General features: G+C 40.4%; 1 long non-coding RNA gene across 1 annotated transcript; it reads left to right on the plus strand.

The window, feature by feature from the left end:
• Positions 1–33,448: 33,448 nt before the first annotated feature.
• LOC129450916 (uncharacterized) lies at positions 33,449–35,637 on the plus strand. The gene is made up of 3 exons (XR_008646495.2): positions 33,449–33,768; positions 34,033–34,093; positions 35,454–35,637. It is a non-coding gene; the product is annotated as an uncharacterized lncRNA (long non-coding RNA).
• The last annotated feature ends 36,452 nt before the right edge of the window (positions 35,638–72,089 follow it).

Below are 72,089 nucleotides of genomic sequence, written 5' to 3' on the forward strand. Positions count from 1 at the left end.
TAGCATGAAACTAGCATGATTCTAGCATGATTAGCATGAAGCTAGCATGATTCGAGCATGATTAGCATGAAGCTAGCATTATTCTAGCATGATTAGCATGAAGCTAGCATGATGTTAGCATGATTAGCATGAAGGTAGCATGAGGCTAGCATGATTAGCATGAAGTAAGCATGAGGTTAGCATGATTAGCATGAAGCTAGCATGATTTAACGTGAAGCTAGCATGATTAGCATGATGCTAACATGATTAGCATGATGCTAGCACTATTTAGCGTGCAGCTAACAAGATTTAACATGAAGTTAGCATGAAGTTAGCAAGATTTATTATGAAATTAGCATAAAGCTAGCATGAAACTAGCATGAAGCTAGTATGACTTAGCGTTGAGCTAGCATGAAGCTAACATGACCCAAAGACCCAACCCCCATGTCTCTATGATGTTCAGACCAAGAGATATAAGGCTTTGTTTATTATGTTGCTAGGGTGCTCAAATTTGGTTGCTAGGGGCGTGGCTTAATGCCTCAATAAGAATCCTATTAAGACTGATTGGATGCCTGAGTAAAATGAGCCCACCCCTATGTCTCTATGACACTCTGGTGTAAAGATATCCATCTGGGCTTTTTATACTGGTAGTCTATGGGAGATGTTGCTAGGGTACCCAAAATTGTTGCTAGGGGCGTGGCTAAATAGCTTTGGGGCGATCCTAAGAGACTGATTGGATGACTGAGTAAAATGAGCCCACCCCCATGTCTCTACGACACTCTAAAGTAAAGATATTCCAACTGGGACGCGTTTATTCCCTTATATGGGCATGCTTCCTGCCCCATTATAAGTCAATGGGAAATTTTGGGGGCCTCTTACACCCCAGGGGTACAGCTTACACCCCATTGTGAGGTATGTTCTTACAGAGCCTGTCAGCCACCTTAAATGTGGTAAGCCACAAGTTTCTACAAGTTTCTCACTCACAGCTATGACCCGTCAAAGTTTGTCTCAATGTTAAGTCAATGGAAATTTTGGGGTGTTCGAGACCCCCGTTTAGGAATTCGGAAGGTCCCATCAGTTAGAAAAGATATAGCACACTAAGTCAGACCAGTCTCAAGGTCTGTGGAAAATTTGGTGCATGTAGCTTGAAAGCCCTGGGACGAGTTAGTTGCCGAAATTTTGGGGGGAGAAAAAGAATAACTAGATAGAAAAGTTTGTTGACAAACTTTATGTTGGCTTGACAAAGCCTGGCCTGAACGTTAAAAACTGTTTGACAGAAGTTTAGTTTAGTAGGCTATCTGGCTCTTAGTATGTTTAAGTATGAAGCTAGCCTGATTTAGCATGAAGCTAGCATGATTAGCATGAAGCAAGCATCAAGCTATCATGATTAGCATAAAGCTAGCATCATGATAACATGAAATAGCATGAAGTTAGCATGATGCTAACATGAAATAGCATGAAGCTAGCATAATGCTAACATAAATTAGCATGAAGCTAGCATGAAGCTATCATGATTAGCATGAAGCCAGCATCAAGTTAGCATGATTAGCATAAAGCTAGCATGATGCTAACATGAATTAGCATGAAGTTAGCATGATGCTAACACGAATTAGCATGAAGCTAGCATGATGCTAACATGAATTAGCATGAAGCTAGCATGATGCTAACATGAATTAACATGAAGCTAGCATGATGCTAACATGAATTAGCATGAAGCTAGCATGATGCTAACATGAATTAGCATGACGCTAGCATGATGCTAACATGAATTAACATGAAGCTAGCATGATGCTAACATGAAGCTAGCATGATGCTAACATGAATTAGCATGAAGCTAGCATGATGCAAACATGAATTAGCATGAAGCTAGCATGATGCTAACATGAATTAGCATGAAGCTAGCATCAAGTTAGCATGATTAGCATGAAGCTAGCATGATGCTAACATGAATTAGCATGAAGTTAGCATGATGCTAACATGAATTAGCATGAAGTTAGCATGATGCTAACATGAATTAGCATGAAGCTAGCATGATGCTAACATGAATTAACATGAAGCTAGCATGATGTTAACATGAATTAGCATGAAGCTAGCATGATGCTAACATGAATTAGCATGAAGCTAGCATGATGCTAACATGAATTAACATGAAGCTAGCATGATGTTAACATGAAGCTAGCATGATGCTAACATGAAGCTAGCATGATGCTAACATGAATTAGCATGAAGCTAGCATGATGCTAACATGAATTAGCATGATGCTAACATGAATTAGCATGATGCTAACATGAATTAGCATGAAGTTAGTATGAAGCTAGCATGATGCTAACATGAATTAGCATGAAGCTAGCATGATGCTATCATGAATTAGCATGAAGCTAGCATGATGCTAACATGAATTAGCATGAAGTTAGCATGATGTTAACATGAAATAGCTTGAAGCTAGCATGATGTTAACATGAATTAGCATGAAGCTAGCATGATGCTAAAATGAAAAAGCATGAAGTTAGCAAGATTTATTATGAAATTAGCATAAAGCTAGCATGAAACTAGCATGAAGCTAGTATGACTTAGCTTGAAGCTATCATGAAGCTAACATGACCAAAAGACCCAACCCTTATGTCTCTATGATGTTCGGATCCAGAGATATAAGGCTTTGTTTATTATGTTGCTAGGGTGCTCATATTTGGTTGCTAGGGGCGTGGCTTAATAGCTCAATAAGAATCCTTAGAGACTGATTGGATGCCTGAGTAAAATGAGCCCACCCCCATGTCTCTGTGACACTGTGCTGCAAAGATATCCATCTGGGCATTTTATAATGGAAGTCTATGGGAGATGTTGCTAGGGTGCCCAAAAATGGTTGCTAGGGGCGTGGCTTAATTGCTATGGGATGATCCAGAGAGACTGATTGGATGCCTGAGTAAAATGAGCCCACCCCCATGTCTCTATGACACTGTAAAGCGAAGATATTCCATCTGGAACGTTTTTATTCCCTTATATGGGCGTGTTTCCTGCCCCGTTATAAGTCAATGGGGAATTTTGGGGGCCTCCTACACCCCAGGGGTGAAACTTACACCCCAATGTGATGTATGTTCTTACAGAGCCTGCCAGCCTCTGCAAATGTGGTAACCCACAAGTTTGTACAAATTTCTCGCTTGCAGCTATGACCCGTCAAAGTTTGTCGCAATGTTAAGTCAATGGAAAATTTGGGGTGTTTGAGCGCCCCGTTTAGGAATTCGGTAGGTCCCATCAGTTAGAAAAGGCAAAGCACCTATCTACGGACCAGTCTTAAAAGTTTTGTAAAGTTTTGTGGGTGTAGCTTGAAAGCTCTAGGAGGAGTTACAATTGGTAAAAAGTATGAACAGAAGAATAATAATAATAATAATAAGCTTAGATCGAAGAACAGTATGTTGGCTTTGTCAAGCCAACATAATAACTAGATAGGTACATTTCCTGAAGAAAATGTGAAGTGGTGCTTGCCGTGGCAAATTTCGGGGAACAATATATGATTAAACTCTAAGACACGAGTCAAACGGTCCGACCCCCATGTCTCTACGATGTTCTGATGCGGAGATATACGGCTTTGAATATTTGGTTGCTAGGGTACTGTATTTGGTTGCTAGGGAGAAAATTGGCATCCACTAGTGATTACACTCCGAGTCACGAGTCAAACGGTCCGACCCCCATGTCTCTACGATGTTCTGATGCGGAGATATACGGCTTTGAATATTTGGTTGCTAGGGTACTGTATTTGGTTGCTAGGGAGAAAATTGGCATCCACTAGTGATTACCCTCCGAGTCACGAGTCAAACGGTCCAACCCCCGTGTCTGTACAATGTTCTGATGCGGAGATATAAGGCTTTGTTTACTCTGTTGCTAGGGTACAGTATTTGGTTGCTAGGGGGGAAATTGGCATCCACTGGTGATTACACTCCAAGTCACAAGTCAAACGGTCCAAGCCCCGTGTCTCTACGATGTTCTGATGCGGAGATATAAGGCTTTGTTTACTCTGTTGCTAGGGTACTGTATTTGGTTGCTAGGGAAAAAAATGGCATCCACTAGTGATTACCCTCCGAGTCACGAGTCAAACGGTCCAACCCCCGTGTCTCTAGGATGTTCTGATGCGGAGATATAAGGCTTTGTTTACTCTGTTGCTAGGGTACTGTATTTGGTTGCTAGGGGAAAAAATGGCATCCACTAGTGATTACCCTCCGAGTCACGAGTCAAACGGTCCAACCCCCGTGTCTCTACGATGTTCTGATGCTGAGATATAAGGCTTTGTTTACTCTGTTGCTAGGGTACTGTATTTGGTTGCTAGGGAAAAAATTGGCATCCCATAATGATTACACTCTGAGTCACGAGTCAAAGCGGTCCAACCCCCGTGTCTCTACGATGTTCTGATGCGGAGATATAAGGCTTTGTTTACTCTGTTGCTAGGGTACTGTATTTGGTTGCTAGGGAAAAAATTTGGCATCCCATAATGATTACACTCCGGGTCACGAGTCAAACGGTCCAACCCCCGTGTCTCTACAATGTTCTGATGCGGAGATATAAGGCTTTGTTTACTCTGTTGCTAGGGTACTGTATTTGGTTGCTAGGGAAAAAATCGGCATCCCATAATGATTACACGCTGAGTCACGAGAATCAAACGGTCCAACCCCCGTGTCTCTACGATGTTCTGATGCGGAGATATAAGGCTTTGTTTACTCTGTTGCTAGGGTACTGTATTTGGTTGCTAGGGAAACATTTGGCATCCCATAATGATTCCACTCTGAGTCACGAGTCAAACGGTCCAACCCCCGTGTCTCTACGATGTTCTGATGCGGAGATATAAGGCTTTGTTTATTCCGTTGCTAGGGTACTGTATTTGGTTGCTAGGCAAAAATTTGGCATCCCATAGTGATTCCACTCTGAGTCACGAGTCAAACGGTCCAACCCCCGTGTCTCTACGATGTTCTGATGCGGAGATATAAGGCTTTGTTTACTCTGTTGCTAGGGTACTGTATTTGGTTGCTAGGGAAAAAATTGACATCCCTTAGTGATTATACTCTGAGTCACGAGTCAAACGGTCCAACCCCCGTGTCTCTACGATGTTCTGATGCGGAGATATAAGGCTTTGTTTTATTCGGTTGCTAGGGTACTGTATTTGGTTGCTAGGGAAAAAATTGGAATCCACTAGTGATTACATGCCGAGTCAAGAGTAAAACGGTCCAACCCCCGTGTCTCTACGATGTTCTGATGCGGAGATATAAGGCTTTGTTTACTCTGTTGCTAGGGTACTGTATTTGGTTGCTAGGGACAAATTTGACATCCAATAGTGATTACACTTCGGGTCACGAGTCAAACGGTCCAACCCCCGTGTCTCTACGATGTTCTGATGCGGAGATATAAGGCTTTGTTTACTCTGTTGCTAGGGTACTGTATTTGGTTGCTAGGGAAAAAATTGGCATCCCATAGTGATTACACTCGGAGTCACGAGTCAAACGGTCCAACCCCGTGTCTCTACGATGTTCTGATGTGGAGATATAAGGCTTTGTTTACTCTGTTGCTAGGGTACTGTATTTGGTTGCTAGGGAACAAAATGGCATCCCATAATGATAACACTCTGAGTCACGAGTCAAACGGTCCAACCCCCGTGTCTCTACGATGTTCGGATGCTGAGATATAACTGTTTGAATTTTTTGTTGCTAGGGTGCTGAAAAGTGGTTGCTAGGGGCGTGGCTTAGTAAGCCTTTAAGGATCCTGAGAAACTGATTGGATGCCTGAGTAAAATGAGCCCACCCCCATGTCTCTATGACACTCTGGTGCAAAGATATCCATCTGGGCATTTTATAATGGCAGTCTATGGGAGATGTTGCTAGGGTGCCCCAAATTGTTGCTAGGGGCGTGGCTTAATAGATCTGAGATAATCCTGAGAGACTGATTGGATGCCCGAGTAAAATGAGCCCACCCACTTATCTCTACGACACTGTAAAGCAAAGATATCCCATCTGGAACTGTTTTATTCCCTTATATGGGCATGTTTCCTGCCCCATTAATAAGTCAATGGGAATTTTCGGGTGCCTCTTACACCCCAGGGGTACAACTTACACCCCAATGTCATGTATGTTCTTACATAGCCTACCACCCTCTTCAAATTTAGTAACCCACATGTTTCTACGAAATCCTCGCTCGGACCTATGACCTGACAAATTTTCCCGCAATGTTAGTCTATGGGATTTTGCCCCATTGACTTTTCATTGGGCATTTTTGGGCACCTCTTACACCCCAGGGGTACAACTTACACCCCATTGTAATGTATGTTCTTACAGAGTCTACCACCCTCTTCAAATGTTGTAACCCACATGTTTCTACAAAATCCTCGAGCGGAGCTATGACTCGTCAAAGTTGGGCCCAATGTTAAGTCAATGGGATTTTTCGGGTGGTTTTTCGCCCCCCTTTCAGAAATCCTGCACCCGATCGCTTATAAAAGTCATAGCACACCTCTCCTCAATAAACTGGTCAATTTGAGCCCTCTTTCATGGGACTACGTGAAACCGTGCGGGACGAGTTACGCGCCGAAAAAGTGTCCAGAAAAAGAAGAATAATAAGTATGCAAGATAATAATAGTGAAGCTTTGCATAAATGCAAGCACCACTAATAAGTATGCAAGATAATAATAGTGATGCCTTGCATAAATGCAAGCACCACTAATAAGTATGAGGAATAGTAATAGTGATGCCTTGCATAAATGCAAGCACCACTAATAATAATATCCCTGAGGAATAGTAATAGTGATGCCTTGCATAAATGCAAGCACCACTAACTAGATAGGTACATTTCCTGAAGAAAATGTGAAGTGGTGCTTGCCGTGGCAAAATTCTGGGGGAAATGTATGATTATACTCCGAGTCACGAGTCAAACGGTCCAACCCCCGTGTCTCTACGATGTTCTGATGTGGAGATATAAGGCTTTGTTTATTGAAGGTAGTATGATTAGCATGATGTTAGCATAATTAACGTGAAGGTAGTATGATGTTAACATGATTAGCATGAAGCTAGCATAAAGCGAACATCATTAGCATGAAGCTAACATGATGTTAATATGATTAGCATGAAGTTAGCATGATGTTAGCATGATTATCAGGAAGTTGGCATGATGATAGCATGATTAGCATGAAGTTAGCATGAAGCTAGCATGATGTTAACATGAGTAGCATGAAGCTAGCATGAAGCTAACATGATTAGCATGAAGTTAGCATGAAGCTGGCATGAAGCTAGCATGATTAGCATGAAGCTAGCATGATTAGCATGAAGCTAGCATGATTAGCATGATGTTAGCATGATTAGCATGAAGTTAGCATGAAGCTAGCATGATGTTAACATGATTAGCATGAAGCTAGCATGAAGCTAACATGATTAGCATGAAGGTAGCATGATTAGCATGAAGCTAGCATGATTAGCATGAAGTTAGCATGATTAGCATGATGTTAGCATGATTAGCATGAAGTTAGCATGAAGCTAGCATGAGGCTAGCATGATTAGCATGAAGTTAGCATGATGTTAGCATGATTATCAGGAAGTTGGCATGATGTTAGCATGATTAGCATGAAGTTAGCATGAAGCTAGCATGATGTTAACATGATTAGCATGAAGCTAGCATGAAGCTAACATGATTACCATGAAGTTAGCATGAAGCTAGCATTAAGCTAACATGATTAGCATGAAGCTAGCATGAAGCTAGCATGATTAGCATGAAGCTAGCATGATTAGCATGATGTTAGCATGATTAGCATGAAGTTAGCATGAAGCTAGCATGAAGCTAGCATGATTAGCATGAAGCTAGCATGAAGCTAACATGATTAGCATGAAGTTAGCATGATTAGCATGAAGCTAGCATGATGTTAGCATGATTAACATGATGTTAGCATGAAGCTAACATGATTAGCATGAAGCTAGCATGAAACTAACATGATTAGCATGAGGCTAGCATGATTAGCATCAAGCTAGCATGATGTTAGCATGATTAACATGAAGTTAGCATGATGTTAGAATGATTAGCATAAAGATAACATGATGTTAGCATGATTAGCATGAAGCTAGCATGATGTTAGCATGATTAGCAAGAAGTTAACATGAAGTTAGCATGAAGCTAGCATGATTTAACGTGAAGTTAGCAAGATTTATTATGAAATTAGCATTAAGCTAGCATGAAACTAGCATGAAGCTAGTATGACTTAGCATTAAGCTAGCATGAAGCTAACATGACCCAAAGACCCAACCCCCATGTCTCTATGATGTTCGGATCCAGAGATATAAAGCTTTGTTTATTATGTTGCTAGGGTGCTCATATTTGGTTGTTAGGGGCGTGGCTTGGGAGTGGCCAATAATGTGGCCAGTTATTACACTCTGAGTCACAAGTAAAATGGTCCAACCCCCGTGTCTCTACGATGTTCTGATGCGAAGATATAAGGCTTTGTTTATTGGGTTGCTAGGGTGCTCATATTTGGTTGCTAGGGGCGTGGCTTGGGAGTGGCCAATGATGTGGCCAGTGATTACATTCCGAGTCACAAGTAAAACGGTCCAACCCCCGTGTCTCTACAATGTTCTGATGCCGAGATATAACTGTTTCAATGTTATGTTGCTAGGGTGCTCAAAAGTGGTTGCTAGGGGCGTGGCTTAATACCTCAATAAGGATCCTGAGAGACTGATTGGATGTCTGGGTAAAATGAGCCCACCCCCAAGTCTCTATGACACTGTGCTGCAAAGATATCCATCCTGGCATTTTATAATGGCAGTCTATGGGAGATGTTGCTAGGGTCCCCAAAATTGTTGCTAGGGGCGTGGCTTAATAACTCTGGGAGGATCCTGAGAGACTGATTGGATGCCCAAGTAAAATGAGCCCACCCACGTATCTCTACGACACTGTAAAGCAAAGATATCCCATCTGGAACGGTTTTATTCCCTTATATGGGCGTGTTTCCTGGCCCATTATAAGTCAATGGGGCACTTTTGGGCACCTCTTACACCCCAGGGGTACAACTTACACCCCATTGTGATCCATGTTCTTACAGAGCCTACCACCCTCTTCAAATGTTGTAACCCACATGTTTCTACAAAATTCTCGAGCGGAGCTATGACCCGTCAAAGTTGGGCGCAATGTTAAGTCAATGGGATTTTCGCCCCCCTTTCGGAAATCCTGCACCCGATCGCTTATAAAAGTCATAGCACACCTCTCCTCAATAAACCGGTCAATTTGAGCCCTCTTTCGTGTGTCTACGACAAACCGCGCGGGACGAGTTACGCGCCGAAAAAACGTGCAGACATAAGAATAAGATATAATAATAATAACTAGATAGGTACATTTCCTGAAGAAAATGTGAGTGGTGCTTGCCGTGGCAAATTTCTGGGGACTGTATATGATCATACTTCCAGTCACGAGTAAAACTATCCAAACCCCGTGTCTCTACAATGTTCTGATGCGGAGATATAAGGCTTTGTTTACTCTGTTGCTAGGGTACTGTATTTGGTTGCTAGGGACAAATTTGACATCCAATAGTGATTACACTTCGGGTCACGAGTCAAACGGTCCAACCCCCATGTCTCTACGATGTTCTGATGCGGAGATATAAGGCTTTGTTTACTCTGTTGCTAGGGTACTGTATTTGGTTGCTAGGGAAAAAATTGGCATCCCATAGTGATTACACTCGGAGTCACGAGTCAAACGGTCCAACCCCCGTGTCTCTACGATGTTCTGATGCGGAGATATAAGGCTTTGTTTACTCTGTTGCTAGGGTACTGTATTTGGTTGCTAGGGGAAAAAATGGCATCCCATAATGATAACACTCTAAGTCACGAGTCAAACGGTCCAACCCCCGTGTCTCTACGATGTTCTGATGCGGAGATATAAGGCTTTGTTTACTCTGTTGCTAGGGTACTGTATTTGGTTGCTAGGGAAAAAATGGCATCCCATAATGATTACACTCTGAGTCACAAGTCAAACGGTCCAACTCCCGTGTCTCTACGATGTTCTGATGCGGAGATATAAGGCTTTGTTTACTCTGTTGCTAGGGTACTGTATTTGGTTGCTAGGGAACAAAATGGCATCCCATAATGATAACACTCTGAGTCACGAGTCAAACGGTCCAACCCCCGTGTCTCTACGATGTTCGGATGCTGAGATATAACTGTTTGAATTTTTTGTTGCTAGGGTGCTGAAAAGTGGTTGCTAGGGGCGTGGCTTAGTAAGCCTTTAAGGATCCTGAGAAACTGATTGGATGCCTGAGTAAAATGAGCCCACCCCCATGTCTCTATGACACTCTGGTGCAAAGATATCCATCTGGGCATTTTATAATGGCAGTCTATGGGAGATGTTGCTAGGGTGCCCCAAATTGTTGCTAGGGGCGTGGCTTAATAGATCTGAGATGATCCTGAGAGACTGATTGGATGCCCGAGTAAAATGAGCCCACCCACTTATCTCTACGACACTGTAAAGCAAAGATATCCCATCTGGAACTGTTTTATTCCCTTATATGGGCATGTTTCCTGCCCCATTAATAAGTCAATGGGAATTTTCGGGTGCCTCTTACACCCCAGGGGTACAACTTACACCCCAATGTCATGTATGTTCTTACATAGCCTACCACCCTCTTCAAATTTAGTAACCCACATGTTTCTACGAAATCCTCGCTCGGACCTATGACCTGACAAATTTTCCCGCAATGTTAGTCTATGGGATTTTGCCCCATTGACTTTTCATTGGGCATTTTTGGGCACCTCTTACACCCCAGGGGTACAACTTACACCCCATTGTAATGTATGTTCTTACAGAGTCTACCACCCTCTTCAAATGTTGTAACCCACATGTTTCTACAAAATCCTCGAGCGGAGCTATGACTCGTCAAAGTTGGGCCCAATGTTAAGACAATAGGATTTTTCGGGTGGTTTTTCGCCCCCCTTTCAGAAATCCTGCACCCGATCGCTTATAAAAGTCATAGCACACCTCTCCTCAATAAACTGGTCAATTTGAGCCCTCTTTCATGGGACTACGTGAAACCGTGCGGGACGAGTTACGCGCCGAAAAAGTGTCCAGAAAAAGAAGAATAACTAGATAGGTACATTTCCTGAAGAAAATGTGAGTGGTGCTTGCCGTGGCAAATTTCTGGGTAACATATATGATTATACTCCAAGCCAAAAGTAAAACGATCCAACTCCCGTGCCTCTACGATGTTCTGATGCTGAGATATAAGGCTATGTTTATCTGGTTGCTAGGGTACTGTATTTGGTTGCTAGGGAAAAAATTGACATCCACTAGTGATTACCCTCCGAGTCACGAGTCAAACGGTCCAACCCCCGTGTCTGTACAATGTTCTGATGCGGAGATATAAGGCTTTGTTTACTCTGTTGCTAGGGTACTGTATTTGGTTGCTAGGGAAAAATTGGCATCCACTAGTGATTACCCGCCGAGTCACAAGTCAAACGGTCCAACCCCCGTGTCTCTACGATGTTCTGATGCGGAGATATAAGGCTTTGTTTACTCTGTTGCTAGGGTACTGTATTTGGTTGCTAGGGAAAAAAATGGCATCCACTAGTGATTACCCTCCGAGTCACGAGTCAAACGGTCCAACCCCCGTGTCTCTACGATGTTCTGATGCGGAGATAAAAGGCTTTGTTTACTCTGTTGCTAGGGTACTGTATTTGGTTGCTAGGGAAAAAATTGGCATCCCATAATGATTACACTCCGAGTCACAAGTAAAACGGTCCAACCCCCGTGTCTCTACGATGTTCTGATGCGGAGATATAAGGCTTTGTTTACTCTGTTGCTAGGGTACTGTATTTGGTTGCTAGGGAAAAAATTGGCATCCACTAGTGATTAACCTCCGAGTCACGAGTCAAACGGTCCAACCCCCGTGTCTCTACGATGTTCTGATGCGGAGATATAAGGCTTTGTTTACTCTGTTGCTAGGGTACTGTATTTGGTTGCTAGGGAAAAAATCGGCATCCTATAATGATTACACTCCGAGTCACAAGTCAAACGGTCCAACCCCCGTGTCTCTACGATGTTCTGATGCGGAGATATAAGGCTTTGTTTACTCTGTTGCTAGGGTAATGTATTTGGTTGCTAGGGAAAAAATTGGCATCCCATAATGATTACACTCCGAGTCACAAGTCAAACGGTCCAAACCCCGTGTCTCTACGATGTTCTGATGCGGAGATATAAGGCTTTGTTTACTCTGTTGCTAGGGTACTGTATTTGGTTGCTAGGGAAAAAATTGGCATCCCATAATGATTACACTCTAAGTCACGAGTCAAATGGTCCAACCCCCGTGTCTCTACGATGTTCGGATGCCGAGATATAACTGTTTGAATTTTATGTTGCTAGGGTTCTCAAAAGTGGTTGCTAGGGGCGTGGCTTAATACCTATGTAAGGATCCTGAGAGACTGATTGGATGCCTGAGTAAAATGAGCCCACCCCCATGTCTCTATGACACTGTGGTGCAAAGATATCCATCTGGGAATTTTATAATGGCAGTCTATGGAAGATGTTGCTAGGGTGCCCAAAAGTGGTTGCTAGGGGCCTGGCTTAATAGCTCTGGGATGATCCTGAGAGACTGATTGGATGCCTGAGTGAAATGAGCCCACCCACTTATCTCTACGACACTGTAAAGCAAAGATATCCCATCTGGAACTGTTTTATTCCCTTATATGGGCATGTTTCCTCAATGGGAATTTTCGGGTGCCTCTTACACCCCAGGGGTACAACTTAAACCCCAATGTCATGCATGTTCTTACATAGTCTACCACCCTCTTTAAATTTAGTAACCCACATGTTTCTACAAAATCCTCGAGCGGAGCTATGACCCGTCAAAGTTGGGCGCAATGTTAAGTCAATGGGATTTTTCGGGTGGTTTTTCGCCCCCCTTTCGGAAATTCTGCACCCGACCGCTTATAAAAGTCATAGCCACCATCTCTTCAATAAACCGGTCGATTTGAGCCCTCTTTCATGGGACTACGGCAAACCGTGCGGGACGAGTTACGCGCCGAAAAAACGTGCAGACATAAGAATAATAATAATAATAAAGATAGGTACATTTCCTGAAGAAAATGTGAAGTGGTGCTTGCCGTGGCAAATTTCTGGGGACAGTATATGATTATACTTCCAGTTACGAGTAAAACGATCCAACCCCCATGTCTCTACGATGTTCTGATGCGGAGATATAAGGCTTTGTTTACTCTGTTGCTAGGGTACAGTATATGGTTGCTAGGGAAAAAATTGGCATCCCATAAGGATCACACTCTGAGTCACGAGTCAAACGGTCCAACCCCCGTGTCTCTACGATGTTCTGATGCGGAGATATAAGGCTTGGTTTACTCTGTTGCTAGGGTACTGTATTTGGTTGCTAGGGAAAAAATTGGCATCCCATAATGATTACACTCCGAGTCACGAGTCAAACGGTCCAACCCCCGTGTCTCTACGATGTTCTGATGCGGAGATATAAGGCTTTGTTTACTCTGTTGCTAGGGTACTGTATTTGGTTGCTAGGGAAAAAATTGGCATCCCATAATGATTACACACCGAGTCACGAGTCAAACGGTCCAACCACTGTGTCTCTACGATGTTCTGATGCGGAGATATAAGGCTTTGTTTACTCTGTTGCTAGGGTACTGTATTTGGTTGCTAGGGAAAAAATTGGCATCCCATAATGATTACACTCTGAGTCACGAGTCAAACGGTCCAACCCCCGTGTCTCTACGATGTTCTGATGCGGAGATATAAGGCTTTGTTTACTCTGTTGCTAGGGTACTGTATTTGGTTGCTAGGGAAAAAATTGGCATACCATAATTATTACACTCCGAGTCACGAGTCAAACGGTACAACCCCCCTCTCACTACTATCATCTGATGAGGAGAAATAACTGTTTCAATTTTATCATGCAAGGGTGCTCAAAAATGGTTGATAGCGGCGTGGCTTAATACCTATGTAAGGATCTTGAGAGACTGTTTGGATGCCTGAGTAAAATGAGCCCACCCCCATGTCTCTATGACACTGTGGTGCAAAGAGATCCTTCTGGGCATTTTATAATGGCAGTCTATGGGAGATGTTGCTAGGGTGCCCAAAATTGTTGCTAGGGGCGTGGCTTAATAGCTCTGGGATGATCCTGAGGGACTGATTGGATGCCCGAGTAAAAAGAGCCCACCCACTTATCTCTACGACACTGTAAAGCAAAGATATCCCATCTGGAACTGTTTTATTCCCTTATATGGGCATGTTTCCTGCCCCATTATAAGTCAATGGGAATTTTCGGGTCCCTCTTACACCCCAGGGGTACAACTTACACCCCAATGTCATGTATGTTCTTACATAGCTTACCACCCTCTTCAAATTTAGTAACCCACATGTTTCTACAAAATCCTCACTCGTACCTATGACCCGTCAAAATTTTTGAAATGGTAAGTCTATGGGATTTTGCCCCATTGACTTTTCATTGGGCATTTTTGGGCACCTCTTACACCCCAGGGGTACAACTTACACCCCATTGTGATCCATGTTCTTACAGAGCCTACCACCCTCTTCAAATGTTGTAACCCACATGTTTCTACAAAATCCTCGAGCGGAGCTATGACTCGTCAAAGTTTGGCGCAATGTTAAGTCAATGGGATTTTTCGGGTGGTTTTTCGCCCCCCTTTCAAAAATCCTGCACCCGATCCCTTATAAAAGTCATAGCACACCTCTCCTCAATAATCCGGTCGATTTGAGCCCTCTTTCATGGGACTACGTTAAACCGTGCGGGACGAGTTACGCGCCGAAAAAGTGTCCAGAAAAAGAAGAATAATTATAAATAATAAGTATGACGAATAATAATAGTGATGCTTTGCATAAATGCAAGCACCACTAATAAGTATGCAAGATAATAATAGTGATGCTTTGCATAAATGCAAGCACCACTAATAAGTATGCAAGATAATAATAGTGATGCCTTGCATAAATGCAAGCACCACTAATAAGTATGAGGAATAGTAATAGTGATGCCTTGCATAAATGCAAGCACCACTAATAATAATATCCCTGAGGAATAGTAATAGTGATGCCTTGCATAAATGCAAGCACCACTAACTAGATAGGTACATTTCCTGAAGAAAATGTGAAGTGGTGCTTGCCGTGGCAAAATTCTGGGGGAAATGTATGATTATACTCCGAGTCACGAGTCAAACGGTCCAACCCCCGTGTCTCTACGATGTTCTGATGTGGAGATATAAGGCTTTGTTTATTGAAGGTAGTATGATTAGCATGATGTTAGCATAATTAACGTGAAGGTAGTATGATGTTAACATGATTAGCATGAAGCTAGCATAAAGCGAACATCATTAGCATGAAGCTAACATGATGTTAATATGATTAGCATGAAGTTAGCATGATGTTAGCATGATTATCAGGAAGTTGGCATGATGATAGCATGATTAGCATGAAGTTAGCATGAAGCTAGCATGATGTTAACATGAGTAGCATGAAGCTAGCATGAAGCTAACATGATTAGCATGAAGTTAGCATGAAGCTGGCATGAAGCTAGCATGATTAGCATGAAGCTAGCATGATTAGCATGAAGCTAGCATGATTAGCATGATGTTAGCATGATTAGCATGAAGTTAGCATGAAGCTAGCATGATGTTAACATGATTAGCATGAAGCTAGCATGAAGCTAACATGATTAGCATGAAGGTAGCATGATTAGCATGAAGCTAGCATGATTAGCATGAAGTTAGCATGATTAGCATGATGTTAGCATGATTAGCATGAAGTTAGCATGAAGCTAGCATGAGGCTAGCATGATTAGCATGAAGTTAGCATGATGTTAGCATGATTATCAGGAAGTTGGCATGATGTTAGCATGATTAGCATGAAGTTAGCATGAAGCTAGCATGATGTTAACATGATTAGCATGAAGCTAGCATGAAGCTAACATGATTACCATGAAGTTAGCATGAAGCTAGCATTAAGCTAACATGATTAGCATGAAGCTAGCATGAAGCTAGCATGATTAGCATGAAGCTAGCATGATTAGCATGATGTTAGCATGATTAGCATGAAGTTAGCATGAAGCTAGCATGAAGCTAGCATGATTAGCATGAAGCTAGCATGAAGCTAACATGATTAGCATGAAGTTAGCATGATTAGCATGAAGCTAGCATGATGTTAGCATGATTAACATGATGTTAGCATGAAGCTAACATGATTAGCATGAAGCTAGCATGAAACTAACATGATTAGCATGAGGCTAGCATGATTAGCATCAAGCTAGCATGATGTTAGCATGATTAACATGAAGTTAGCATGATGTTAGAATGATTAGCATAAAGATAACATGATGTTAGCATGATTAGCATGAAGCTAGCATGATGTTAGCATGATTAGCAAGAAGTTAACATGAAGTTAGCATGAAGCTAGCATGATTTAACGTGAAGTTAGCAAGATTTATTATGAAATTAGCATTAAGCTAGCATGAAACTAGCATGAAGCTAGTATGACTTAGCATTAAGCTAGCATGAAGCTAACATGACCCAAAGACCCAACCCCCATGTCTCTATGATGTTCGGATCCAGAGATATAAAGCTTTGTTTATTATGTTGCTAGGGTGCTCATATTTGGTTGTTAGGGGCGTGGCTTGGGAGTGGCCAATAATGTGGCCAGTTATTACACTCTGAGTCACAAGTAAAATGGTCCAACCCCCGTGTCTCTACGATGTTCTGATGCGAAGATATAAGGCTTTGTTTATTGGGTTGCTAGGGTGCTCATATTTGGTTGCTAGGGGCGTGGCTTGGGAGTGGCCAATGATGTGGCCAGTGATTACATTCCGAGTCACAAGTAAAACGGTCCAACCCCCGTGTCTCTACAATGTTCTGATGCCGAGATATAACTGTTTCAATGTTATGTTGCTAGGGTGCTCAAAAGTGGTTGCTAGGGGCGTGGCTTAATACCTCAATAAGGATCCTGAGAGACTGATTGGATGTCTGGGTAAAATGAGCCCACCCCCAAGTCTCTATGACACTGTGCTGCAAAGATATCCATCCTGGCATTTTATAATGGCAGTCTATGGGAGATGTTGCTAGGGTCCCCAAAATTGTTGCTAGGGGCGTGGCTTAATAACTCTGGGAGGATCCTGAGAGACTGATTGGATGCCCAAGTAAAATGAGCCCACCCACGTATCTCTACGACACTGTAAAGCAAAGATATCCCATCTGGAACGGTTTTATTCCCTTATATGGGCGTGTTTCCTTGCCCATTATAAGTCAATGGGGCACTTTTGGGCACCTCTTACACCCCAGGGGTACAACTTACACCCCATTGTGATCCATGTTCTTACAGAGCCTACCACCCTCTTCAAATGTTGTAACCCACATGTTTCTACAAAATTCTCGAGCGGAGCTATGACCCGTCAAAGTTGGGCGCAATGTTAAGTCAATGGGATTTTCGCCCCCCTTTCGGAAATCCTGCACCCGATCGCTTATAAAAGTCATAGCACACCTCTCCTCAATAAACCGGTCAATTTGAGCCCTCTTTCGTGTGTCTACGACAAACCGCGCGGGACGAGTTACGCGCCGAAAAAACGTGCAGACATAAGAATAAGATATAATAATAATAACTAGATAGGTACATTTCCTGAAGAAAATGTGAGTGGTGCTTGCCGTGGCAAATTTCTGGGGACTGTATATGATCATACTTCCAGTCACGAGTAAAACTATCCAAACCCCGTGTCTCTACGATGTTCTGATGCGGAGATATAAGGCTTTGTTTACTCTGTTGCTAGGGTACTGTATTTGGTTGCTAGGGACAAATTTGACATCCAATAGTGATTACACTTCGGGTCACGAGTCAAACGGTCCAACCCCCATGTCTCTACGATGTTCTGATGCGGAGATATAAGGCTTTGTTTATTCGGTTGCTAGGGTACTGTATTTGGTTGCTAGGGAAAAAATTGGCATCCCATAGTGATTACACTCGGAGTCACGAGTCAAACGGTCCAACCCCCGTGTCTCTACGATGTTCGGATGTGGAGATATAAGGCTTTGTTTACTCTGTTGCTAGGGTACTGTATTTGGTTGCTAGGGGAAAAAATGGCATCCCATAATGATAACACTCTGAGTCACGAGTCAAACGGTCCAACCCCCGTGTCTCTACGATGTTCTGAGGCGGAGATATAAGGCTTTGTTTACTCTGTTGCTAGGGTACTGTATTTGGTTGCTAGGGAAAAAATGGCATCCCATAATGATTACACTCTGAGTCACAAGTCAAACGGTCCAACTCCCGTGTCTCTACGATGTTCTGATGTGGAGATATAAGGCTGTGTTTATCCGGTTGCTAGGGTACTGTATTTGGTTGCTAGGGAACAAAATGGCATCCCATAATGATAACACTCTGAGTCACGAGTCAAACGGTCCAACCCCCGTGTCTCTACGATGTTCGGATGCTGAGATATAACTGTTTGAATTTTTTGTTGCTAGGGTGCTGAAAAGTGGTTGCTAGGGGCGTGGCTTAGTAAGCCTTTAAGGATCCTGAGAAACTGATTGGATGCCTGAGTAAAATGAGCCCACCCCCATGTCTCTATGACACTCTGGTGCAAAGATATCCATCTGGGCATTTTATAATGGCAGTCTATGGGAGATGTTGCTAGGGTGCCCCAAATTGTTGCTAGGGGCGTGGCTTAATAGATCTGAGATGATCCTGAGAGACTGATTGGATGCCCGAGTAAAATGAGCCCACCCACTTATCTCTACGACACTGTAAAGCAAAGATATCCCATCTGGAACTGTTTTATTCCCTTATATGGGCATGTTTCCTGCCCCATTAATAAGTCAATGGGAATTTTCGGGTGCCTCTTACACCCCAGGGGTACAACTTACACCCCAATGTCATGTATGTTCTTACATAGCCTACCACCCTCTTCAAATTTAGTAACCCACATGTTTCTACGAAATCCTCGCTCGGACCTATGACCTGACAAATTTTCCCGCAATGTTAGTCTATGGGATTTTGCCCCATTGACTTTTCATTGGGCATTTTTGGGCACCTCTTACACCCCAGGGGTACAACTTACACCCCATTGTAATGTATGTTCTTACAGAGTCTACCACCCTCTTCAAATGTTGTAACCCACATGTTTCTACAAAATCCTCGAGCGGAGCTATGACTCGTCAAAGTTGGGCCCAATGTTAAGACAATAGGATTTTTCGGGTGGTTTTTCGCCCCCCTTTCAGAAATCCTGCACCCGATCGCTTATAAAAGTCATAGCACACCTCTCCTCAATAAACTGGTCAATTTGAGCCCTCTTTCATGGGACTACGTGAAACCGTGCGGGACGAGTTACGCGCCGAAAAAGTGTCCAGAAAAAGAAGAATAATAAGTATGCAAGATAATAATAGTGATGCTTTGCATAAATGCAAGCACCACTAATAAGTATGCAAGATAATAATAGTGATGCCTTGCATAAATGCAAGCACCACTAATAAGTATGAGGAATAGTAATAGTGATGCCTTGCATAAATGCAAGCACCACTAATAATAATATCCCTGAGGAATAGTAATAGTGATGCCTTGCATAAATGCAAGCACCACTAACTAGATAGGTACATTTCCTGAAGAAAATGTGAAGTGGTGCTTGCCGTGGCAAAATTCTGGGGGAAATGTATGATTATACTCCGAGTCACGAGTCAAACGGTCCAACCCCCGTGTCTCTACGATGTTCTGATGTGGAGATATAAGGCTTTGTTTATTGAAGGTAGTATGATTAGCATGATGTTAGCATAATTAACGTGAAGGTAGTATGATGTTAACATGATTAGCATGAAGCTAGCATAAAGCGAACATCATTAGCATGAAGCTAACATGATGTTAATATGATTAGCATGAAGTTAGCATGATGTTAGCATGATTATCAGGAAGTTGGCATGATGATAGCATGATTAGCATGAAGTTAGCATGAAGCTAGCATGATGTTAACATGAGTAGCATGAAGCTAGCATGAAGCTAACATGATTAGCATGAAGTTAGCATGAAGCTGGCATGAAGCTAGCATGATTAGCATGAAGCTAGCATGATTAGCATGAAGCTAGCATGATTAGCATGATGTTAGCATGATTAGCATGAAGTTAGCATGAAGCTAGCATGATGTTAACATGATTAGCATGAAGCTAGCATGAAGCTAACATGATTAGCATGAAGGTAGCATGATTAGCATGAAGCTAGCATGATTAGCATGAAGTTAGCATGATTAGCATGATGTTAGCATGATTAGCATGAAGTTAGCATGAAGCTAGCATGAGGCTAGCATGATTAGCATGAAGTTAGCATGATGTTAGCATGATTATCAGGAAGTTGGCATGATGTTAGCATGATTAGCATGAAGTTAGCATGAAGCTAGCATGATGTTAACATGATTAGCATGAAGCTAGCATGAAGCTAACATGATTACCATGAAGTTAGCATGAAGCTAGCATTAAGCTAACATGATTAGCATGAAGCTAGCATGAAGCTAGCATGATTAGCATGAAGCTAGCATGATTAGCATGATGTTAGCATGATTAGCATGATGTTAGCATGATTAGCATGAAGTTAGCATGAAGCTAGCATGAAGCTAGCATGATTAGCATGAAGCCAGCATGAAGCTAACATGATTAGCATGAAGTTAGCATGATTAGCATGAAGCTAGCATGATGTTAGCATGATTAACATGATGTTAGCATGAAGCTAACATGATTAGCATGAAGCTAGCATGAAACTAACATGATTAGCATGAGGCTAGCATGATTAGCATCAAGCTAGCATGATGTTAGCATGATTAACATGAAGTTAGCATGATGTTAGAATGATTAGCATAAAGATAACATGATGTTAGCATGATTAGCATGAAGCTAGCATGATGTTAGCATGATTAGCAAGAAGTTAACATGAAGTTAGCATGAAGCTAGCATGATTTAACGTGAAGTTAGCAAGATTTATTATGAAATTAGCATTAAGCTAGCATGAAACTAGCATGAAGCTAGTATGACTTAGCATTAAGCTAGCATGAAGCTAACATGACCCAAAGACCCAACCCCCATGTCTCTATGATGTTCGGATCCAGAGATATAAAGCTTTGTTTATTATGTTGCTAGGGTGCTCATATTTGGTTGTTAGGGGCGTGGCTTGGGAGTGGCCAATAATGTGGCCAGTTATTACACTCTGAGTCACAAGTAAAATGGTCCAACCCCCGTGTCTCTACGATGTTCTGATGCGAAGATATAAGGCTTTGTTTATTGGGTTGCTAGGGTGCTCATATTTGGTTGCTAGGGGCGTGGCTTGGGAGTGGCCAATGATGTGGCCAGTGATTACATTCCGAGTCACAAGTAAAACGGTCCAACCCCCGTGTCTCTACAATGTTCTGATGCCGAGATATAACTGTTTCAATGTTATGTTGCTAGGGTGCTCAAAAGTGGTTGCTAGGGGCGTGGCTTAATACCTCAATAAGGATCCTGAGAGACTGATTGGATGTCTGGGTAAAATGAGCCCACCCCCAAGTCTCTATGACACTGTGCTGCAAAGATATCCATCCTGGCATTTTATAATGGCAGTCTATGGGAGATGTTGCTAGGGTCCCCAAAATTGTTGCTAGGGGCGTGGCTTAATAACTCTGGGAGGATCCTGAGAGACTGATTGGATGCCCAAGTAAAATGAGCCCACCCACGTATCTCTACGACACTGTAAAGCAAAGATATCCCATCTGGAACGGTTTTATTCCCTTATATGGGCGTGTTTCCTGGCCCATTATAAGTCAATGGGGCACTTTTGGGCACCTCTTACACCCCAGGGGTACAACTTACACCCCATTGTGATCCATGTTCTTACAGAGCCTACCACCCTCTTCAAATGTTGTAACCCACATGTTTCTACAAAATTCTCGAGCGGAGCTATGACCCGTCAAAGTTGGGCGCAATGTTAAGTCAATGGGATTTTTCGGGTGGTTTTTCGCCCCCCTTTCGGAAATCCTGCACCCGATCGCTTATAAAAGTCATAGCACACCTCTCCTCAATAAACCGGTCAATTTGAGCCCTCTTTCGTGTGTCTACAACAAACCGCGCGGGACGAGTTACGCGCCGAAAAAACGTGCAGACATAAGAATAAGATATAATAATAATAACTAGATAGGTACATTTCCTGAAGAAAATGTGAAGTGGTGCTTGCCGTGGCAAATTTTGGGCGACAGTATATGATTATACTCCAAATCAAAAGTAAAAAGATCCAACTCCCGTGTCTTTACGATGTTCTGATGCGGAGATATAAGGCTTTGTTTACTCTGTTGCTAGGGTACTGTATTTGGTTGCTAGGGGGGAAATGGCATCCACTACTGATTACCCGCCGAGTCACGAGTCAAACTGTCAAACTCCCGTGTCTCTATGATGTTCTGAAGCGGAGATATAAGGCTTTGTTTACTCTGTTGCTAGGGTACTGTATTTGGTTGCTAGGGAAAAAATTGCCATCCACTAATGATTACATGCAGAGTCACAAGTGAAATGGTCCAACCCCTGTGTGCCTACGATGTTCTGATGCGGAGATATTAGGCTTTGTTTACACTGTTGCTAGGGTACTGTATTTGGTTGCTAGGGAAAAAAATTGGCATCCACTAATGATTACATGCCGAGTCACGAGTAAAACGGTCCAACCCCCGTGTCTCTACGATGTTCTGATGCGGAGATATAAGGCTTTGTTTACACTGTTGCTAGGGTACTGTTTTTGGTTGCTAGGGAAAAAAATGGCATCCACTAGTGATTACATGCCGAGTCATGAGTAAAACGGTCCAACCCCGGTGTCTCTATGATGTTCTGATGCGGAGATATATGGCTTTGTTTACTATGTTGCTAGGGTATTGTATTTGGTTGCTAGGGAAAAAATTGGCATCCCATAATGATTACACTCTGAGTCACGAGTCAAACGGTCCAACCCCCGTGTCTCTACGATGTTCTGATGCGGAGATATAAGGCTTTATTTACTCTGTTGCTAGGGTACTGTATTTGGTTGCTAGGGAAAAAATGGGCATCCCATAATGATTACACTCCGAGTCACGAGTCAAACGGTCCAACCCCCATGTCTCTACGATGTTCTGATGCGGAGATATAAGGCTTTGTTTACTCTGTTGCTAGGGTACTGTATTTGGTTGCTAGGGAAAAAATGGGCATCCCATAATGATTACACGCCGAGTCACGAGTCAAACGGTCCAACCCCCGTGTCTCTACGATGTTCTGATGCAGAGATATAAGGCTTTGTTTACTCTGTTGCTAGGGTACTGTATTTGGTTGCTAGGGAAAAAATTGGCATCCCATAATGATTACACTCTGAGTCACGAGTCAAACGGTCCAACCCCCGTGTCTCTACGATGTTCGGCTGCTGAGATATAACTGTTTGAATTTTATGTTGCTAGGGTGCTGAAAAGTGGTTGCTAGGGGCGTGGCTTAGTAAGCCTTTAAGGATCCTGAGAAACTGATTGGATGCCTGAGTAAAATGAGCCCACCCCCATGTCTCTATGACACTCTGGTGCAAAGATATCCATCTGGGCATTTTATAATGGCAGTCTATGGGAGATGTTGCTAGGGTGCCCAAAATTGTTGCTAAGGGCGTGGCTTAATAGCTCTGAGATGATCCTGAGAGACTGATTGGATGCCCGAGTGAAATGAGCCCACCCACTTGTCTGTAGGACATTGTAAAGCGAAGATATCCCAGCTGGAACTTTTTTATTTCCTTATATGGGCATGTTTCCTGCCCCATTATAAGTCAATGGGGCACTTTTGGGTGCCTCTTACACCCCAGGGGTACAACTTACACCCCAATGTCATGTATGTTTTTACAGAGTCTACCACCCTCTTCAAATGTTGTAACCCACATATTTCTACAAAATCCTCGAGCGGAGCTATGACTCGTCAAAGTTCGGCGCAATGTTAAGTCAATGGGATTTTTTGGGTGATTTTTTGCCCCCCTTTCGGAAATCCTGCACCCGATCCCTTATAAAAGTCATAGCACACCTCTCCTCAATAAACCGGTCGATTTGAGCCATCTTTCATGGGACTACGGCAAACCGTGCGGGACGAGTTACGTGCTGAAAAAACGTGCAGACATAAGAATAAAATATAAATATAGCTGCAAGCAGCAATGCCGGGGTCAAGCCGAAAAGGGCACAAAAGGATGCAAAATTGAGATTGGATAAGCAGATTGAAGAACCTAGGTAAACCTAATAATTTTAGATGAAAAAACAAAAAGTAATCAACAAACATGATCTATGTTCTTGTCTAATGCAATCGTCTTTCTGTTATTGACAAGCATGGAACATTAGAGCACTGAAGGACATGTGAGTGGTGTTTGCAGTGGCAAATTATGGGTCACATCATGTCACAACAAGTTTAATTAGTCAAAAGAGACCATCCCTGTGTCTCTACGATGTTCTGATGCAGAGATATAGCTTTTGCAAAAACGGTTGATAAGGTATTCTCAATGGTTGCTAGGGAGTGAATTGGCAACCACCAGTGATTATAGTCAAAGCCATGAAAGGAATAATCCATAATGACTCATGGTTTTAGATGTGTTGTTGCAGTAGTTTTAGGTAAAAATACCATATTCTATCTCAAAACCAGTAGGTGGCGCAATGACAAAATTGTGCATGCAACAACAGGTCATGATTGTGTTATATCTAGCTAGTTTTATGTCTATACACTTTAGTTTAGTGAAGAAACAGTTGTATGACCATAGGGCTGGCTTGTTATCAAAGGTTTTGTTCAATTATAAGGCCATCTAGTGGTGCAAGCATACAATTTTTTTTGTGTAGGCTCAGAATGTGCTCATGCATCAGCGTATCAAATCTGGTGGAAAAATATATTTTCGTTACAAAGTTACAACCATTTATGTGTAAAAAACACAGAATTTGAAGGTATTTTTTCGTTTTTTGCAATTTTCGGCCATTTCTGATAAAAAATTTAATATAACGCCAATAGAACTTTTTGTTCAGAAGGTAAGGTTAGTTTCTTCCTATGGTGTTTTCGAGTCAATCGGAAAAACGCTCGTGGAGATATTCACGCGTGTTTTTTAAGCGCTATTTTGCTGCACAGGGTTAACCGTAAGGCGAATTCTGGCATGTTTGATATCGTTGGACTCGGCAACTATTCAGAACTCCAAACAAACAAGTCTTGTGAAAATACATCAATCGGCGCCAAAGTTATAGGTGTATAAATCATTTTTCTGGCCACTAGGTGGCGCTGCGACGAAACTGTGCATGCACCCTCAGTTCCTGACTGGCATCACAAGTACCAAGTGTCGTGTCAATAGGCCTAAGTTTGACGAAGATACAGCCTAAAATCTGTTTTTTTGCGCTCTACATAAAATTTGTTAAGGGGGTATTCAACAACGGATTGCTGTATCGAAATTCTTTTGATAACTTTTTGCCATGAGTGTCTCAAGATGATACATACCAATTTTGGTGGCAATCGGACTAAAGCTCTAGGACGAGTTCGAAAAAGTAGGTTTTACGAATAATTCAAAATGGCGGACACATTTTCATGACGGAAAATAACGACATAGGGTCCAATGGAATCGTCTTGAGCCAAGGAATCAGAGGAACCAAGAATTTTGTTTCTAGGGCTTACGGATAAGAAGTTATTGGCAAAAACATAAGTGCAACTTTGGACTGTTGGTGGCGCTAGTGGGTTAGACATAGAGCCTCCAAATTTGCTGTGGGGACACATTGGACTGTCCTTTATCAGTGTGCCAAATTTCATAACTTTCCTACGTACGGTTCTATGGGCTGCCATAGACCGCAATGGCGGAAGAAGAATAACTAATAATAATAATAAAATTAAGAAAACTAACGGATACAATAGGGGTCTTCGCCCCTTCGGGGCTTGACCCCTAATAATAAGAATAATATCCCTGAGGAATAGTAATAGTGATGCCTTGCATAAATGCAAGCACCACTAACTAGATAGGTACATTTCCTGAAGAAAATGTGAAGTGGTGCTTGCCGTGGCAAATTTCGGGGGACAGTATATGTTTATACTCCATACCACAAGTAAAAACAATCCAACCCCCGTGTCTCTACGATGTTCTGATACGGAGTTATAAGGCTTTGTTTACTCTGTTGCTAGGGTACTGTATTTGGTTGCTAGGGGAAAAAATGGCATCCACTAATGACTACACTCCGAGTCACGAGTCAAACGGTCCAACCCCGTGTCTCTACAATGTTCTGATGCAGAGATATAAGGCTTTGTTTACTCTGTTGCTAGGGTACTGTATTTGGTTGCTAGGGGAAAAAATGGCATCCACTAGTGATTACTCTCCGAGTCATAAGTCAAACGGTCCAACCCCCGTGTCTCTACGATGTTCTGATGCGGAGATATAAGGGTTTGTTTACTCTGTTGCTAGGGTACTGTATTTGGTTGCTAGGGAAAATATTGGCATCCACTAGTGATTACATGCCGAGTCACGAGTAAAACGGTCCAACCCCTGTGTCTCTACGATGTTCTGATGCGGAGATATAAGGCTTTGTTTACTCTGTTGCTAGGGTACTGTATTTGGTTGCTAGGGAAAAAAATGGCATCCACTAGTGATTACATGCAGAGTCACGAGTAAAACGGTCCAACCCCCGTGTCTTTACGATGTTCTGATGCGGAGATATAAGGCTTTGTTTACACTGTTGCTAGGGTACTGCATTTGGTTGCTAGGGAAAAAATTGGCATCCACTATTGATAACACTCCAAGTCACGAGTCAAACGGTCCAACTCCCGTGTCTCTACGATGTTCTGATGCGGAAATATAAGGCTTTGTTTACTCTGTTGCTAGGGTACTGTATTTGGTTGCTAGGGAAAAAATTGGCATCCCATAGTGGTTACACTCTGAGTCACGAGTCAAACGGTCCAACCCCCGTGTCTCTACGATGTTCTGATGCTGAGATATAACCGTTTGAATTTTATGTTGCTAGGGTGCTCAAAAGTAGTTGCTAGGGGTGTGGCTTAATACCTATGTAAGGATCCTGAGAGATTGATTGGATGCCTGAGTAAAATGAGCCCACCCCCATGTCTCTATGACACTGTGCTGCAAAGATATCCATCTGTGGCCGGTTGCACCAACAGGGCTTTAGTAAGCCAGTGGCCGGTTGCATAAACATAGCCGTGACGTTAAGACTGCGTCTTAAGTATGATTCTGACTAACTAGCAATTAGTTAGGGCTAATCAGTCTTATTATTTGGATTTAAATTAGACCAATCTACCTTTCTATTTAACATACTTAAAACAGTTATGATCAGTCTTGAAGAAAAAAATTAATGACTAACTTTTAAAGCTAGTCTTAAAGTTTTATGCAACCGGCCACTGGTCCTAACTGCTAAGTAGGTCTTAGTTAAGACCAGTCTTTAGAGTTGATCTAACGTCGGTTGCACCAACCAAACTTAAGCCTAGGCGTAACTACGCCCGGTCTTAGCGTTGCGCGTTCATGTGTTGTTTACCAGCAGCGTGCGTTGCTAGGTTACGCTGTAAACTATCTTCCGCTGTTTCGTTGTAACGTTAGCCGTATCGATGGAGGAGCAAAGAAAAAGAAAAGGAAACTTCACCGACATTGAGATACGAAAGTTAATAGAGCTGTACAGTCAGCACAAACACACACTGACTGCCAAGCAATCAAACACAATTACAAACCAGAAAAAACAAACAACATGGAGACAGATAACAGAGGCGATTAACGATTGCTCTGACTCCGGCTGCCTTAGGACAGAGAGCGATGTAAGAAAAAAGTGGAAAGACCTCCTGAGCAAAGCAAAAAAAGATTTATCTGCAAAAAAACACCACCCGACCGGCGGGGGTCCTCCCCCAAACACTTCCCTGTACAGTACCATAATTGTGGATATCTTTGGAGAGGATTCCCCGGCTTTTATTGGTTTGGTCGGTGCGGAAAGTGGCGGTTCCGACATGCAAGAAACCCTTGTCGATCACTCAATCGAGAGTGCGAATTGTGAAGGTGTGTAGCCCATATTAGAATGGCCTAAAATAAGCATTTTAGTAGTTGTCAGATAACAATAGGGCTATGATAGATTATCTGTATTTTTAGACTCGATGGAGGACCCAGTCACTCCACAAAGTTCTCACGAACACAGCAGCGGTGCACCACCGGTGAAACGGATGAGGAGGCTGGATAATCTGCAGCAGACACTTCTTGAGAAGGAAATTGTGAGAGTGGAGACTGAAACAAAAAAACTACAGACCGAGCAGGAAAAGTTAGAACTTGAAAAACAAAAAATATTGTTAGAAATACAGTTGCTCCAACAACAGATAAACAGTTCATCTTCGCCTATTTCTGAAGATGATGGGCGGTCTTTTCTATTTCTGTAAATAAGCCTTATGGCAAATTGCGTACAATGAATCAATGACAATTATATGTAAATAAAAGAAGTTTATTATAGACCTAGTGGGATTTCTTTGTGGCTTATTTGTATGGTTTACAACCTGCAGATTATTGGCAAAATTATTTTGAACATTTATAAAGCATTAATTATGCGTGTACGGACTAGTCGTCCACCGACATCTTCATGCCCTGCATGGTCCACAGGGTCGACACCTTCCTCCGGCACCGGCTGATGGTGTTGCCTAGGGAGAGGGATCATCTTGGTGACACAGATGTTGTGGAGGACAGTGCACGCTGCTATTACGGTGCAGACTCGCTCAGGGTGCATCCGCATTTCTCCATGAAGACAATAAAACCTAGATGAAATAGTCAGTGATTAATGTAAAACCTAAATGTGTCACTTTTTTACTATTAATAAATGAGCAAAACTTGGCCACTAAATATGTAATATTCATTTTTTTTTTTTTTTTTTTTGACGATCGCCATAATCATAGTGAACGCGCATATAGAGAGAAATGCACATAATGGATTACATAATCAGAGAATAGCCTTATTCTTTTCGTTTGTAATTATTTCGTTTAAAGACATTTCAAGCTTTGTGTATTTGTTGTATTTCTCATATCTGTGTGAGGCATACACTGATTTTCGTCAAGTTAGGATGAAATGCTCTCTTAACATCCAATGCAAGTGACAGCGCGGGCGCATACATTATTGTCTGCTATATTTGCTTCTAATTTATTAAATGGGTCATTCTATGAAAATGGTGGGTTTTTGAAAAGACTTTTTATACCAAAACTTACAGTCAGATAATAGTTAACCTCTTAACATTATAAATCAACTTAAATGACAGCTTAATGTATTTTTATATTTTTACTAGCCTACATAACATTAAAAGATTGTGCTTCATTACATTAAAAAATCTTGTGCTGCTTTTTTGTCACTGATGTTACCTATATTTTAGATGACAATTCAGGCTTCCCAGAATGTATTTTGACTATTTTATTTGCATACATAATCAAAGACCTCCGTAAAGTTCTATTGTGTGACCTTTTTCTATTTCTACAATTGTGTTTTTTGTTGTAACATTAGAAATAATTGATCTGCAGACACAATGGCATATCTAAGAGGGCGGCCACAGTAGCTCAATCCACACTTCTTAAATTGTAAATAAATCACTTAATCATGCAATTTGAAAAATTATATTAATAAAATGTTCCTTTCCCCTTACTATAAACTGTAGTAACATCAGTGACAAATCTTAAGTCCTCACATGAAATTATCAAATTATTTATCAAATTGCGAGAGTGCGCACACTCACTATGTGCTTTTCAAAACAGCAATGCCTACAATGAATGTTTGACCCAGGAAGAAGTTGGCAAGGATGTTGTTTTTTTCAAAGTGGTGGTTTTTATAAATTGTAACACACGTGACATGAAATTGGGGGACAGGTATTCCCTGTAAATTATTTATAATATTTAGTTGATATTTTAGTTTTTTAAGTAGTCTACTAAATAACTGTACTACTTCCCTTTGTATTATGACATTTAAAGGGGGAGAATAATATATTTTTTAACTCAAAATAGGCTATGTCACTAAATCACGACTCCTGACCCGAGGCACAAGCCAATTTCATGGTACTGACCGTGTTCTACAATATATATATAAAATTGGTTTGCAATATAGCTGTATTAGATATGTTTTTTTAATAATAAAACAATTTAATTAAAACAAAAAACATATATTTTGTGTCACTATCTGAAAATTTTAAGTGTTTTCCTGATGATTGGGGCTGGGACAGGAAAGCCACCATTTTCATAGAATAAGCCAAATACAGGCAATTGGTATTAAATGTATTAAAATTAAGATATAACATTTTAACAAATATAAAGCAACTGCTAGCCCCACACTAGCGCCGCCCATGTATAGTTTTTAATGACCACACTACATCAGCACCTTGGAAAGGGGCACAGACACTGTGGAAAGGATTTTACCTGCGCTTGAGGACTCCGATGCACCGCTCAACGAGTGACCTAGTGGTGGTGTGGATGGTGTTATACCGTCGTTCTTGCTCAGTCCTCGGAGCAATTATAGGCGTCATCAGCCAGTGTTTCAGTGGGTATCCACTGTCGCCGAGAAGCAGCCCGTTTACCCTTCCAGCCTCGAAATCCTGGTATAAGGCACTCTCCCGGAGGATGCGTGCGTCATGGGTAGATCCAGGCCATCTCGCAACCAAATTAAAGATTTTATAATTGGCGTCACAAGCAATCTGCACATTGATTGAATGGTATCCCTTGCGGTTGACATAAAGATACTCGTGCTCAGATGGTGCCTTGATCCTGACGTGAGTCCCATCGATGCAGCCCACAATACCAGGGATGCCAGAGGCCCGGCGGAATCTGTGTTTCATCACCGCAGCCCCGGCCTCAGTGGGGAGGTGAGCAGATTGCGGAAGGCGACGGCTTAGTGCCAATGAAACTCTGCGGATGGCCCGACATGCGGTGGATTTGTGGACATTAATCATATCTCCAACATTGTTTTGAAACGCACCATTTGCATAAAAACGTAGCGCTATTAACAGCTGTAATGCTGGTGGCAATGCTGCGTTGTGGTTTGATATGTACTGTAAGTTGGCTGACAGCTCTTCAACAAGTTCACATATATCCCTCCGACAGAATCGAAACCTCTCTATCAGCTCATCATCATTGTAAATATCCAATGGATTGCTTCTGTCCCTAATTACTCTCTCCCGTCTAAAAGCCCGCTCATTGTAAAGCCTGTGTATAAGGCGCGCCATGTCTTTACTTCTCTTTAGTTATGTGGTTAGTATAGAAACATTATTTATCGGATGATAACGGCTATTATATGCCTAGATTTTGAATTTACGCCTGCTACTGACTAGGCGTAAGATTTACGCCTGGTCTTAGCGAGAAGAAGACTTAAGCCTGGACGGTGCAACTGTCGTAACTTTTATGTCGGACTTAGAATGCGGAGTTAAGACCTACTTACCTTAAGACCAGGCGTAAGCCCTGTTGATGCAACCGGCTCCTGGACATTTTATAATGGCAGTCTATGGGAGATGTTGCTAGGGTGCCTAAAATGGTTGCTAGGGGCGTGGCTTAATAGCTCTGGGACTACCCTGATAGACTGATTGGATGTCTGAGTAAAATGAGCCCACCCCCATGTCTCTATGACACTGTAAAGCAAAGATATCCCATCTGAAACTGTTTTATTCCCTTATATGGGCATGTTTCCTGCCCCATTATAAGTCAATGGGAATTTTCGGGTGCCTCTTACACCCCAGGGGTGCAACTTACACCCCAATGTCATGTATGTTCTTACAGAGCCTACCACCCTCTTCAAATGTTGTAACCCACACGTTTCTACAAAATCCTTGAGCGGAGCTATGACCCATCAAAGTTGGGCGCAATGTTAAGTCAATGGGATTTTTTGGGTGGTTTTTCGCCCCCCTTTCGAAAATTTTGCACCGATCGCTTATAAAAGTCATAGCAGACGTGTCCTCAATAAGCCGGTCGTTTTGAGCCCTGTTTCATTGGTCTACGACAAACCATGCGGGACGAGTTACGCGCCGAAAAAGTTTTCAGATATAAGAATAAATAAATAAATAATAATAAGTATGAGCAATAGTAATAGTGATGCCTTGCATAAATGCAAGCACCACTAATTATAAATAATAAGTATGACGAATAGTAATAGTGATGCCTTGCATAAATGCAAGCACCACTAATTATAATAAAAAGCCCAGTAACAACAGTACAGCGCATTTTCAATGCACTGTAATTAAAACATTTGTGGAAGCCAACATAGTCAACATCTAGGGTGACCACCTCCAGTCAGACAAAATGTGGGACAAGTAGCATGGTAAAGTGGGACAGACGTAATAACTTTAAACTTAAGATATATTGTAAGAAACAATCTTTTGGTCAGTGGGTTTAAAAAATAAGACACTACCACCAACCAAACTGCTTTTTAATAAAATGCAAAAAGCTCTCTCTGCTTCGCCATCTAGAGGTCTTAACCAAGAGTATGTTGTGGTCCATTCACTATTAAAATTGCATTGTCTCTTTTTCGTGGCAACACTGGCCATAGCTGCTTAACCTGACATAGAGATGGGAAAAGTAGTTTTTTTAGAGATGGGAAAAGTACACACATCCTTTACTCCAGTAGAAGTACAGATGCACTTATGTTTAAAAATACTCTGGTAAAAGTTAAAGTACTGACTACACTTTTTACTTCAGTTTAAGAAAAGAAGTGTGGGCTCTAACATGAACTTTAAGGAATAGTCTACTCATTTTCAATATTAAAATATGTTATTACCTTAACTAAGAATTGTTGATACATCCCTCTGTCATCTGTGTACGTGCACGTAAGCGCTGGAGCGCGCTGCGACGCTTCGATAGCATTTAGCTTAGCCCCATTCATTCAATGGTACCATTTAGAGATAAAGTTAGAAGTGACCAAACACATCAACGTTTTTCCTATTCAAGACGAGTAGTTATACAAGCAAGTTTGGTGGTACAAAATAAAACGTAGCGCTTTTCTAAGCGGATTTAAAAGAGGAGCTACATTTTATGGCGTAATAGCACTTTTGGGAGTACTTCGACTCGGCGCAGTAACACCCTCCCTCTCCCATTATGAGAGTGAGAAGGGGAGCGGACTTTTCAGGCGAGTTGAAGTACTCCCAAAAGTGCTATTACGCCATAAAATGTAGTTCCTCTTTTAAATCTGCTTAGAAAAGCGCTACGTTTTATTTTGTACCACCAAACTTGCTCGTATAACTACTCGTCTTAAATAGGAAAAACGTTGATGTGTTTGGTCACTTCTAACTTTATCTCTAAATGGTACCATTGAAAGAATGGGGCTAAGCTAAATGCTATCGAAGCCAGGGGCGGACTGGCCATCTGTGTGATCTGGAGAATCACAGAGCGGCCGGTACTCAGGACGGCCGGTGGGCCGGCCCACCACCCCCCACCCACGCAGTTATTAACAGTTTTTTTAACCCCACTAATCTGTTTCACACTCTGTAGGTGGCAGTAATGCACCTTTAAGTTGGATGCCAGCTGCACTGGCCGTGGTCGCCAAGTAAGGAGAAGAAGTGGTATGAGGAGGAAGAAAAACCGAGAAAAACCAACAGCAAAGACGTTAGATAGAAGGAGAACATAGAAGCATAGAAACAAACAAACAATATGCATAACGCGGCCGCGGGTAAAAAGCGGAAAGAAAAGGGTGGGGATGAGAAGGCGAGAGAAAAAAATTGCGGAATTTAGATAGTGAAGCAGCTAAATGTCACAAAATAACTGAACTATTTAGTTGCAGAACAAAGCGACCTGTTGAAGAAAATCCTTATCCCCCAACATTGAGTAAAATTCCATTGCTGGATTGTTTTTTTAGGTGAGTATTCAACCTCCATTTATATGTGAGTATTCAAGTTAAACTGTATATTAAAACCTCTTTACTTTGTGATTTATCATATAACTCATACAGTACTATGTGTTGTGTGTTACAGATACCTGTTTTGTATTGGTTCAACCAGAGGGACTGCAGTGTGTTGAGACCTCCATTTACATCTGAGTATTCAAATTAAACTGTATATTAAAACCTCTTTACTTTGTGATTTATCATATAACTCATACAGTACTGTGTTGTAGGTTTCAGATACCTGTTTTGTATTGGTTCAGCCAGAGGGACTGCAGTGTGTTGAGACCTCCATTTATATGTGAGTATTTAAGTTAAACTGTATATTAAAACCTCTTTACTTTGTGATTTATCATATAAGGGTGCGTTCACACGACAAAATTTCGGGAGTGACAACCGTATTTACTTACAGGTGTGAGTCTGGAAGTGTCCTGTTCAGACCCGTATTCTAGTTACACGCGGCGCCTGTAACCATAGTGACGGACGAATATATTAAAAAAAGTATTATTTATGCAATGTGCAAACTTTATTTATGTAATTAACAAAAACAACTGGCTGGTGTAACGCTTACCATTGTGCAGAGAAAAATAAACAAGGGTTGTTCCTTATTAAAGTTTTAATTTCCAAAATGAATTAACATAAAATCAGTTTCAGCAACTGCACGTTTTACCAAAGCAGATATATACAATATAAAAGTAATCATAATGACTTATGAAGCATAATGAAGCAAATCATAATGAAGCAAATCGATCCGTTTTTGCAAGAAATCGAACTTTATTTAAACCATTAACGCAGCCAAATAGGAAGTGCGCTTACGCTCCCGCTCTGTAGGTGGCGCAGAGAGTATGGCCTACCAACCGTAGGCAAAACCAGCCTCCTAGCGCCACCCAAAGAGCGGGAGTGTAAAAAGCACACTTTATATGTTGCAACAGTTCTGTATGGACGCTAATAATGTTGTAAATAACGTTCAATATCCTGCAAAAACCGACCGATTTGCTTCACAAGCAGCAAAAAATGTCACCAGGAGTCATGGAGATTACTTTTGTATTGGATATATCTGCTTTTTGACCTCTCAAACTGACCCATCTTTTGCTTGCATTATTTGAATCACAGATGTTTTTTTTGTGCAAAATATCTTCTTTATTGCTCTACTGAAGATAAAAGGTGAGTAAATAAACAGCTAATTTTTATATCCCTTTTATTATACAGTTAACATTAATCGTCCACTTTTAAAGTTTAAACTTTATATATCTCACTTACTTGGCTGCACGCAATTTTATGCGTAATGCAATATGTTCTGTGGCGTCTATGAAGGTAATATAATATCACATTAATCTTATGGAGCAATTCTGGTGCGTAGTTTGCAGTCATTTTCATGCACTGTAACGTTATCTTAACACAAGAGCAACGAATGACGTGACAGACAACTGGTTGTCCAGTGCGATTCCGTTCACACGGCACAGTTTCTCTGTAAATACGGTTGTGAAACCCGTAAAGTTACGGGTGTGAAGTCGGTTATAGAATGCGGTTGTCAAACCCGTAAATAACCGAACTGCGTGTGAACGGAACCGTCTTAAGGACTCAAATACGGGTTTGACAACCGTATTATGGTACCGTGTGAACGCAGCCTATCTCATACAGTACTATGTTGTGTGTTTCAGATACCTGTTTTGTATTGGTTCAGCCAGAGGGACTGCAGTGTGATGAGACCTTCATTTACATGTGAGTATTCAAGTTAATCTAGAATAATATGCTTTTAACACAACATCTAGTCAACATCAGTGCTATTGCTATAATTTGGATGGGATAGTATCATGAGCCACAATTAAAGTCTTGAGACACTCATGCCAGGCGGTATTGATGTTGTCGAGATTCCGCACTCCGATTGCTTTGCGACGGGACAAGACAAAGTACAGGGCTGTTTTTTAGTACCAGTCCGTCCCTGATCGAAGCGTCGCAGCGCGCTCCAGCGCTTACGTGCACGCACACAGATGATAGAGGGATGTATCAACAATTCTTAGTTAAGGTAATAACATATTTTAATATTGAAAATGAGTAAACTATTCCTTTAAGTAAGAAGAATCCATTAACACTGCCCATTTTAGTGTCACGCTGGTAACTGGACTTCATCATTTTAATACATCAATACAAAAAGATTTTAGCTTACAAAGCAGCTTACTACTCTCACCTGTTATGTTTAAACCAAGGTGATTATTCCTTATCTCTTGTCTGTGACAAAGGGCACTTCTCATAATTATGTACTACCCTTCATCTGTTTGCATAGATTTTTTCGAAATTAACCAAAACATGCTAATCTTTATATTTAAATTTCAGGGGTAAAGTCATTAATGGGGAAGGATCTGTGGTGATATGCCTTAGTTATTTTGCTTATCCTATTCACTGGCAGTGCTTTATGAAATGTATGACATTAGCGCAATTTAATTTGTTATGGTGTTTATGATGACATTATTAGACGCAAACTTTAATGTATCCAACTGTTGTGTCTTTATTATAAATTGATTATTAATTATATATTATTAAGTACAGTACATGTATGGCCATGATATAGGCTTATTGTGTTAGCAAAACTTTAGCAAACTTGTTACATGAGCTGCATACCAGGTGTGCATGTTAGCAAGACTCAAGTTAAATAAAGTTGTTTTGTGGCTATTAGGTGTAAAGTCGAGTCTTTTGTTCATCACTACACACCTAAATAACAAGCCAAGAAAAAGACAACCAAAATAGGAGCTGGGAAAGGCTACTGCTTACCTGTGTGATGTGATGTGCTAGTGTTGGATACACACGGACACACGGGCAGGGGTAGAGAGAGATTGCATGGGATTTCAATTCAATTCAGTTTGATTTATATAGCGCTTTTCACAATTGTTAATTGTTTCAAAGCAGCTTTACATGAGTAGATGTAGAGGAAAACACAGAAAATCAATAGATAATACAAGAGGTAGAATATAGCGGCTAAGGATAAACCGTACAAGCGAGCGTAGTAATAATGTAACGTATACAGTAAAGTGCTAAGTTAAGCCAAAGTTGGCTGACTCTCCCGGGGACGAAAAACCCCTAGGAGAAAACCCAGTGGGAAAAACTTGTAGAAGGACAAAAACCCTTGGGAGAAATCAATGTATATTTATATATATAAACACGGTAGGGATAGGAAGCGGGTAAGCGGATTAAACTGGTTCAGCCGGTGGTCGTTGGTCGTGCATCGGCTGGGCATCACGTTGAAGGACAGCCAGTAGATCAGTGGTGTGATGACCTTCACAGCAGCAGGAACTGGGTCTGTTTGCCTCATTGTCCTCGTGGTCGAGGACGAGACAGGGAGAGAAAAACAGAATTCTATTAGCGTAGGGGCCGTTCGCATGTAATGCAAGTGTCATACAGTATTGTGGTTTAAAATTCGCTCGGTTCCAGACAGGCTACCTATTGCGGCAATAGAATATTACCCATATGAGGTATGTGAGTGCTTTGTTCTAGACAAAATAACTATTGCGGGATAAGTACATTTACTGGACATTTTATGTGAATGCTTTGTTAAAGAAGAATGTCTTAAGTTTAGCTTTAAATTGATCGACTGTGTCTGAAACTTGACCATTATTTGGTAAATCATTCCAGAGCTTAGGGGCTAAGTAGGAAAAGGATCTACCACCTTTAGACACTTTTGATATTCTAGGGAAAATTAAGTGGCCAGAATTTTGTGATCGCAGTTTACGTGGTGGATTGTATTCTGATAGTAATTCTTTAATATACGAGGGTGCTAGGCCATTTAAGGCTTTGTAGGTGAGTAGTAATATTTTAAATTGTATGCGATATTTAACTGGTAGCCAGTGTAAAGATGCCAGAATTGGACTAATTTGGTCACTCTTGTGGCGGCGTTTTGAACCAGCTGTAGCTTGTTTACCTGATTTGCGTGACATCCTCCGAGTAATGAGTTACAATAGTCTATTCTAGAGGTCATAAAAGCATGGATAAGCTTTTCTGCATCTGATGCAGACAGCATATGGCGTATTTTTGAGATATTTCTAAGATGGAAGAATGCTGTGCGGCAGACGTTGGATTATCGAAAGATAGATTGCCGTCGAACATCACGCTTAAGTTAAGTTCTTAACCGTGGAAGATGGCACCACCGTGCAGCCATCTATGGGCAACTTGTAATCTGACATATTATGTTTGGAGTGATTTGGTTCAATAATAAGTATCTCAGTCTTATTGCAGTTTAGCATAAGAAAGTTATGTGCCATCCAGTCCCTAATATCACTAATGCAGTCTGTTAGCTTAGCAAACTAGTGGGTTTCGCTAGGATGTGACGAGATGTAAAGCTGGGTATCATCCGCATAGCAGTGAAAACTTATGTTATGTTTTCTGATAATGTCCCCTAGAGGTGACATATATAACGAGAATAGGATAGGGTAGGGCTGGGCGATGTGGCCCAAAATAAAAATCCCCGATTTTTTCTCAAAAAATCAGATTTACGATTTAAATCGATTTTTTCCCCCTACTGAAAAATCATTCTGCAGATTGCAAAGAAATTGTTTAAAACAAGTTTTTAACTTTATTTCCACAGTATATATGGGGACAATATCTTTAGCCATGTACATTGCGACTGCATCTGTGATCATTTTCTAACTGCCCCCTTCTTATCATACTGGATGATGCGTGGGTCAGTATTTTTTTCAACCCACAGGTCCCGCTTTTATTAAAAATTTGGCCCGCCACACACCACTGTATCTATTTTTCCAACCCGTCTGTGACCATTAAAATAGACATACTAAGCATGTGTAATGTAAACAAAAACAGGCCTTTTTTCAGCCTTAATTAAATTTTAGTTCGGATTTATGGTTTACTTTAAATATTTTGTTGTATATTGTAGCTACACCACCCCCTCTCCCTTTTAAACCAGGAACATGTTTATAATAATAGTCTTGTGGGGTGGATTTGTTTAAACTGATGTAATCGTCTGCTTTAAGCCAGGTCTCTGTTAAACAGAGTGCATCTAAGTTTTGGTCTGTAATTATTTCATTGATAATAGGTTCTTTATTGGTAAGTGATCTAATGTTAAGAAGGCCAAATTTGAAGATTTGAGTTTCATCTGTTAATGTATTGTGTTCTAATTTTATGTTAATAAGATTTATACGAGACAAGGTAAACAGTGCTCTGTATTTATTTATTTATTTGGGCCCTGGATAGTCAGACAATATCAAAAGTAAGACTATTGGTCAGATTTCTAGAGAGTATAGCACTTCCTTCCGGAGACGGGTGGAGGCCATCTCTCTTTAGCAGGTCAGGTCTTCCCCAGAAATGCTTCCAATTGTCTATAAACCCTACGTTATGCTGAGGGCACCACTTTGACATCCAGCCATGAAGGGACACTACTGTAAGTTTCATACCCCAGTAGGTGGGGAGGGGACCAGAGCATATTACATTGTCTGACATTGTTTTTGCAATTTCACACACCTCTTTAATAGTATCTTTGATGATCTCTGACTGGCGGAGTCTGGTTTCATTCATGCCGGGGTGAATAACAATATTAGAAAACTTACGTTTAACATTAGCCAGCACTTTAAGTTTGGATCTATTGTCAGACGCTCTGGCTCCCGGTATACAATCGACTATAGTGGCTGGTGCCTCAATGTTAACGTCCTGAGTATAGAATCTCCAATCTTGTCTCAGCCAGTGTATTGCTGAGTACAGAAAATCTGTTTGATATTACTACAGGAGCGTATTTTGGGTGCTGAATGTGACTAAGCCGCCTGACAGTCACCCAGTTAGTCAGCCGCCTTGACTCTGAAGTCGGAACCGAGCCATGTGTATTACGCTTAACAGTAGGCTCACCCGAAACAGTGTTTGTAACATTAACATTAGCGGTCTTACTATGCTCAACTAGCGTTCGGATGCACGCTTCTAGTTCCGCAACCTACTCCGTCAGCCTTACTACTTCAATACACTTGAAGCACATGTAAAACCCTCTATGCTGACGGATGAAGCTAAACTGTACATGTGGCAAGTAGTGCAGGTTACAATAACAAGCAGAGTTTTACCGTTTTCATGCTGGGCGATGGTGTCTCCGTTCACCCGAACGTGGTCTGTGAAGATGCATCACGATGGGTGCTCGCTCGCAGCACGCCTCGGTCACCTGCGAACGTCTGTGGTCAGGGTGATGTGAGGCACGCTGACTCTGCGAAGGCCGGGCAGCACCTCCTTCACAGCTTCCCGATCTGGTGTGGACAGGTCAGAAAGAAAAGCATACATCGGATGAATCCGCCATTAGATCGCCAACAAAGGCAGGTTAACAGTAAACAGACGGTAAGAAATGCTAGCTTTAGCCGGCACCGACTGGTGATGCTAGCGGGCTATATGCTAACACTGGGTGTTACTAGTGATAAAATCGTTTCGCTTAGTAATACAATTCAGTAATCGTCAAGGTAAAGTATTCCCAAGATAAACTAATAAGTTATATTATAAATATAGGAATAAGATAGTGAAAAAATAGCATTTAGATGATAAGCTCAACGGAGCTCCGGGCTTGTAACTCAGCATCACTCGTCTCTCAGCGTCACTTCCTCCAGCGTCAGCGCGCCCTCCAATTTAATATTGTTGACAATGTTGAGGAGGCATTTGTGCACCAGTTAACAGTTTGATTGACGTACGACTCAGCCTATCGACTACCACTTTTATTGCTCTCCTCTGAACTATTAGGTTTAAGTTAAAAATACGCCTATGTACGTATCTTGTGTATTTATTTTCAAATAGGCAGGGTCGAATGAAAAAGCGGGATAGATGCTCAATTTGCGTGAGGCGGGACAAAGGGTAAAATTGTTGTACAGTACAATGTAAAGTGGGACAAGTGGTCACCCTATCAACATTCAGTGCCGGGCAGTAGCTTCACTACAAGTAGCGAAGCTAGTAGTTTAACTACATTTTTCAGTAGCTTGGCGGTAGCTTAGCTGCTTTCTAAATCAAATAGCTTTTTAGTAGCTAAGTTTTTTTTTTTTGACCAAGTAGTGTGGTAGCTTCCACACAAGCTACAATTTTCCAAACATTTCTGAAGTCGTCCTGAGCGTCATTTTGAATCGACACGGGACATTGTTTTTTCGTATTTTCAAGTTGTGCAGCCTTTATTCATACAAAACATAACCACTCGCATCCTGTGAAGACACGTGCTCTACCTCTGATTGGATAATGTCACTGCCATCATCAGTTTGATTAGTTGTTTCATACAGTCAGGGTCAGGTCGGGGCCAATCAGGGTGAAAGGCAGGGCGGGTCTCGTTACTGTGTCTGGAGTTGATTTTAAATGATGGTAGAGATAGCTCCAGATCCGCGTACACCTCTGAAAGTTTCGGGGGTGTGTTAAGGTATGCAGGGCAAGATGTTTTTAAATTAAGGCTGCTCACTCATGCATTTTATTCTGGGAGTAGAATGAGACCTGTCTAGGAAACCGCCCCATAATGTTAAGTACCTAGGTCTACATTATGCTTTAATTGCCTATAATTATCAAAATGCTAAATGGAAACTGAATAAATAATTACATAATAAAACTGGTTAAAAATAAAAAAGTAGCTTGGATGTAGCAAGCTAGTATTGATGTAGCTTAGCTTGCTACATTTCCCAGGGGGGTAGCTTCCGTGTAGTGAAGCTTCATTTAATGTGAAGTAACTGGTAGCTTAGCTCACTACATTTTCCAAGTAGCTTGCCCAGCACTGTCAACATTATATGCATATGAAAGCGTTTATTACTAATAGGAAAGAAAAAATTATTGAATTACTTACACAAAAACACTAAAGCTAATACTAATACACTTAATTTTCTTTTTTTAAAAAAGGGGGGGGGCACGATATTCCATGAAAAGCTGTTCTCTCGTCCTATTTATTTGAGCTAGTATGAATGTATTACTGTTGTCTGGATTAAAGTTAGATAGCGCTCTTACAGCTTCTCTTTAAAAGCTTGAGAAAGCACATTTAGAGAAATTCAGAAGAGAAAAGTGAGGAAATGGCTATAGCAATTGTCAACAAGGGAAGAGAAGTGAAGGTGAATAATGTATTATTTTGAGTGTGCGCGTATGTGTGAAAGATTTAGAAGGCTAATGGTGTGTGTGCTTGTTGTGTGGTGGTGATGGGCTCCCCTTAACCCCATAATGCAGATAGAAACCACCAGGGGTAGTTGCGGGGACCAGGCATTCATGATTTATTGCTAGCAGTAGGCTGATAAGAAGACTCCCTTCATTTAAGGCCTTATCGCTCGCACTAAAGAAAGGCCACAATTTGCCACGATCTGTAAAGCCCCAGATGCAACTAATCTCTTCAACCTTGCAGACAATCTGCCTAGGTAAAAACTATAGATCATTCACATGTCTAAGTGATCCGGGCTGTCTCTTTTTGTGCAGCACAAAACCTGCACCACCTGGGAGGAAGGGATGAAACAAATTTAAACAAATAAACGCACACATACTAGTACAGGGGCCCATTTCAGAAAGGTGGTTAAGTGAAAACTCTGAGTATGTTAACCCTGAAATGAGGGAAACTGTGAGTTTTCCGTTTCAAAATGAGAGGTAACTTATACTCAGAGTTTCTGCAGTAACTTACTCTGTGAACCTAACCTGGTCGGAAGCAGGTTTTATTCGGTAAACTCAGAGTTTCTTGTGGTCTCCTCCCAATTTTTTAAGGAGTAGCAGTGTTTAATCTTGTTAGTTGCTTTAGTATATTCATTCATTGCACACATTTTTATTACATACACTGTAAAATAATTTTTTAGCTGTCTTTAAGTTATAATTAAATTGCAAGTGCAAACCATTTTAACTTACTACTTTATATTTTTATATATTACACGAAATTTTCAACTAAAAAGTTAAAACTGTAAATTGAAATGTCATGTACTTTTATAGAGGATCCTGTAGATGATAATGTTGCATTCATTTGTAGAAGGTTGCATTTGTCGCGAGAGAATTTTGAGACCCGAGTGGTTTTTTTGTCATCCACTTGCATTTATGTTAGCGGAATTATTATTTTTTGCAGTCATTTTAGATATATAAATATCCTTATATGACTAATATCAATCTTTGTGCCCTTGCTCTTACATCTGAACATTTGCTTTTACATTTATTATGAGTTCACTCATCATAATCGCTGGTCTAACGGGTAGTGCGCTGTGCACAGTGGTTAGGGATGTGAGTTAGAGTCCCGCCTTGTCGTATTTCAGTTTTATTTGTGACAAACATTTGTAAAGTTCGTAGCCTTTTATGCCCAAGTATTATGCCTAATTTAATTTGTAGCTGAGCTGCTTTCATCTTTTTGTCCATAGGACTGCATGCATAAAAAATGAATATAAAACGTACAGTCCTCTGTTTATTTACTTAACCGTGTTTAATCGTGATGAAAAGTTAAATGTACACATTTACTAGAGTAGCAATTTCCAACAACAACTCTTTTCTTTAAAATATATATTCGTAGTTGCTGTACACTTGCAGTAACACTTTCAGTTTTAGTATTAAAAGGGATTTAGATCTCTTTGTCACGTGCTGTTGCCATGGTGAATCATGATATCGGAGCTCCATTGATGATGGCTTTTCATAGTGGCTGTGCACTCGCTTAACTCAGAGTTAACCTACTCAGTGTCAATTAGACTAACTCAGATCAGCTGTTCTGTAACTGAAAACTCAGAGTCTCCTATCTCAGAGTAAGTCAACTCAGAGTTCAAGTTTAAACCTCCTTACTGAAACGGACCCCAGGAAAATGGAAAAACAAACATTACAAGTGTACCGCATGATCAAAGCAGAAGTCACAACTTTAACTAATACTATAGATTGTGGCAAATTAATACTTTAAAGTATATCATCTTTAATTTTCTCTATTGCAAGACATACAGTAACTCTATTAATCAATTAGTAAATCAATCAGTCAATAATATTTGAACAACTCTTTTACAATTCAGCTAGGGTGACTATTCATGCCAGTTCTGCCGGACACGTCCCGAACATGTTTTTAGTTCAAGTCGCATTGCTCGACCGCATACGTCATCAAAGTTCTCACTAGGGATGTCCCGATCCGATCACGTGATCGGAAATCGGCCCCGATCACGTAGTTTCAGACTCGATCGGAATCGGACGTTACCTCCCGATCAGGACTCGGATACATATGCAGGGTTTAAAATTCATCAAGGTCTCGCTCTGCTCCGCACCAGTGTACGCACTGCGCTGGTGCGTGTGAACTGAGGGGAAGAGAATAGGCTTGTTCGACACAAGAACCGGCAGCCGAATGACGTCAAAGTTCCGCGAGAGCGATTTAAAAGCAAACTCCTCCGTATGATTTCGCGGATCACTCTCGCTGTAGTTTGACGTCATCCGGCTGTCAATTGTTGCAGCGCCGCATGAAGTCGAACAAGCCTGTTGACGTGTTTTCATTTATAGACTTCACACTGGTGCGTGCAAGGAACCCACGACAAAACCGGGTTTTTACCGCTTATTTAAACGACGCGTTGATCGTTTTTGTCACCATGTGCTCAGACGCAGCTCCGCGTTTCACTCAGAACCTCAAGAATGTGCATTCACGCAGGATCATTTCTGTAGAGATGAGAGATAGAGAGAGGTAAGAATGGTGCACACGTCGAAAAAACTTAATAACAGTCTAGAAACAAAGTATTAAAGTATGTATAGCCATGTCACTCATCTCATTACAATATGTTAACTAAATAACTGGATACAACTTATTGTATAGTTTATTAAAATAATGTATTTTGATTATGCAAATGAACTACAACCTTACTATAGGTATTTTTTAACTAACTGCTGACCAGCTTAGGGAATATTGCTGAATCAGTATGTTGTTTTGCTTGTTAATTGAGTCTTTTTGGTAGCCTATCTTATGCCTAGAATTAGTCAAGGAGGTTGATTCTTAAAACTTCCTTAAAAGTTTGATCAATTGTGCATAATGACATGTGCAACAAATGCATATAGTGTGTCAGACTCATAGATTTGCATAATTTAAAATTCAGGTTTTAAAGTTTGGGTCAACCTGTGGCAAAGCTTTAAAACTGAAACTTATAAAATCCTATCAGAGGTACAAAATGTCATTGAAACATACCAGTGGCTTTGCTGTCATCAGGATTAAACATGTTACCCCTCGAACTCTCCCTCCCAACAGAGCATCCCCACAAAACAAACCCCAATTTAACCCCTGTACATATACTATATATATTCTCATTATTTTTTAACACATCTATAGTTATGCGCTGGCACAGAGTTAGACTCTTTTGACTCCACACAGAAACGGCAACACGTGCTGCATGACATAAGGAACATCCTGGTTCTGTTTTTTCGCTCTTCTTTGTTCTTTTTTTATGTATTATAGAAGTATCGGATAGGGACTCGGTATCGGCAGATACTCAAAATCAAATGACTCGGACTCTGATAGGGACATCCTAGTTCTCACATTTCAGTTAAAATACATTAAAAATTTAAGATTTATTTATTTTAAGACATACAATCATTGTAGTTTCATTCTTACTTTGAAATGTAACAATTGCTTTTCTGAAATTGAACCCAAAATATTAAACCTTGATGACGTTTGCGGTTGACCAACGCGACTTCCGGAGAACGCACCCGAAAACATGTTCGGGATGTGTCCGGCAGAACTGGCACGAATGGCCACCCTAAATTCAGCTATTTTTTTTTTTAAAGTGTGCATTGACCTTTCCAATAGTGTAAGATTTGTAAGACATAATCTTTAAAAAAAGACTACAAAATCTAACACAAAACAATATTGACACAATGCAAATAATTTTATCTACTTACAAAAAGTTTTTTTTTCTACAGTTTGTTTATAAATCAACTGTATGACACATAATACAATACTAATCACAAATGTAAATATAGTTGCAAGCAGCGATACCGGGGTCAAGCGAACATGGCACAAAATGAATCATACGTGATGATTGTCATGATTTAGGATCTAAGTTTGCCTTAGTTTAAGACAAAAATAGTCATTTTTGTATCTTGAGACCACTAGGTGGTGCTGCGACGAAACAATAGATGGTGCATCAGGCCATGACTGTGATGACACATACTACAATTTAGTGTAAATACGATAAAGTGATACAGAGATATAGCCTCAAAGTGGTGCCCTCAGCATAACGTAGGGTTTATAGACAATTGGAAACATTTCTGGGGAAGACCTGACCTGCTAAAGAGAGATGGCCTCCATCCGTCTCCGGAAGGAAGTGCTATACTCTCTAGAAATCTGACCAATAGTCTTACTTTTGATATTGTCTGACTATCCAGGGCCCAGGTCAGGAAACAGACAGATCGGCTTACCCATCAGTCTGTTAGCTGCCTTGACATGTCAAGATCACATATATCCCAGCACATAGAGCCTTTTTTAACAGAGTACCAACACATCTCGACTGTGTCTGTTCCTCGAACAAATAAATACAGAGCACCGTTTACCTCGTCTCGTACAAATCTTATTAACATAAAACTAGAACATAATACATTAACAGATGAAACTCAAATGTTAAAATTCGGCCTTCTTAACATTAGATCGCTTACCAACAAAGAACCAATTATCAATGAAATAATTACTGACCAAAACTTAGATGCACTCTGTTTAACAGAAACCTGGCTTAAAGCAGACGATTACACCAGTTTAAACGAATCCACCCCACAAGACTATTATTATAAACATGTTCCTCGTCTAACAGGGAGAGGGGGTGGTGTAGCTACAATATACAATAAAATATTCAAAGTAAACCATAAATCCAACCTAAAATTTAATTCGTTTGAAATAATACTGTTAAATATGGAAATAACTGATCGCAACAACAAACGACTTTCGTTCATTTTAGCTACCATATATAGGCCTCCAGGCCACCACACAGATTTTCTAAAAGAAATAGCAGACTTCCTATCTGAGCTTACAGTCACTGTAGATAAAGCTCTTATCGTTGGTGATTTTAATATCCATGTGGATAATCCAAATGATGCATTAGGACGTGCGTTTATGGATGTTCTAAATTCTCTCGGCATTAAACAAAACGTGTCAGGGCCCACGCATACTCGTAATCACACACTAGACTTAATTCTGTCACTCGGACTCAATATTAATGACATCGAAATATCACCCCAGAGCGATGCCGTTTCAGACCATTGCCTTGTGTCATGCACAATACTTCTAGATAGGACCGCTCAGTCTACAACATGCTACAGATTAGCCAGAACAATAATTTCCACCACTAAAGATAGCTTTATTAGCACTCTTCCAGACCTGTCTCAAATGAAACATGTAGCAGATAATCGTGAAGATCTAGATATTATAATAGAAAACCTGAACAACGTCTGCTCTAGCACGTTGGATGCCGTTGCTCCCATTCGAAAAAAGAGAATCAAAGAAAAACCGCCAGCTCCATGGTATGACCATCATACTGCAGCCCTTAAAAAATTAGCTAGAAAAATGGAAAGAAACTACCGAAGCACAAAGTTAGAGGTATGGCGTTCAGCATGGAAAGAGAGTGTTCAACACTACAGACAGGCTATTAAAACTGCCAGAGCTACCTATCTCAGTACGCTTATTAAAGAAAATCATAACAACCCTCGTTTTCTATTTAGCACAGTTGCGAAACTGACTAGAAACAAAGAACAAACAGAAACCAATAGTAAACTCCAACACAATAGTGATGACTTCATGAACTTTTTTACTAACAAAATTATGTTTATTAGGGAAAACATAGAAACTACGCAAGCAGCCATCACTCTACCCAATAGTACATTTTCCACTAGATTACCAAACGAACATCTTGAGTCATTTAATCCTACTACAATAGAAGAGCTCTCTAAACTAGTAACGTCATCCAAATCATCGTCCTGTATACTAGACCCCGTTCCCACAAAATTACTAAAAGAGGTATTTCATGTAGTGTCAGACACAGTACTTAATATCTTTAACTCATCTCTAGAATTAGGATACGTTCCAACAGCTTTCAAACTAGCAGTTATTAGACCGCTCATTAAAAAGCAAAACCTTGACCAGGGAGATCTTAATAACTTTAGACCAATCTCAAATCTACCTTTTCTTTCTAAAATATTAGAAAAAGTAGTGGCAAGCCAGCTACGCACATTCGTAGAAAATAATAATACATATGAAAAGTTCCAATCAGGATTCAGGCCCCACCATAGCACAGAGACAGCGCTGCTTAGAGTTACAAATGACCTCCTATTAACATCCGATCGTGGTGAAATCTCAATCCTTATATTACTAGACCTTAGTGCAGCCTTTGACACAATAGATCACACAATCTTACTCAATAGACTAGAAAACTATGTTGGCATCAGTGGTCAGGCGTTAGCCTGGTTCAGATCGTATCTAACCAATCGATATCACTTTGTTTATGTAAATGAGGAAGAGTCATATCACTCCCCCGTTAAATACGGCATACCTCAGGGATCAGTTCTAGGCCCTATCCTATTCTCGTTATATATGTTACCTCTAGGAGACATTATCAGGAAACATAACATAAGTTTTCACTGCTATGCGGATGATACCCAGCTTTACATCTCGTCGCATCCTAGCGAAACCCACCAGTTTTCTAAGCTAACAGACTGCATTAGTGATATTAGGGACTGGATGGCACAAAACTTTCTTATGCTAAACTCCAATAAAACAGAGATACTTATTATTGAACCGAATCGCTCCAAACATAATATGTCAGATTACAAGTTGCCCATAGATGGCTGCACGGTGGTGCCATCTTCCACGGTTAAGAATTTAGGCGTAATGTTCGACAGCAATCTATCTTTTGATAGTCATATCGCCAACATCTGCCGCACAGCATTCTTCCATCTTAGAAATATCTCAAAAATACGCCATATGCTGTCTGCATCAGATGCAGAAAAGCTTATACATGCTTTTATGACCTCTAGAATAGACTATTGTAACTCGTTACTCGGGGGATGCCATGCAAATCAGGTAAACAAGCTACAGCTGGTTCAAAACGCCGCCGCAAGAGTGCTTACTCGATCTAAAAAGTATGACCACATCAGTCCAATTCTGGCATCTTTACACTGGCTACCAGTTAAATATCGTATACAATTTAAAATATTACTAATCACCTACAAAGCCTTAAATGGCCTAGCGCCTTCGTATATTAAAGAACTACTATCAGAATACAATCCATCACGTAAACTGCGCTCACAAAATTCTGGTCACTTAATTATCCCTAGAATATCAAAAGTGTCTAAAGGTGGTAGATCCTTTTCCTACTTAGCCCCTAAGCTCTGGAATGATTTACCAAATAATGTTCGAGTATCAGACACAGTCGATCAATTTAAATCTAAACTTAAGACATTCTTCTTTAACAAAGCATTCACATAAAATGTCCAGTAAATGTACATTTCCCGCAGTAGTTAGTTTGTCTAGAACAAAGCACTCACATACCACATATGGGTAATATACTATTGCCGCAATAGTTAGCCTGTCTGGAACCGAGCCGACTTGAACCACTATAATGTTTGACACTTGCATTGCATGCGAACGGCCCCTACGCTAATAGAATTCTGTTTTTCTCTCCCTGTCTCGTCCTCAACCACGAGGACCATGAGACAAACAGACCCAGTTCCGGTTGCTGTGAAGATCATTGCATCACTGATCCACTGGCTGTCCTTCAACGTGATGACCAGCCGATCCCCGACCAACGACCACCGGCTAAACCAGTTTAATTCGCCTACCCGCCTCCTATCCCTACCGTTTCTATATATATATAAATATATATTAATTCCTCCCAAGGGTTTTTGTCCTTCTAGGACTTTTTCCCATTGGGTTTTTTTTCTTAGAGGGTTTTTAATCCCAGGGAGAGTCAGCCAACTTTGGCTTAACTTAGCACTTTACAGTATACGTTACATTATTAATATGCTCGCTTGTACGGTTTAACCGCTTTCTCTACTTCTTATATTATCTATTGATTTTCTGTGTTCTCCTCTACATCTTCTCATGTAAAGCTGCTTTGCAACAATTAACACTTGTGAAAAGCGCTATATAAATAAAATTGAATTGAATTGAATTGAATCAAATGTCTTGACTACTAGGAGGCGTTGGCCGAAACAATAGATGGTGACTCAGGTCATGACTGTTATGACACCCATCAAATTGGATGTAAATATGATAAAAAGATGCAGAGATAAAGCCTCAAATCTCTTGACCACTAGGAGGTGCCAAGTTTTACAAGTGCTCTCAGAACTGTTGATGATGAACCATACCAAGTTTTTAATGATTTAAATGAAATCGAAGATATACAATTTGTTTGTCTTGATTCAGTGATTCCAGTGATATAAGGCACTTGATATTTGGACAAAAATTGCGGGAGTTATGAGCATCCACGAGTTTGTCATCGCTATAGCCCCACCTTTAGGAATTTTTTTGCATATGACCCCAGAATAAGTTTATGTATATATGTTCCACATTTGGTGTTGATACTTAATTCATCTCCATAGTCATAGCCAATCAAGCGGCTCCACGCACTTCAGGCGTTTGGGCATGGTGTGTCGATGGTGAGTCGAAAGTTCAACTTTTTTTGATAACTTTTCATATTTGAACTCCAAAGAATATTTCAGCACTTGATTGATTCTGATTTTGCGAAAAACCTAGGACAAGTTTGTTTTTATTTTTTGGAAAAAAAATCGAAAATAGCGGAAAATTTTTAATGATTTAAATGAAATCTAATATATACACTTTGTTTGTCTTGATGCAGTGATTCCGTGATATAAGGCACTTGATATTTGAAAAAATTGCGAGAGTTATAAGCTTCAACGTGTTTGTCATCGCTATAGCGCCACCTATAGGAATTTTTTTGCACATGACCCCAGAATAAGTTCATGTAAATATGTTCCAAATTTGGTGTTGATACTTAATTCATGTCCATAGTCATAGCCAATCAAGTCCAGGCGGCTACACGCACTTCAGGCGTTTGGGCATGGTGTGTCGATGGTGAGTCAAAAGTTCAACTTTTTTTTGATAACTTTTCATATTTGAACTCCAAAGAATATTTCAGCACTCGATTGATTTTTAATGATCTAATGAAATCTAATATATACAAATTGTTTGTCTTGACGCAGTGATTCCATTGATATAAGGCACTTGATATTTGGACGGAAATTGCGAGAGTTATGAGCTATAACACGTTTGTCATCGCTATAGTGCCACCTATAGGCCAATCAGGGTTGATACTCTGTCAACTTAGCGCACGATTGAGACCTACCATTTGGCAAAATGCCATGTTTCTAGGCCTTATGATTTGGTCTGCACGATTTGTTTCACGGCACAAGAATAATAATAATAAATATAGCTGCAAGCAGCAATTACGGGGTTTCGAGCATTAAAACACGTCAAAGACGTCAGACGTCGTCAACCAGGCTAAGGAAGTTTCACCCGAACACACCCACAATGAATGATATATCCAGAAAAATGAAAGAGATGTTCAGAAACGGTTCATACGGACTATGCATGCTTACACACACGTGCACCTATAGGACAAACATGTCACGTCCTTAATGTGAAGTCATTCGGATAATTTGTTAAGGAGAATTGGTTTTTCAGATTTATACGGTAACATACAATTCAGAAATGGTCGCGTTTGGTTTAACTACAAGGCCATTGAGTTGTGGCATGGTCAGCAATGGTTCAAACAGACTGCGCATGTGCACATTCGACACACACACACACACACACACACAGCAGCGCAGCAGACCACAAGGACCTACAGTGGACAGCAAAAACAGCTGCAAAGATTATGCTTGACATGCTTGACATCCAAAGTTCTAGGCGTGTAAAATATGCGTCCGACCACTAGGTGGTGCTGCAACGAAACTGTGCATACTCCCTCAGGTCCTGACTGCCATTCTAATTACGAAGTACTGTGTCATTACGCATAGGTTTGGCAAAGATACAACCTTAAGTACATTAACAATGTAAGTAAATTATGGTTTTTCGCAATTTTCAGCCATTTCTGATGACAATTTTAATATAACACCAATAAAGTTTTTTGTTCAGAAGGTAATGTAATGTTCTTCCTATGGTGTTTTCGAGTCGATAGGAGTTACGGTTAGGAATAAATTAGTGATTGTTTTTTATGAGCTAGAACGTAGTTCTGGTCAAACCCTAACTCGAAACCTGGCATGCTTGGTATTGTAGGATTCAAAAACAATTCAGGATCATATAAAAACAACTCCCATGAAAATTTGTTGATCACAGATAAAATTATAGGCTTATATACATGTAACCGTTGCATAATCACAGTATTTAATGCCTTCTTCCCAGTCATAGTGCCACCTATTGTCCGATCGGCAAAATTTTTATATCACGACCTCAGAGCGATGGCTTTCACTTATTATTCAAGCCCCGTGATGATATCTCAAACCCCTCTCGAGTTATGGCCGTTTAAATGTTCTAAGCTCCGTCCATTTAAGTTTTTGGCCACTCCTTTCATGTATGAATACAAATTTCAACTTTTTTTAGATAATTATTTATAGTCACACTCCACAGAATCAATCAGCCTTGGTTAGGTTCAGATCGGGCGAAAAACCTAGGACTAGTTCGCAAAAGTAGGTTTGAACGTTATCGCCAATAACTAACGAACCGTTTGATTGACCGCAACGCTTCAAGAGGCAAAGTTTTTCGTCATGAGCCGATCTATCATATGATGTCATGTTTGTGTGTTTATGTCAAACGTCACGTGATAAGGCACCGAAATACGGTATTACGCCCCCTAGTGGCCAAATGACACCATAATTCTTACAGGCTTTCAGGAGCAGTACACGAAGAAGCACAGTGCGTTTCGTTCCGATCGACCTTTGTTAACCCTGTCAAATCAGTCCTCAATCTTCATTGGCCGATGACGGCCATGTTTTTGGAGATACGCCAATGTCCTTCTAGACCCTCATGCTACATTGCACAAAGACACACCATACAAAATATTAAGTGTATCGGGCTAAAGGTTGTGTAGTAATAGCCATTCCCGATCTCAAGCCTGTTATAGCGCCACCTAGTGGCCAAAATCCGCATCTTTTTTACTCTGATCCCGGAGTGAGCTGGTACATCTGTGTACCGAACCTCGTTAAGATATCTCAAACCGTTCACGAGTTATAGCCATTTAAGTGAGGATAGGCTACTTCCTGTATGGAGTTTTGGCGCCCCCTAGTGACCCTGAAGCGGAATTTCAAATTCTGTTTGATAATTATTTACCTACTCACTCTACAGATTTCTCCTGCGTTGGAACGATTCCGATCGGGCGAAAAACCTAGGACTAGTTCGTTTTGGCTTGAAATGCATATTATGCAAATTAGCGAAAAAAATTGCACACCGGAAATGAAATCGGAGATATACATTTTTTAAGTTTGGAGCCAGGGATTACAATGATACCAAACACTTGAGTGTATGATGTCCGGTTTAGGAGTTATGAGCCCCAACGCGTCGGGCATCGCTATAGCGCCACCTATGGGCCGATTTGGCTGGTTCACTGTATCTGAGTAGCCTGCTAATATACAACCAGTTGACCAAGTGGCAAGTTTCTACGACTTACGGTTTGGGCTGGGCGACGCGTTTTAAGGCGGAAAAATAATAATAAATATAGCTGCAAGCAGCAATTGCCGGGTTTCGAGCATAAAAGCACATCAAAAACGTCAGACGTCGCTGACCAGGCTGAGGAGTTACACCTGAACACAGCCACAATGACTGATAGACCACCTCGCTCCAGACAAAACAAAAGAGATGGTCAAAAACAGCTCATACAGACAATGTATGCTTACACACACGTGCACCTATAGGACAAACATGTAACGTCCTTAATGTGACGTTATGAGGATAATTTGTTAACGAGAATGAGTTATTCTGCAGCGCAGCAGACGACAAAGACGTACAGTGGACAGCAAACACAGCTGCAAAGATTATGCTTGACATATTTAATGTCCTCCTGAATTGTGTTCTGGTAACCCCAGGACTAAGTGTAAGGCGAAACTTGGCATGTTTCGTATCGTTGGACTCTGCAACAATTCAGGACTCCTATGAAACAAGTCCCATTAAAATACGTTGACTATTGGCGTGTAAAATATGCATCCGACCACTAGGTGGCGCTGCAAACGAAACTGTGCATACTCCCTCAGGTCCTGACTACCATCACAATTACCAAGCACCGTGTCATTACGCATAGGTTTTTTGAAGATACAACCTTGAATACATTAACATTTTAAGTAAATTTTGGTTTTTCGCAATTTTTGACCATTTCTGATGAAAATTTTAATATAACGCCAATAAAGCTTTTTGTTCAGAAGGTAAAGTAAGGTTCTTCCTATGGTGTTTTCGAGTGGATAGGATTTACGGTTACGAAGATATTAGTGATTGTTTTTTATGAGCTAAAACGCAGTTCTGGTCGAACCGTAACTCAAAACCTGTCATGCTTGGTATCATAGGATTCGAAAACAATTCAGGATCATACAAAAACAACGACCATGAAAATGTGTTGATCACAGATAAAGTTATAGGCTTATATACGTGTAACCGTTGCATAATCACAGTATTTAGTGCCATTTTCCCCGTTATAGCGCCATCTAGTGTCCGATCGGCAAGCTTTTTATATCACGACCTTAGACCGATGGCCTACACATATAATTCAAGCCCCATGATGATATCTCAAACACCTCTCGAGTTATGGCCGTTTAAATGTTTTAAGCTCCGCCCAGTTCGGTTTTTGGCCACTCCTTGCGTGTTTGAATAAAAATTTCAACTTTTTTTTGATAATTATTCATATTCACACTCCACAGAATCAATCAGCCTTGGTTAGGTTCAGATCGGGCGAAAAACCAGGGACTAGTTCGCAAAAGTAGGTTTGAACGTTATTGCCAATAACTAACGAACCGTTTGATTGACAGCAACGCTTCAAGAGGCAAAGTTTTTCGTCATGAGCCGATCTATCATATGATGTCATGTTTGTTTGTGTATGTCAAAGGTCACGTGATACAGGCACCGAAATACGGTATTACGCCCCCTAGTGGCCAAATGACACCATAATTCTTACAGGCCTTCAGGAGCAGTACACGAAGAAGCACAATGCGTTTCGTTCCGATCGACCTCCGTTAACCCTGTCAAATCAGTCCTCAACCTTCATTGGCCGACGACGGCCATGTTTTTGAAGATACGCCAATGTCCTTCTAGACCCTCATGGTACATTGCACAAAGACACACCATACCAAATATTAAGTCTATCGGGCTAACGGTTGTGTAGTAATAGCCATTCCCGAGCTCAAGCCTTTTATAGCGCCACCTAGTGCCCAAAATCCGCATATTTTTTACTGTGACTCCGGACTGAGCTGGTACATATGTGTACCAAACCTCGTTAAGATATCTCAAACCGTTCACGAGTTATAGCCATTTCAGTGACGATAGGCTACTTCCTGTATGGAGTTTTGGCGCCCCTTAGTGACCCTGAAGCGGAATTTCAAATTCTGTTCGATAATTATTTACCTACTCACTCCACAGATTTCTCCTGCGTTGGAACGATTACGATCGGGCGAAAAACCTAGGACTAGTTCATTTTGGCTAAAAATGCATATTATGCAAATTAGCGAAAAAATTTGCATACCGGAAATGAAATCGGAGATATACATTTTTTAAGTTTGGAGCCAAGGATTACAATGATACCAAACACTTGAGTGTAGGATGTCCGGTTTAGGAGTTATGAGCCCCAACGCGTCGGGCATTGCTATAGCGCCACCTATGGGCCGATTTGGCTGATTCACTGTATCTGAGTAGCCTGCTAATATACAACCAGTTGACCAAGTGGCAAGTTTCTACGACTTACGGTTTGTGCTGGGCGACGCGTTTTATGGCGGAAAAATAATAATAATAAATATAGCTGCTAGCAGCGATTATCGGGGTTCAAGCCATTTAGAACACAAGACGTTTAAGGACATGGGCATATAGATATTCTGCATTGTAGATTGTACACACACACGTTTACCTGAGAAAGGAGAAACAAGACTGTTAAAGAACAAGACTTAATATTGAAATGGTTATACACTCATTTGGTATGTAGTTTTTTTATAAAAAACAAAAAATATATAATTCTTACTGCAAATGTCGTGTAAGTGCCTCCAAATTATGTTCACGTTTCACAGCAATCATAAAATGACATGAGTGTTAAAACTGATAACTCAGAACAATTGAAGTGGTAGTCTTTAACTAAATGTGATTTTAATATTATAACAGTAAAATCATGAAGTTAAAGGTGCAGTGTATACATTTTAGCGGCACCTAGTGGTGAGGTCACGAATTGCAACCAATGGCTTAGTCCACTGCTCACCCCTCGCTTTTGAAACACATAGAGAAGCTACGGTAGCCGCTACCAGACAAACATGTCATCGTCGGAGATAACTTAGTAAAAAAATGTGTCCGTTAAGGGCTTCTGTAGAAACATGGCGGCACAAAATGGTGATTTCTATGTAAGGGCACCCTCAGTGTATGTAGATAAAAATGTCTCGTTCTAAGGTAATAAACACATACCGGTTCATTATGAAAGGTCTTTATACAACCCTGATAATATAGTTTTGTATATCATTTTGCATTTCCGTCAAGAGATCCTTCTAAAAATTACACACTGCACCTTTAAATGTGTACAGAGTTCTATTAATAGTAGACTTAGTTAAAGAGTAATCATCTTCTGTGTTTTCTGTGAGTGCAAATGTCAACCAGTGATTGATCCTCTTCAGCCATCTAGAGGACATAACGGAAAATTGCACCTAAAAACCACAAAAAGGAATTTGAGTATATTGCCTGATCTCAATAATACTTGTATGCTTTGTCATAAGCTTTAAGGGCCATTCGTCAGGGCCGTTTTCAAAATGACTGTGTGATAGCTATACTTCTGCAAAGTTGTTTTTGTATTTGATATATATATATATATATATATATATATATATATATACAGTGTAGAGAAAATTGTACTACACTGGCTTTACTGTTGTTGAGTGTAAGAACTGAAACAATTTAATAAAACAAAACCAGATACGTTATCTGAATGGTGGATGGTGTTATTAAATTGTGTCAATAACAAATATCATTTCATTTAGCAGATTCATGTTCATGTCCTTTAATCGAGTACCATGAAGGCTTTCTGTTTTAATTAGGTAAATAAAGTGAGGTATGCAAGTTATTAAACCTTATATATCTTTATGGACAAAAGGAACATATACACAAACATGCTCTGCACATTTTGTATGTTTCTCTCATCTGAAACAGTCATTTTAATTCATAGAGATCTAGGTCTTACTAAATGCTTGCTTGTTTAAATCTTTTAGACTATTTTTTTAAACAAAAGTAATTGTTCTTATAGAACATATATATTCTTTGACATAGATATTATGTGCAAACATACAAGTTTTTCAGATGACAGCCTCTGTCATATTATAGTAGGCCTAAAAATAGTACTAAAGCTGTACATTTTTTTATATTTAACAACTGGCTATGTCCATACATAACTGATCCAGATGTGTTGTTTATATCAAATGGAGTTTATAACAAATATGATGTCATTAAGCAAATGTCAGTCAGATTTGCTATTAAGCACTTATTTGTAAATAGATAATAGATAAGAATACTAACTTTTAAATCTAGATTAAAAACACATCTGTTTAACTCTGCATTTACTGAATGAGCACTGTGCTGCTTCACACTGACTGCACTTTTAACTCAAGCCACTTTTACTCCTGTTTTATTCTTTTTAACATTTTAAAGTGTTTTTATTAAAATCACATTCATTTTCTTTAATTGTTATTCTAAATTCTCATGTATCTTTTTTTTGTGTTTTTTTGTGTATCTATTATTTTTACATTTTCTTTTTTCTCTTTTATATATTGTTTTCTCATTTCTATGTAAAGCACTTTGAATGACCTCTGTGTATGAAATGTGCTATACAAATAAACTTGCCTTGCCTTGCCTTGTGTTCACACATGTGCTGTGCTAGAGTAAGTTTTCAGTAAATCATTTACATTTAAAATAACCAATTGTATCATAACATTACAATTCCATTGCAATAATTCTATAAACAATTATTAAAAACTTTATAAGACACAGCATGACGTGTTTATGTCATGTAAAATAGATTAGAATATTAAAGCTATTGATAACCAAATATATATTCTCTTTATGTGTAATTATTAGTTATTATTTCTAATGTTGGCCTATTTTTGTTCTTTAAGGATCCACATATTTACAGCAATCTTTTTCATACCTTTAGGATTTGAAGAATTCTAAGACAACATTTGAAGCTTTATAACTTCATAGGGTTGTTTCCCACAGGTTTAAATTGATGCATGACTAGCCATTAGTTATGTAAAAACATTTAGGTACTTTTTACAAACAAACCTTATAAAAAACATTACTGGTGTACATCTTAAGACAAAACTATGGCCCAGATATATTTAAAGGTAGGCCAGTGTAAGCTATTTTCAAGTAAGATAATTAAAACTTAAGCCTTAATTTTAGTCTGTAACTACACTTAAACCAATGGTCAGTAACAATAATCTCTAAGACTAGTATTCAAAGTTAGTCATACATTTTTGTCTTCATGATTAAATATTACTGCTTTAAGTATCATGTGAAAAATATTTAAATTATTTAAATTATATTTAAATCCAAATAGTAAGACTGATTAGCCCTAACTAACTACTAGTTCTTCAGACTAGTCCTTAAAACACAGTCTTAACTTAATGGCTACTGTATGTTTATTCAACCAGCCCTAGTCTCGGAAAGACATATATTGTCTGATCTTAATAAAACTGTTAATATTTTGTCATAAGCTTCACATTACTAGTTAATTAGTTAGATATACTTAGTCTGGCCCATTTTGAAAATGTCACATTTCAAAATGCTTGAATTGATTACCTCAAGGCTTTTAGTTTTAATGAGGTAAAAGACTGCAAATCATTAAATCTTATAATAATTTTCATGCAGATGCAAACCCATGGACAAAAGGAACATAACAGCAGCTACAAATGAAATAAAGAATACAGGTTACAAATGGTGCCCACCTCACTATGTGACATCACATCAAATCTAGTAATACAGTGAACCGCAGTGGTTTCTCAAGACCCAATGCTCGGCACATTTTGTATGTTTCTCTCATCTGACACAATCAGTTCAGTTCATACAAATCTCTACTGATGATTAAAGTAGATTTGTTTAAAATAGAAGACTTTCGTATATGTGCAGAGCAGTGGGCCTCCAGGAATAATTTTGAGAACCATTGATCTAGGGGACAGTTAACGTAACTCCCGTTGTTCTAGATGCAAATATTTCCGGAATGATGAGACAAAAATCATCAAAGACACTTGAGAACATAAGACAAACAGGCCCATCAGTTTAGTTGTAATCGCACACCATTACGCTGGACTCATACATGGTTAATGCTGGCTGGCTGTTGGTTGGCATGTTTTCTAAGATATGTAATTATCCTAAAAGACCCTTATAAGAATCTGAAAGTAGATGTTATGTGCAAAATAACAAGTAGGTCAGACAAATATTTATGTGTTGTATACATATGCTATAGTTATCGTTATTTGTTCTTGGGTTATAGGGCCACCTAGTGGACAATCTCTGCAATTTTTTGCATGTGACCTCGGCCTGGGTCTATACATATGTGTACCAAGTTTCGTGTTGATATCTCATTCCTATCATAAATGATAGCCATTGTAGTATTTGTGGCACCGCCTCTTCGTACTTTTGACCGTGGTGTTGCGACAACGAGTGCAAAGTTCAACTTTTTTTTGATAGTTATTGATAATCAGTGTCTAAGGAATATTCCAGCACTGGATCGGTTCAGATCGGTCAAAAAACCTAGGACTAGTTCGCAAAAGTAGGTTTAAAAGAAAATTATGAATATCTAACAAACAATTCGACTGAGACAAGTGCTGCTTGAGGAAAAGTTGTTCATTTTAAGTACCTCTATTAAATGATATGAGGATCTTGTTGATATCTGAAACACTGCATAATACACAATCACTTAAACACTGAAAAAACGTGATACCGCCCCCCGGAGGCCGAATTTTTTCTTACTCTGCACAGACCTTCATGGCCAAGAGACAAACAGGGCCACCGCGTTTCGTTTCGATCGGCCTCCGTTAACCCTGTCTAATAGCTGCTTTTTCTTGATTGGCCGATGGCGGCCATGTTTTTTGAGTTACGCAAAATTCCTTTTAATCATAGATAGTACCCCAGACCAGGAGCACACGTGTCAAATGTCAAGTTGATCGGTCCCATATTTCGGTAGTTACAGCCCTTCAAAGTTGAGGTGGTGTTATAGCGCCAACTAGTGGTCAAGCGGCGCAATTTTTTGCACCTGACCTCAGAATAGTCCCCTGTATATGTGTACCAAATTTGGTGTCAATACCTCCTTCCCTTCCTAAGTTATAGCCATTTAAGTCCAAGAGGCTCCGCCCATTGGGGGCGTTTTGGCGTGGTTTGACGACGGCGAGTCGAAAGTTCACATTTTTTTTGATAACTTTTGATAAACACACTCCAAGGAATATTACGGCACTGGAACGGTTCCGATCGGACGAAAAACCTAGGACGAGTTCGTTTTTATTTTTTTCGACAAAATCGAAAATAGCGAAAAAAATTTCATGACGGAAATGAAATCGAAGATATACGTTTTGTTCGTCTTGACGCAAGGAATCCAGGGATATAAGACACTTGACATTTGGATAAGATTTGTGGAAGTTATGACCATCAACGCGTTTGTTATCGCTATAGCGCCACCTATCGGCCAATCGGGTTGATACTCTATCAACCTCTCCCCAAATTGGGTCCTACCATTTGGCCAAGTTTCAAGTCTCTAGGCCTTACGGTTTGGTCTGCACGTTCCGTTTTACGGCAGAATAATAATAACTAATAATAATAAAAACCTTGGCAATTACAATAGGGTTTCAGCACTTCGTGCTTGAACCCCTAATAATAATAAATATAGCTGCAAGCAGCGATTACCGGGGTTCAAGCGATTTGGGACATTAAGACCTTTAAGGGCATGCCTGTGTAGATTTGCTGCATTGTACAAAATAAATGATGAAAATTAAGCTACCAGACACACGTGTTCAAAAGTTATCAGCAAAAAAGTTGCTATCATTCAGTGAAATGTCTCCCTCTCTTCTCACGGAACATTGACAAACAGAACAATGAAGGAAATGTTTGTGGTGCTTGCAGTGGCAAAACTCGGGTCACAAAATGTTAAAATCGTGTTAATGAGTCAAAAGAGCCGAACCCCACATCTCTGCGATGTTCTGATACAGAGATACAGCTCTTGATAAATGGTTGCTAGGGTATTCTCATTGGTTGCTAGGAAGTGAATTGCAATTCACCAATTATTATACTCAAAGCCATGAAAGGCATAATCCATGATGACCCATGATTTTAGATGTAAGGTTGCAGTATTTTTAAGTGAAAATAACAAATAACCACTAGGTGGCGCTATGACAAACTCGTGCATGCAACCTCAGGTCATGACTGTGTTACATCTAGCTAGTATCACGGCTATTCACTTTAGTATAGTGAAGAACCAGTTGTATGACCATTGGGCTTACTCGATGTCAAAGGTTTTGTTCAATTATGAGGCCAACTAGTGGTGCAGGCATACCATTTTTTTTGTATTGCCTCAGACTCTGCTTAGACATCAGCGTATCAAATTTGGTGAAAAAATGTCATTTCGTTGCAGAGTTATAACCATTTATGTGTAAAAAACACAAAATTTGGAGGTAATTTTTCGTTTTTTGCAATTTTCGGCCATTTCTGATGGAAATTTTAACATAACGCTAATAGAGTTTTTTGTTCAGAAGGTAAAGTTAATTTCTTCCTATGGTCGTTTCGAGTCGATTGGAATAACCCTCGCGGAGTTATTCGCGCGTGTTTTTTAAGCGCTATTTTGCTGCGCAGGGCTAACCGTAAGGCGAAACCTGGCATGTTTAGTATCGTTGGACTCGGCAACAATTCAAAACTCTATGGAAAAAAGTCCCATGAAAATACGTCAAACTCAGCCTAAGTTATAAGCATTTAAATGATTCGTCTGACCACTAGGTGGCGCTGTGACGAGACGAGGCACGCAACCTCATGCCATGACTCTCATCACAAGTACGAAGTATCGTGTTGATACTTAATTTCTGTCCCCAGTTATAGCCAATAAAGTCCAAGTGGCTGCGCACACTTCAGACGTTTGGGCGCGGCATGTCGACCGTGAGTCGAAAGTTCAACTTTTTTTCAATGATTATTGATATTCGAACTCCAAGGAACATTTTAGCACTGGAACGATTCCGATCGAGCGAAAAACCTAGGACTAGTTCGTTTTTATTTTTTTCGACAAAATCGAAAATAGCGGAAAATTTTTAATGACGGAAATGAAATCGGAGATATACATTTTGTTCGTCTTGACGCAAGGAATCCAGGGATATAAGAAACTTGACATTTGGACAAGAATTCTGGAAGTTATGAGCATCAACGCGTTTGCCATCGCTGTAGCGCCCCCCATAGGCCGATTGGAGTGACACTCTGTCAACTTCGCGCACGAATGAGACCTACCATTTGGCCAAGTCTCAAGTCTCTAGGCCTTACGGTTTGGTCTGCACGATCCGTTTTACGGCAGAAGAAAAATAATAAAAATAATAATAATAATAATAATAAAAATCCATACAAATACAATAGGGTTTCAGCCCTTCGGGCTTGAACCCCTAATTAAAGCTGCAAGCAGCATTTACCGGGTTTCGAGCATTAAAGCACGTCAAAGACGTCAGACATCGCCGACCAGGCTGATCCAGCATCCACAAAAACAAAAGAGGTGGTCAGAAACGGTTCACACAGACTATGTATGCTTAAACACACGTGCGCCTATATGACAAACATGTCACGTCCTTAATGTGAAGTCATTCGCAGCTACCAGACACACGTGTTCAAAGTTGTCAGCAAAAAAGGTGTTATCATTCAGTGAAATGTCTCCCTCTCTTCTCACGGAACATTGACAAACAGAACACTGAAGGAAATGTTTGTGATGCTTGCAGTGGCAAAACTTGGGTCACAAAATGTTAAAATAGTGTTAATGAGTCAAAAGAGCCGAACCCCATGTCTCTACGATGTTCTGATACAGAGATACAGCTCTTGTTAAATGGTTGCTAGGGTATTCTCATCGGTTGCTAGGGAGTGAATTGCAATCCACCAATGATTATACTCAAAGCCATGAAAGGCATAATCCATGATGACTCATGATTTTAGATGTAATTTTGCAGTATTTTTAAGTGAAAAAAACAAATAACCACTAGCTGGCGCTATGACAGACTCGTGCATGCAACCTCAGGTCATGACTGTGTTACTTGTAGCTAGAATCACGGCTATTCACTTTAGTTTAGTGAAGAAAAGTTGTATGACCATTGGGCTTACTCAATGTCAAAGGTTTTGTTCAATTATGAGGCCAACTAGTGGTGCAGGCATACCATTTTTTTTGTATTGCCTCAGACTCTGCTCAGATATCAGCGTATCAAATTTGGTGAAAAAATGTCATTTCGTTGCAGAGTTATAAGCATTTATATCTAAAAAACACAAAAAATGAATGTAATTTTTCGTTTTTTGCAATTTTCGGCCATTTCTGATGGAAATTTTAACATAACACCAATAGAACTTTTTGTTCAGAAGTTCAAGTTAATTTCTTCCTATGGTTATTTCGAGTCGATCGGAATAACCCTCGCGGAGTTATTTGCGCATGTTTTTTAAACGCTATTTTGCTGTGCAGGGCTAACCGTAAGGCGAAACCTGGCATGTTTGGTATCGTTGGACTCGGCAAAAACTCAAAACTCTTAGTAAAAAAGTCCCATGAAAATACGTCAAACTCAGCCTAAGTTATAAGCATTTACATGATTCGTCTGACCACTAGGTGGCGCTGTGACGAAACGAGGCACGCAAACTCAGGCCATGACTGTCATCACAAATACCAAGTGTCGTGTTGATACTTCATTTCTGTCCCCAGTTATAGCCAAAAAAGTCCAATTGGCTGCGCACACTTCAGACGTTTGGGCTTGGCATATCGACCGTGAGTCGAAAGTTCAACTTTTTTTTAATAATTATTGATATTCGAACTCCAAGGAACATTTTAGCACTGGAACGATTCTGATCGAGCGAAAAACCTAGGACTAGTTCGTTTTTATTTTTTTCGACAAAATCGAAAATACAGAAAAATTTTTATGACGGAAATAAAATCGGAGATATACATTTTTTAAGTTTGGAACCAGGGATTACAATGATACCAAACACTTGACTGTCTGATGTCCGGTTTAGGAGTTATAAGCACCAACGCGTCGGGCATTGCTATAGCGCCACCTATGGGCCGATTTGGCTGATTCACTGTATCTGAGTAGCCTGCTAATATACAACCAGTTGACCAAGTGGCAAGTTTCTACGACTTACGGTTTGGGCTGGGCAACGCGTTTTACCGTGGAAAAATAATAATAATTAAAGCTGCAAGCAGCATTTACCGGGTTTCGAGCATTAAAGCACGTCAAAGACGTCAGACATCGCCGACCAGGCTGATCCAGCATCCACAAAAACAAAAGAGGTGGTCAGAAACGGTTCATACAGACTATGTATGCTTAAACACACGTGCACCTATAGGACAAACATGTCACGTCCTTAATGTGAAGTCATTCGCAGCTACCAGACACACGTGTTCTAAGTTGTCAGCAAAAAAGGTGTTATCATTCAGTGAAAGTGGTGCTTGCAGTGGCAAAACTTGGGTCACAAAATGTTAAAATAGTGTTAATGAGTCAAAAGAGCCAAACCCCATGTCTCTACGATGTTCTGATACAGAGATACAGCTCTTGTAAATGGTTGCTAGGGTATTCTCATCGGTTGCTAGGGAGTGAATTGCAATCCACCAATGATTATACTCAAAGCCATGAAAGACATAATCCATGATTACTCATGATTTTAGATGTAATTTTGCAGTATTTTTAAGTGAAAAAAACAAATAACCACTAGGTGGCGCTATGACAGACTCGTGCATGCAACCTCAGGTCATGACTGTGTTACTTGTAGCTAGAATCACGGCTATTCACTTTAGTTTAGTACAGTTGTCACCAGTCAACAGTTGTACGACCATTGGGCTTACTCAATGTCAAAGGTTTTGTTCAATTATGAGGCCAACTAGTGGTGCAGGCCTACCATTTTTTTTGTATTGCCTCAGACTCTGCTCAGACATCAGCGTATCAAATTTGGTGAAAAAATGTCATTTCCTTGCAGAGTTATAAGCATTTATATCTAAAAAACACAAAAAATGAATGTAATTTTTCGTTTTTTGCAATTTTCGGCCATTTCTGATGGAAATTTTAACATAACACCATTAGAACTTTTTGTTCAGAAGGTAAAGTTAATTTCTTCCTATGGTTGTTTCGAGTCGATCAGAATAACCCTCGCGGAGTTATTCGCGCATGTTTTTTAAGCGCTATTTTGCTGCGCAGGGCTAACCGTAAGGCGAAACCTGGCATGTTTGGTATCGTTGGACTCGGCAACAATTCAAAACTCTTAGTAAAAAAGTCCCATGAAAATACGTCAAACTTAGCCTAAGTTATAAGCATTTAAATGATTCGTCTGACCACTAGGTGGCGCGGTGACGAAACGAGGCACGCAACCTCAAGCCATGACTCTCATCACAAATACCAAGTGTCGTGTTGATACTTCATTTCTGTCTCCAGCTATAGCCAAAAAAGTCCAATTGGCTGCGCACACTTCAGACGTTTGGGCGTGGCATGTCGACCGTGAGTCGAAAGTTCAACTTTTTTTTAATAATTATTGATATTCAAACTACAAGGAACATTTTAGCACTGGAACGATTCCGATCGAGCGAAAAACCTAGGACTAGTTCGTTTTTATTTTTTTCGACAAAATCGAAAATAGCGGAAAATTTTTAATGACGGAAATGAAATCGGAGATATACATTTTTTAAGTTTGGAGCCAGGGATTACAATGATACCAAACACTTGAGTGTCTGATTTCCGGTTTAGGAGTTATGAGGCCCAACGCGTCGGGCATTGCTATAGCGCCACCTATGGGCCGATTTGGCTGATTCACTGTATCTGAGTAGCCTGCTAATATACAACCAGTTGACCAAGTGGCAAGTTTCTACGACTTACGGTTTGGGCTGGGCGACGCGTTTTAAGGCGGAAAAATAATAATAAATATAGCTGCAAGCAGCAATTGCCGGGTTTCGAGCATTAAAGCACGTCAAAAACGTCAGACGTCGATTACCAGGCTGAGGAGTTGCACCCGAATACAGACACAATGAATGATAGACCACCTCGCTCCAGAAAAACGAAAGAGATGGTCAAAAACGGATCATACAGACTATTTATGCTTACACACATGTGCACCTATAAGACAAACATTTAATGTCCTTAATGTGAAGTTATAAGGATAATTTGTTAACGAGAATAAGTTATTCAGATTTATACGGAAACATACAATTCAGAAATGGCTGTGTTTAGTTTAACTAAAAGGCCATTGAGTCGTGGTATGGTCATCAATGGTTCAAACAGACTGCGGACGTGCATATACGACACAAACAGCAGCGCAGCAGACCGCAAAGACTTACAGTGGACAGCACATCAAAGATGTCAGACGTCGTCGACCAGGCTGATCCAGCATCCACAAAAACGAAAGAGATGGTCAGAAACAGTTCATACAGACTATGTATGCTTAAACACACGTGCACCTATAGGACAAACATGTCACGTGCTTAATGTGAAGTCATTCGCCTGGGTTCAAGCGATTTGGGATCTTATGACCTTTAAGGGCATGCCTGAGTAGATTTGCTGCATTGTACAAAATAAATGATGAAAAGTAAGCTACCAGACACACTTGTTCATAGTTGTCGTCATAGCCGAACCCCATGTCTCTAAGATGTTCTGATACTGAGATACAGCTCTTGCTAAATGGTTGCTAGGGTATTCTCATTGGTTGCTAGGGAGTGAACTGCAATCCACCAATGATTATACTCAAAGCCATGAAAGGCACAATCTATGATGACTCATGATTTTAGATGTAAGGTTGCAGTATTTTTAAGTGAAAATAACAAATAACCACTAGGTGGCGCTATGTCAAACTCGTGCATGTAACCTCGGGTCATGACTGTGTTACATGTAGCTAGTATCATGGCTATTCACTTTAGTTTAGTGAAGAAACAATTGTATGACCATTAGTCTTACTCAATGTCAAAGGTTTTGTTCAATTATGAGGCCAACTAGTGGTGTAGGCAAACAATTTTCTTTGTATTGCCTCAGACTCTGCTCAGACATCAGCATATCAAATCTGGTAGAAAAATGTCATTTCATAGCGGAGTTATAACCATTTATGTGTAGAAAACACAAAAAATGAATGTAATTTTTCGTTTTTTGCAATTTTCGGCCATTTCTGATGGAAATTTTAACATAACGCCAATAGAGTTTTTTGTTCAGAAGGTAAAGTTAATTTCTTCCTATGGTGTTTTCGAGTCGATCGGAATAACCCTCGCGGAGTTATTCACGCATGTTTTGTAAGCACAGTTTTTGCAGTGCAGAACTAACCGTAAGGCAAAACCTGGTATGTTTGGTATCGTAGGACTTGGAAACAATTCAGGATGATAAAAAAAACAACTCCCATGAAAATCTCTTGACCACAGATAAAATTATAGGCGTGAAAGTTGTAACCATTGCATAATCACAGTATTTAGTGCCATTTTCCCCGTTATAGCGCCATCTAGTGTCCGATCGGCGAGCTTTTTATATCACGGCCTTAGACCGATGGCCTACAAATATGATTCAAGCCCCGTGATGATATCTCAAACGACTCTCGAGTTATGGCTGTTTTAATGTTTTAAGCTCCGCCCAGTTTGGTTTTTGGCCACTCCTTGCGTGATTGAATGTAAATTTCAAATTTTTTTTGATAATTATTTATAGTCACACTCCACAGAATCAATCAGCCTTGGTTAGGTTCAGATCGGGCGAAAAACCAAGGACTAGTTCGCAAAAGTATGTTTGAACGTTATCGCCAATAACTCACAAACCGTTTGATTGACAGCAACGCTTCCAGAGGCAAAGTTTTTCGTCATGAGCCGATCTATCATATGATGTCATGTTTGTTTGTGTACGTCAAACGTCACGTGATACAGGCACCGAAATACGGTATTACGCCCCCTAGTGGCCAAATGACACCAAAATTCTTACAGGCCTTCAGGAGCAGTACACAAAGAAGCACAGTGCGTTTCGTTCCGATCGACCTTTGTTAACCCTGTCAAATCAGTCCTCAACCTTCATTGGCCGACGACGGCCATGTTTTTGAAGATACGCCAATGTCCTTCTAGACCCTCATGGTACATTGCACAAAGACATACAATACAAAATATTAAGTGTATCAGGCTAACGGTTGTGTAGTAATAGCCATTCCCGATCTCAAGCCTGTTACAGCGCCACCTAGTGGCCAAAATCCGCATCTTTTTTACTGTGATCCCGGAGTGAGCTGGTACATATGTGTACCAAACCTCGTTAAGATATCTCAAACCGTTCACGAGTTATAGCCATTTCAGTGACGATAGGCTACTTCTTGTATGAAGTTTTGGCGCCCCCTAGTGACCCTGAAGCGGAATTTCAAATTCTGTTCGATAATTATTTACCTACTCACTCCACAGATTTCTCCTGCGTTGGAACGATTCCGATCGGGCGAAAAACCTAGGACTAGTTCGTTTTGGCTTGAAATGCATATTATGCAAATTAGCGGAAAATTTTGCATACCGGAAATGAAATCGGAGATATACATTTTTTAAGTTTGGAGCAAGGGATTACAATGATACCAAACACTTGAGTGTCAGATATCCGGTTTAGGAGTTATGAAGCCCAACGCGTCGGGCATTGCTGTAGCGCCACCTATGGGCCGATTTGGCTGATTCACTGTATCTGAGTAGCCTGCTAATATACAACCAGATGACCAAGTGGCAAGTTTCTACGACTTACGGTTTGGGCTGGGCAATGCGTTTTAGCGTGGAAAAATAATAAATAATAAATATAGCTGCAAGCAGCAATTGCCGGGTTTCGAGCATTAAAGCACGTCAAAAACGTCAGACGTCGATTACCAGGCTGAGGAGTTGCACCCGAATACAGACACAATGAATGATAGACCACCTCGCTCCAGAAAAACGAAAGAGATGGTCAAAAACGGATCATACAGACTATTTATGCTTACACACATGTGCACCTATAAGACAAACATTTAATGTCCTTAATGTTAAGTTATAAGGATAATTTGTTAACGAGAATAAGTTATTCAGATTTATACGGAAACATACAATTCAGAAATGGCTGTGTTTAGTTTAACTAAAAGGCCATTGAGTCGTGGTATGGTCATCAATGGTTCAAACAGACTGCGGACGTGCATATACGACACAAACAGCAGCGCAGCAGACCGCAAAGACTTACAGTGGACAGCACATCAAAGATGTCAGACGTCGTCGACCAGGCTGATCCAGCATCCACAAAAACGAAAGAGATGGTCAGAAACAGTTCATACAGACTATGTATGCTTAAACACACGTGCACCTATAGGACAAACATGTCACGTGCTTAATGTGAAGTCATTCGCCTGGGTTCAAGCGATTTGGGATCTTATGACCTTTAAGGGCATGCCTGAGTAGATTTGCTGCATTGTACAAAATAAATGATAAAAAGTAAGCTACCAGACACACTTGTTCATAGTTGTCGTCATAGCCGAACCCCATGTCTCTAAGATGTTCTGATACTGAGATACAGCTCTTGCTAAATGGTTGCTAGGGTATTCTCATTGGTTGCTAGGGAGTGAACTGCAATCCACCAATGATTATACTCAAAGCCATGAAAGGCACAATCTATGATGACTCATGATTTTAGATGTAAGGTTGCAGTATTTTTAAGTGAAAATAACAAGTAACCACTAGGTGGCGCTATGTCAAACTCGTGCATGTAACCTCGGGTCATGACTGTGTTACATGTAGCTAGTATCATGGCTATTCACTTTAGTTTAGTGAAGAAACAATTGTATGACCATTAGTCTTACTCAATGTCAAAGGTTTTGTTCAATTATGAGGCCAACTAGTGGTGTAGGCAAACAATTTTCTTTGTATTGCCTCAGACTCTGCTCAGACATCAGCATATCAAATCTGGTAGAAAAATGTCATTTCATAGCGGAGTTATAACCATTTATGTGTAGAAAACACAAAAAATGAATGTAATTTTTCGTTTTTTGCAATTTTCGGCCATTTCTGATGGAAATTTTAACATAACGCCAATAAAGTTTTTTTTTTTAGAAGGTAAAGTAAATTTCTTCCTATGGTGTTTTCGAGTCGATCGGAATAACCCTCGCGGAGTTATTCACACATGTTTTGTAAGCACAGTTTTTGCAGTGCAGAACTAACCGTAAGGCAAAACCTGGTATGTTTGGTATCGTAGGACTTGGAAACAATTCAGTATGATAAAAAAAACAACTCCCATGAAAATCTCTTGACCACAGATAAAATAATAGGCGTGAAAGTTGTAACCATTGCATAATCACAGTATTTAGTGCCATTTTCCCCGTTATAGCGCCATCTAGTGTCCGATCGGCGAGCTTTTTATATCACGGCCTTAGACCGATGGCCTACAAATATGATTCAAGCCCCGTGATGATATCTCAAACGACTCTCGAGTTATGGCTGTTTTAATGTTTTAAGCTCCGCCCAGTTTGGTTTTTGGCCACTCCTTGCGTGATTGAATGTAAATTTCAATTTTTTTTTGATAATTATTTATAGTCACACTCCACAGAATCAATCAGCCTTGGTTAGGTTCAGATCGGGCGAAAAACCAAGGACTAGTTCGCAAAAGTATGTTTGAACGTTATCGCCAATAACTCACAAACCGTTTGATTGACAGCAACGCTTCCAGAGGCAAAGTTTTTCGTCATGAGCCGATCTATCATATGATGTCATGTTTGTTTGTGTACGTCAAACGTCACGTGATACAGGCACCGAAATACGGTATTACGCCCCCTAGTGGCCAAATGACACCAAAATTCTTACAGGCCTTCAGGAGCAGTACACGAAGAAGCACAGTGCGTTTCGTTCCGATCGACCTTTGTTAACCCTGTCAAATCAGTCCTCAACCTTCATTGGCCGACGACGGCCATGTTTTTGAAGATACGCCAATGTCCTTCTAGACCCTCATGGTACATTGCACAAAGACATACAATACAAAATATTAAGTGTATCGGGCTAACGGTTGTGTAGTAATAGCCATTCCCGATCTCAAGCCTGTTACAGCGCCACCTAGTGGCCAAAATCCGCATCTTTTTTACTGTGATCCCGGAGTGAGCTGGTACATATGTGTACCAAACCTCGTTAAGATATCTCAAACCGTTCACGAGTTATAGCCATTTCAGTGACGATAGGCTACTTCCTGTATGGAGTTTTGGCGCCCCCTAGTGACCCTGAAGCGGAATTTCAAATTCTGTTCGATAATTATTTACCTACTCACTCCACAGATTTCTCCTGCGTTGGAACGATTCCGATCGGGCGAAAAACCTAGGACTAGTTCGTTTTGGCTTGAAATGCATATTATGCAAATTAGCGGAAAATTTTGCATACCGGAAATGAAATCGGAGATATACATTTTTTAAGTTTGGAGCCAGGGATTACAATGATACCAAACACTTGAGTGTCAGATATCCGGTTTAGGAGTTATGAAGCCCAACGCGTCGGGCATTGCTGTAGCGCCACCTATGGGCCGATTTGGCTGATTCACTGTATCTGAGTAGCCTGCTAATATACAACCAGATGACCAAGTGGCAAGTTTCTACGACTTACGGTTTGGGCTGGGCAATGCGTTTTAGCGTGGAAAAATAATAAATAATAATAATAATAAAACAGACAAATACAATAGGTTTTCAGCACTTCGTGCTCGAAACCCTAATAATAATAAAACAGACAAATACAATAGGTTTTCAGCACTTCGTGCTCGAAACCCTAATAAAACAGACAAATACAATAGGTTTTCAGCACTTCGTGCTCGAAACCCTAAATATAGCTGCAAGCAGCGATTACCGGGGTTCAAGCGATTTGGGACCTTAAAGGGGTCATAGAATGAAAATCTGACTTTTCCATGTTTAAGTGCTATAATTGGGTCCCCAGTCCTACTATCAACCTAGAAAATGTGAAACAGATCAACCCAGTAACTTTGTTTGGGGAAACCATTCTCTGTAAGCATGT

Source organism: Misgurnus anguillicaudatus, chromosome 8 (assembly GCF_027580225.2).
Source record: "Misgurnus anguillicaudatus chromosome 8, ASM2758022v2, whole genome shotgun sequence".
In the NCBI taxonomy this organism is placed as follows: domain Eukaryota; kingdom Metazoa; phylum Chordata; class Actinopteri; order Cypriniformes; family Cobitidae; genus Misgurnus; species Misgurnus anguillicaudatus.